The sequence below is a fragment of the Liolophura sinensis genome, chromosome 13 (genome assembly GCF_032854445.1).
Source record: "Liolophura sinensis isolate JHLJ2023 chromosome 13, CUHK_Ljap_v2, whole genome shotgun sequence".
Lineage (NCBI taxonomy): Eukaryota > Metazoa > Mollusca > Polyplacophora > Chitonida > Chitonidae > Liolophura > Liolophura sinensis.
This window is the reverse complement of record NC_088307.1, coordinates 21,715,471-21,787,484: the sequence shown is the minus strand read 5'-3', so window position 1 is coordinate 21,787,484 and position 72,014 is coordinate 21,715,471. Positions and strand designations below refer to the sequence as shown.

General features: G+C 39.6%; 1 protein-coding gene across 1 annotated transcript; it reads right to left on the bottom strand.

The window, feature by feature from the left end:
• Window positions 1-29,514: 29,514 nt before the first annotated feature.
• Window positions 29,515-69,023, bottom strand: LOC135480791 (CCN family member 1-like). Its single transcript, XM_064760719.1, has 5 exons — window positions 68,559-69,023; window positions 40,386-40,611; window positions 38,270-38,578; window positions 37,201-37,412; window positions 29,515-29,970 (listed from the first exon to the last, which is right to left on the bottom strand). The coding sequence occupies exons 1-5, from the start codon at window positions 68,718-68,720 to the stop codon at window positions 29,710-29,712; spliced, it is 1,170 nt and encodes a 389-aa protein (XP_064616789.1). The 5' UTR covers window positions 68,721-69,023; the 3' UTR covers window positions 29,515-29,709.
• Window positions 69,024-72,014: the final 2,991 nt, after the last annotated feature.

Genomic DNA, 72,014 nt, shown 5'->3' with positions numbered 1-72,014 from the left:
TCTCCCACCGCACCTTCCTGAAATAGACGAAAAAGAGGAATGAATGAATGAATGATTATGGCTTAACGCCACATCGGCAATATTTCAGCCATATCGTGGAGAAAAAAAAAGAGGAATGAAGTTGTTATATTCGTATTAAGCCTTTTAAAAAGGGACATTTGTTTTTCGGTCATAAATACTCTTTTCACAAATGCTAACAGTGATCTGGATAAAACTTATAAGAACCCGAAAATATTGATCGTTGCACTTGAAAGTAATGTCCGCTAGGTGGCGTTTCATACTTGCGCAGAGTAGATCTATTTACTCAGCAATATCAGTGACCTCGGCGTTGGTCAAGATTTTTGTACAAAGTTTGCTAGTATTGGTACTGATGTAAAACAAACCTGGAGATTGGCGCATGTCCTGTAAGAAGTATGGACGTGAGTTTACGATTACAACAACAGTATTTTTTCTTGTTAAGCGATTTCTTCTGTATTTGTGATTTTATTTTACATATCATAAATTTTGTTTTTAAGCGAAGTAGAAGACGTTTTTAAACATGATTAAAAATTCCAGCGGCACAGCAATGTTTTGCATTAGTAATTTTTTTAGGTTAAATATCCCTTTTTAATTGGTATCGTTTGAGCCAGTTTTGAGAAAAACGTCTTTTTTCCCGAAAAATCGCATTTTTTAAAACAAGGAATTTGGGGATAATGGATTCACAACAAGGCCTGGTAAATTAAGCCTCAGGCACAGCAGACCATTGTCATTCGTCAAGATCTTTTATGCGTAATCAATCGTGACCGATTTACCCCGATTGAAGTCCATGGGGTTGTTTGAAGTCACACCTAAACTGACACTGCGACTGTTGCATTACCATATACACTATGAAAATTAATATGGTTATGTTAAGAGAGAGTCTGTTGTCTAAGTGATGTTAGAATGTATGCTGCTACTACAGTAGATTGTTTTGTTAAATATAACACACATATTCTATTCATTTACCATAAAACTCTGCTAGATCAATAGGATGTTATGTTCAATATGACAGAATATTACGTTTTAATAACAGAATAAATTCTAGCGTCAGTCAGACAACAGACTTTCTGTTTAAAATGAACAGATTAATTTTTTTGTTTATGAGCGGTAGTCACATAATGCCGGGCATGGCAAGGAAGACACTCTTTGACAAGAACCTGGATAAAATTCATGAAAATCGTTTGCGATGCTCATACGTAGTTCGAACGACAATGCCTGGCAGATTAAGTGTGATTAGTCAGATTATTCAAGATCTTTCATGACTTATCGTTCGAGCTATCCAAGATTTAAGATCTTTCGTTTCTCAGTTGTCTTAACTAGTCCTAAGTGCTTTCGCAACTGGACCTTACAGGGCGTATTGAAAATGTAGCCGTGTTATGGTTGAACATGAATACTTACTCCCAAGCCAACAACCATTTGTCATGGAACAGGTGGTCAGGATCAAGAAGACCACCAACATCTGAACTGCCGCAGAAGATGCCATTTTGTCTACAAAACAGAGACACACACATGGAGTATTTATTTATATATGTACTTGATTGGTGTTTTACGATATACTCAAGTATATTCACTTGTACGACGGCGGTCAGCATTATCGTGGAAGGAAGCCGGGAAGAACCCGGAGGAAACCCACCACCATCCGCAGCCAGTCAGTTGCCTAATCCGCTCCGCTCTACGCTGTCCCGTAACAATCGTGAAGAAGTTACATAATGAACTCTATCCTATACACAGAGGAGATTTCTTGCAAAAATTCATGTTGGCAAATCAAATCAAACATCTTCTACTTACAACGAATAGTTTAAAGTGTTATCTTTCAGAAAATATCAGATTTGAACCTGATATCTAAAACACACGGCGGTTAACTCGGAGAAATCCGTTTTCCATCTCTTGTATACCTAGTTCACCATCAGTGAACATTTTCTGATGCGTTTTTAAACGCCAGCCCAAACATTTACTTATTCATTTAACTGATTATAATGTTTAAGGAAGCTACATATATACCTTACTGTTTGCCAATAATGCACAATTGCCCAAATAATTAACTTTCACTATATATATCAGTCTCCTTTATGCACGTGTTACCTTTCAGAGTCGTATATTTTATTCATAAGATCTGTAAAGAGTGTCGCTTTATCTTTTTCAAAGTTTAGAATCATTTTAACACTATAAATAGTACAGACACGATATTTTTTGAAAGGCAATCCATGATTTCAGAAATTACTGACAAATAGGGAAAATATCATTTTATTGATGAATAAGGATAATAAGGAAAATAAGGAAATTGTATAATCCACTGTCAGACATCGCCAGGTTGTATGTAAGCTTCAGTCAAATCAGATTACTTTCCTGCATAACTAATCGTAGACACAGTCACTGTCCATAATCTCACACACCCAGTGTATGCTCAAGTAGTAACCTGTATAGAGTACAACGGACTGGATTCCCATTTGCTAAAAGCTTTAACGGTTTTGCGCTAAAATTTCATGTAACGGTCACGAAAGATCAGCCATGCTATGTATCATTGTCAACTATGCAAATAATGCGGCTCAGCCGGCACGAAAGAGAATTCCCGGACGCTAATTGAGATGTAAGGTCTTTTCATTCTTTGCTTGAAATGACACAGCGCAATTTTTGAAAATGAATCGATTGTTGTTACATTACTACAAACACGTTTAAGTAGCAAAAACAACTCGCAACAGTTGATTCTCCTCTACTGTATTCATTCTACTGTATGGCATCTTACCAGTTTTGAAGGTGTGTACCGCTGTAGTTTCACTTCGACTGATGAAGATCCTCTCACCGTGGTTCGTCGGGTGTTCTCAAGGCTGAGTTCCTGAACTCTCGTTTCTGAAGGCATATGAAGACGGTACTTATATATCCTCACCGGACCTTTTCATGGAAAGTTAAAAGAAAAAACAAAAAACAAATTCAGAGAAACCTTTTCAGCGGGGTTACACAGCATATTTTTCATGGCCGTTGGCAGTGTTTTGCAATTTTTTTTTGTAAATGAAGTAAGGCATTGCGCCACACCCTAATAAGCTTGCACTTTTTGAAAAAAAACCTTTAGTATAATTCTAATTTTGCACTCGTTCACTGACTGGTTTTGTCAAAGCCTTATAAAAATAAAGCGAAAAAAATTGTTGATTGCGTAGTAATCCTAGGTAAAATCTGGCTTGAATGCTAAAAGAAGTTTTCACACTCATGCTTTTGTAATACTAGGATGCTGGATAAATCTGTGTCTACTGTCTAAAACAAACAACTGACCCAGGACCAGTGCATCATGTTGATGATTGCTTTGAGAGCTTTCCTGGCGATATCGGAAAATAGTGTTAAAATTCATATGGCGAAAAAAAGAACAAAGGGCATCTACAAAACATGGACCATATATAGTCCCGCTGGCCAGACGCATGCCTACTCTCCTAATGCAGAGGCCGTAGCCTTAGTCTGCCAACCTCTGCCGAAACACTTATATCAGAAGTCGGTTTGACTCACTTAAAAAGTTTGGACCACTGGATTACATGTGTGTTAGAAGAAGGTTTGCCAATGTCAGTTGGGTATAATTTTTTGGCGGTTGGGGATTTCTGAAGACGGACTGTGCGTGGAGGTCTGAGACTGCTGGGCTAACACTACCGTACTCTGCATGCCCGTGAAACAGAGGGGCCTCCCTGTTTCTCTCTTCAGCGGTAAATGATACATAAAATATCTTTTATGCCTTTTGTATATCCTTCATACCAATGAAAATTTGTAGTCTTTCGCGTAGGCTTTCACCTAGTACGGAGTGCCCATTGGCTAACACTGCAGCATCAAGGCCCGTCTTCTGTAGGGCAAAGTTTCCTTGGCCAAGCTTTTGGATTGCTGTTCTTATCCTGCTGCCATCTGCCCCAAGCTAAGCAAGAAGGCTTGTTTTTTGTCTATTAGAGAACAATTGCATCTGGGTGATAATCCTTGAGACATTTGTGTGATTTACTGCTGGGATAGAGTGCGTGCACAATTTCATCTCAAAGGAGATCTTGAGATCTATTACCTTGAAATCTATTAAACAACGTTTGGAGTGGAATGCTCTAAAAGTTGTTCCTGTTTCCCTAGAAAACCTACAAGTGATAGTTATAGGTTAATCAAAAGGTCCTTCGGATAGCACAATGAAGACTTTGTCGTGGTGAAAATGCCACTGAACTAGCAGCCATTCTTGATATTTTAAAATCCTCTTGCCTGGTGTTTACCCCTCGTTGTAGAATGTTCAAGGAACCTAATCTTATATCAAGGCGATATCAAAACAATGAATGATGCCTGGCTGCTCCATTTGCATAGTAGTGTCTTCATCAACGAACGATGTATCCATTAAGAAATAATTTTCGTTTAAGGTCTATTAAATTAATGCAATTATGGCTCTATACAAGTATGTGTGTGTATTTTATTGTAGTGGTTTAGCAAACTGCATTTATCAAGTGGCAAAAAACCTTGTATGACGTCACTGTTCTCAATATGATTGGAAAAGACCACTCAAAAATCCAGTGTTTTAAAGGCAATTTACTAGGTTGTAAAAATTGTAAAAAAAAATCGTCTGGTATACTCTTCATAACAGTGTATTATTTTACCTTTTACTTTTTTGTCGAATTTCAAAGTACACATTTACACTGTGCAAAAAATGTTTAGGAATAATATCGTCTTTGGCGGAACTTTCAGTTACCGGTATTCGTGGTGGAAAGTCAAAAAATCTGATCATAGGTTTGCTCTGACATTGTAGTTTTCAGACTTGTAGGTCACAGAGAAAGAAATGACACGAACGTTTACTTACCTGAGCTAATTTACCTTAGCTCACCGTAATGATGGTTACAAATAAAAGAAATACACAGATGGGCATATAAACTGTTGATAAACTGTTTTGAACCCAGCTGAAAGTCTTGCAAATCTTACATGTAAATGTACAGGTAAAGTGAATACTCAGATAATAGCGTACATGAAGGACAGACAAAATGCGGACTGCCAAATTTTCTTTGCTTCATAAACAATACAACTGCTAAATAGGTCTTATTATATTATTAACTGAGAGTCTACGATATATTGGCTTTTTTTCTTTCTTTTTGTAATTTGCGCAACGCCTTACAAGGTGATTTTTTTATTGTATCAAAATATTTGATAAAGGTACCATTGGAGAAACGTTATCATGTTTTAATTTATTTGTACTGACCCTATAAACATGACAGTACCAATTAGGTTTGGCCACCTAAGGTGGTACCAATATCATGTCTGACCCAAGGGCTAATGATTACATTACCATCGGCGTGTCTGTGGTTCAAGGGAAATAACCCCTAAAGGGCCGACTTCGATTTTAAAAGTTGTGCGCATTCTCATAGGACCTGTCTTACCCGATATTCAACGGACAACCTGGTAATAGAAGTGTTAAAACATTGGATAACACAACCAACACTCGTACGTTCGTGAATTCTCCACATTGTTTTGCATACTGGGAAAGGGGAACACACCGAGCGCATTTCCAGCTGCAAAAATACCCAGAGGGACTTAAACGATGACAGCTAACGAACGTTTACCCGTCATCTACATTGATATATTTATTTATTTATTTAATTGTTGTTTACGACGTACTCAGGAATATTTCACTTAGACAGAGACCCAGAGACTCCTGGGTAAATTGCGCCTAGACACGATTACCACCTCAGCCAGGGTGGCCCCAAGGTTGGACGGGCGGAAAGCGAGGATTGTCACATCGTCGACCCCACCCGAATATACCACTCTCCTGCTTTAACAAAAATAACAGATTCTACTAAAACTTTCGTCATCGTGTTTATTAATAATTCAACGTTCTGTTGGTAGCAAATTAATGACACGTTTAACATTTCGGTGATTTTCAAAAAAAACCCAAAATACTCCTTACAGCGCATGTGTTGTTCTCCACGTTCACTTTACATCGCATAATCCTTACAGCGCATGCGTCGCTCTCTACCTTTTGTTTTTACATTACTGCTACCAATAGACCTTAGGGCCCAAACTTGACCTTTGGGCCCTATGAGACGCACGTAAGATTGTTAAGGCTTAGTTCCATTACTTGTTTTTACACGTAGAACTATTTAGTCGGCGTTCATCAATAAAATTCTTTTAGGTTTTGGTTAGAGTTGCTATACACGCTCTCATATTAAGATATAAAGTATTACCAGAGACAAAGGTTAAGACGGGTTGTTTGTGTTTTCTGATATCACTTAGTGCATCATTATCTTGACACCATTTTCCTCGGCGTTGTTGAAGATTTTCACCACTAATTTTGGTGTTGGTTGCAGTGATCTTGAACAATGCGCAGGTCACTTGAGTGACGGTGATGAGGCAGGAAGTCATTTCTGGTGTCTGGTAGTAGAGAGAAAGTCTTTACTTTCCCTTCTCCCGTAAGCACGTTGTGCAGTACGTGGGTTATGCTGACACTTGTAAAACGGAGGTAATGAGGTGCACAAACATCACGGAGATGTTAAATAATCAATCAATCAATCAATCGATCATATCAACGTACATGTAATTAGTTACATGTCATTCAATCCGTTAATCAACCAATCAGTGAAGCTTTAGACAAAGTGTAGCAATCAGAGGACTGGTAGAATAAGTACATTTCTCGTTCCTACTGGAAACAAAATTCTTAACATTTTGGGGGGGTTTCAAGGTATGACTTGCACTTTATTTGCCAAATTGAAAATATAAAAGAGAAAATAGACAAATGTGCTACAAAGTATTGGATTTTGTAAACATGTCTTTTCTACCCTCATATCCCAACAACTTTACTGCCTCAACATAAATGTTTCCCACAGCATTTTCTATGGGGGTTAAAAAAAATATCGTATATAGTTCCACCACAGCATATCGCCGTCACTCGGCTGTAGGTATTTTTACCACAACATGCGATAGAAAGCCCTATCCTTGACCGTATCACCCCATCACAACATATTCTGAAAAGTGGGTTGTAACATTTCCCATCGCACCTTCCTGAAATAGACGAAAAAGAGGAATAAAGTTGTTATATTCGTATTAAGCCTTATAAAAAGGGATTTTTATTTTTTGTTCATAAATACTCTTTTAAAAAATACTAACATTGATCTGGATAAAACTTCTAGGAATCGGAAAATATTTGTTGTTGTTTTCATGCACACTCTGATTGATGTGTTGGTGTGTAGTACTACCACTTGAAAGTAATGTCCGCTAGGTGGCGTTTCATACTTGCGCAGCGTAGATCTATTTACTCAACATTCATCAATCAGTTGAAAGGTCTTTTGACATGACTTCCGGCCCCCTAACCAGTGACCTCGGCGTTGGTCAAGATTTATGCACAAAATTTACCAGTATTTGCACTGATATAAAGCGAACCTGGAGAAACTAAGATCTGTGATTTTATTTTACATCTCATAAATTTTGCTTTTAGGTGAAGTATGTTCAAAACAGTTGAAGTTGAACAGGATTAAAAAAAGGCGGCACAGTAATGTTTTCCGTTATTAATTTTCTTAGGTTAAATATCCTATTTTAATTGGTATCGTTTGAACTAGTTTTTAGATAAATAAGGTCTTTTTCCAAAAATCTCATTTTTTAAAGAAATTTGAGGATAATGGATTTACAACAAGGTGTGGTAAATTAAGCCTCAGACACAGCAGACCATTGTCATTCGTCAAGATCATTTATTCGTAATCAATCGTGACCGATTTACCCCGATTGAAGTCCATGGGGTTGTTTGAAGTCACACCTAAACTGACACTGCGACTGTTGCATTACCATATACACTATGAAAATTAATATGGTTATGTTAAGAGAGAGTCTGTTGTCTAAGTGATGTTAGAATGTATCCTGCTACTACAGTAGATTGTTTTGTTAACTATAACACACATATTCTATTCATCTAACATAAAGACTGCACTAGACTAATAGGATGATATGTTCAGTATGACAGAATATTGTTATAGTAATAGAATACATTCTAACATCATGCAAACAACAGACTTTCTGTTAAAATTACCAGATTGATTTTGTGTGCATTCGTGGTAGTAACGTGATGCCGGGCATGGTATCAAAGAAAAACCTGACAAGAACCTGGATAAAATTCATGAAAATTGTTTGCAATGCTCGTACGTAATCCAAGATTTACGACAATTTCTCGCGATGAAGATTTACGACGTTTTGTTTCTCGGTTGTTTTAACTAGTCGCATGTGCATTCGCAACTGGATCTTACAGGGTGTACTGAAAATGTAACCGTGTTATGGTTGAACATGAATACTTACTCCGACGAAGCCAACAACCATTTGTCATGGAACAAGTAGTCAGGATCAAGAAGACCACCAGCATCTGAACTGCCACAGAGGATGCCATTTTGTCTACAAAACAGAAACACGCAAACAGATTATTTATTTATATATTTATTTTATTCAGTTTGGTGTTTTACGGTATACTCAAGAATATTTCACTTGTAACACAGCGGCAAGCACAAACGGAGTGAAAGTTGTTTGTTCAAATCTACCTAGATTCTCTACTGTATTCATCCTATTTCATTGTAATGCACCTTACCAGTTTTGTGTACCACTGTAGTTTATCTTCGACTGATAAAGATCCCCTCGCCGTGATTCGTCGGGTGTTCTCAAGGCTGAGCTCCTGAATTCTCGTTTCTGGACCCACATGAAGTTCCCTCGGCGAGACGTTACTTATATACCCTCACCGGACTTTTTTATGGAAAGTTAAAAGAAAAAAAAGTTAAAAGGAAAAGAAAAAAAAAAGAACAAATTCGGAAAAATCTTTTCAATGGGAGCATATCTTTTAGGGCCGTTAGCGGTCTTTTACTTTTTTTGTGCATCAGGTAAGGCATTGCGTCACAGCCTGGGGCATGAATTATCTCACCCTCAGTGTTATATACAAAAAAAGAGTATAATTCTAATTTTGCACCCGTTAACATTTTATCAGTGGCTGTGGGTTTGTCAAAGTCTGATTAATGTTCATGTTTTTGTGACACTATGATGCTGGATAAACATTTGTCTACGGTCTAAAGCAAAAAATGACTCATGGCCAATGCATCAAGTTGATGATTACTTTGAGAGCTTTCCTGGTGATATCGGAAAATAATGTTAAAATTCATATGGCGAAAAAAGAACAAAGGGCATCTACAAAACATGGACCATATATAATCCCGCTGGCCAGACGCATGGCTACTCTCCTAATGCAGTGACCGTAGCCTTAGTCTGCCAACCTCTGCCGAAACACAGAAGTCAGTTCGACTCACTTTAAAAGTTTGAACCACTGGATTACATGTGTGTTAGAAGAGGATTTGCCAATGCCAGTTGGGTACAATTTTTTGGTGGTTGGGGGTTTCTGAAGACGGGCTATTCGTGGAAGTCTGAGACTGCTGGGCTAACACTACAGTACTCTGCATGCCCGTGAAACAGAGGGGCTTCCCTGTTTCTCTCTTCAGCGGTAAATGATACATAAAATATCTTTTCCCTGATGAATATGCCGGAAACTTTATCTGCGATGTACTCAGAGCTGTTTGGCCAGGAATATCTCAACAGTAACGTCCGCTTATCTACGAATTAATTCAAATTAGTTTTCAGTGGTCAATTTCTTACTACCCATGAAAATTTGTAGTCTTTCGCGAAGGCTTTCAGCTTGTACGGAGCGCACATTGGCTAACAATGAAAATCATCACTTGTACCAGAAAAACGGCTACCTTTCGACAGGTCATCAAACCATAAGGTTATAAGGGGTCTATCGTGGAGAGAGTAATGCATGGCTTAGTTATTCGTTGGCACGCCAGCACAGCAAGGTAGTTATGAGTTCAAGTTCTGCTCATGCTGGCTTCCTCTCTGACCGTACGTGGGAAAGTCTGACAGCAACCTTTGGCTATTCCCGGCTTTGCATCGTTTTCTCCCAGCATTATGCTGGTCGCCGTCATATAAGTGAAGTGCTCTTGAATAAGGCGTAAAACACCAAATAAAAAAATAAATAAATAAATAAATAAATAATTCGTTGGACTCGTCAGCGGCTATTTAGCATCATCATTACTTTTACAGCAGCTGTCTAGTAACTGCCCGAAGAGGAGAAAGGGTTGAATTCAGCTCCCAATGGTTAGGATGCCGCTGTAAGTCAGACTTTTTTGTTCCTGTCTGAGGGCGTTCGTTTAGTCCCTGCACTCGTGTGTACACGATTTCGATACTAACTAAGTTCACTCATTCGCCTAGAACATACCTTGCGCCTATCCAACATCAATGGGAACTGTTGATTGCTTCTGTTTGCATGATTCAGTCCTAACTTCGTACTACATATTCTTTCTTAATTCTTTGGTGGTTTGTGTTAAACGTAGTTTTGAGAGCTGGCCTTTTAGGAAAATGTCATTATTGGTTGACGGCTAGTATACGAATGTCCATTTCGATGCATTGATTCCTACCGTCATCTTGTATAAGTGAAAACTTGAACAAAGTGAAAAATGTATATTTTCAGGGTAACGTTTGATGGCAGTGCAGGGCACCGCTACAGGGCATTTTTCCGTAGAACATCTCTCTCCTAATGATTATTTTAGTGCGAAAGGTGTAAAAAAAGGTGCAGTGAAACCACAACATTACATCATGTGTTCTGCTGTTTTGCGCCTTAATCTAGTGAATTGTGGAAAAGCATCTTTAAGGAGAGCTCCAGAGTATAATTCTACTGTATCGTGCTTAAAGAAAATACAACACTATAATAAAGTAGTTATGTGATGAAACACTGTCCAGGAAAGTAGTTTGATTTAAGTTTTTAGAAGTTTTCTTATCGACTAAAATGCATTTAGAACACGGCATTCCATATGGGTTTGTTGGAACCAGCGTGTATGAGTGATGTGACAGCAATATGTTTTGGCTTGAAATCGTTCGTTTCAAGATCCATTTATTGAATGCATTAGTGGCTATAAATGAAGATGGATAAATGATAAAATATAGCAATCAATGAGTGTCAAGAGGCAAAAAGTTGAAATAATATCAAAATGTTTTCAGAAAAGGTCATAGTAGGATTAAAAGTTTTAAATTCATTTTACTAAAAATAAGATCAAACTATTTTTTATAATTAATTTATAATTTTTTTATGACACGTAGTTCAAGCTAGTACGTTCTTTGTCCTTAAAGCTATTACAACAATAATTCATTGGACAGAACTGTGCGTGACTGTACGTGCAAAGATTCGTGCATCAAAAGAAATACACTGAAGACCTGACGAGTATCTTCACTCACTACTTATTTCTTCAGGTCCCCTATGCTGAAAAATCTTTTCTTAACTTTGTCATTAGCGTTTGGACACTGTGAGTTAAGCATCCAGTCATTTTTGCCAAAGCCTTCATAGCTATTACTTATGACGTCATTTTGTCAAAGCCTTCATAGCTATTACTTATGACGTCATTTTGGCAAAGCCTTCATAGCTATTATTTATGACGTCATTTTGTCAAAGCCTTCATAGCTAATTACTTATGACGTCATTTTGGCAAAGCCTTCATAGCTATTACTTATGACGTCATTTTGGCAAAGCCTTCATAGCTTTTACTTTCGACGTCATTTTGTCAAAGCCTTCATAGCTATTACTTATGACGCCATTTTGTCAAAGCCTTCATAGCTATTACTTATGGCGGCATGACACCAAATGTCAGGCTTCAGTTAAAAATATTAATCAGCCCAATCAAGGGGATTTGAACCCGAACCACTGATTACAGTCCAAGTCTTGGTCAGGTACCAGACCGCCATTCCATCACTCTTAAAGAATGCATTAAAAGGTGCCAGAAAACTAAGAGGGTGATTTTAAGGAAAATGAAGAAAGATGTGCCAAAGAAAGAGATGAAACACTTTTCATGTTTGAGGCATGTTTTATATTTTCTAATAACTCTTCTAATTAATGTGTTTTCCGTGAACGGTAGGAAAAACTTCGGAAAAGTTATCAATGATTATTGTTTGGACAGTTATCACCGTTAAAGTCACCAAGCGGGCTTCTTAATTTACGGACTGACTCTGGGGGGCCTTAGGACAACTCTAGCTTTAAGCCATTTTTAATCTATCAGAAGAACGCTGAGAAGTTTTATTGTTATTTTATATGCTATGCAACACCATGTACTCCATATTAAAAATAAAACTATGCGTTCTTTACATCGCTTGATAAGGTACCAGACCTTGCGTTCCTTTCTGACTAAAATCAAAGTGAAAGGGGGAAGAGAGTCATTTATCTAACTGGCATGGTTAAAGCCATTGATTCCAGAAAAGCACACATATATATGTAATGTGTGTATTATAAAATATTCGCCAATGTCCTAACCTGGTTTTAACCGCACGCTCTACTGAACACTACTGATGCAGCCAGGAGGATTTAGCCGTAGAATCTTTCTTTAGAAAGGTGCTATCTTTAGAAAAGTTAACATTGAATATTCAACATTGTTGAATATGATGATAACTAAGGTAGTCATCCATTACACCAGGGTCACCCATTCATTTCATTGGGGAAGCCCCCCAAGGGGACTAACGATCTGCGCAGCAGTTTTATTACTTTCTTTGCTGTTTTCTTCACCCTTTATTGAGAAACAAGGAAATATTAACAATTGAGACACCCGAAATGCCTTAATTAAGCACCGAAAAAAAAAAAAAAAAACAAACGAAAAAAAAAAAAAAAAAACAAACAAAAAAAAAAAAACAAAACACAAATTAAGAGGATTTCTAATTGCATGTGAAAAACTACAGTTGACAATGCTATCGCTTGTATCTGTTTGACATTTCCCCTGGCTTAACTTCGCAGGACAAGACTTGAATCGTCACTTAAAAAAAAAAGGTAAAAAAAAAAACAAAAAAAAAAAACAACACACACACACACACACACACACAGAGACATACATATACCCATCTCAACTCAGTGAAACTTCTAGGCTTCTGATTTGTCCATCATCCTTCGATAAACAACCGCATTCGACGAATAGGCGAGCAAGGAACACAGCCTGAAGCGTTTGATATCATATCTGCATACTTACAGAGTCACAGACGCATGCGCCAGCCGATATCAGCGTCACTCATAAGTGAAATATTTTTGACTATGGCGTAAAACAGCAATCAAATAGATCAAAACATCCGTGAAAAAACAGCCTACATTGGCTGAAGTACGCGTATGAATTTAAGAACAAGTGTCTGTAATACTGGTCACTGTGACAATATACCAGCGTGTTGCGCAGGTATCTGGTCTGATATTTCGTTTTGAAGACGATAGAGATTTTCACCAACCCGAAAGGTGAGTGTAAATATTCATCTTCAAAACGAAATATGTTATATATTGATGCAACACGCTGATAATATGTATGCATGAACGCTCGGGTTTTTAAGTCGTAATAAACAGTGTTTCAGTCACATGACGATGAGGAGCCATTAGGTGTGTGAATATAGAATGTGTCTTCTTGTGACAGGGTGAGTCAATGCCGCTACAGTGCAACCGCGACTGAAGTATCATGCTGAAGACACCAGACATGACATCCTACCCAGCAACATTATACTGACACTGGGCCAACAGTCCTGTTTCCTTGCTCTTATCTCTCAGTGCTGAATGCTAAGTGAGTCACCTGCCGTATGTCCTAATGTGGTTAAAACACAGAACAAAGAGCATTGACCTTTTGCATGGTCTCTCTACACTAAAAAAAATATGTTAAAATATGTGTTAAGTTTAACAGGAAATTTGTTATTACCACATAACACTGTGTCATACTAAATATAATGTTCTGTTAGTTTAACACGACTTTTATGTTGAATTAGTAGAATACTTGTGTTATATTTAACAGAATTATCGGCTGTCATAACAGAATAAATTTTAGCATCACTCAGACAATAGAATGTCTGTTAAATTTAACAGATTATTTTTCGAAAAGTAAGGAGCGAACCATCGATTGTTGGTAAAGGTACGAGATACCCAAGGTACGGGTCAAACTCTGCCATGAACACAGAATTTATATTTATTTATTTATTTGATTGGTGTTTTACGCCGTACTCAAGAATATTTCACTTATACGACGGCAGCCAGCATTATGGTGGGAGGAAACCGGGCAGAGCCCGGAGGAAACCCACGACCATCGGCAGGTTGCTGGAGACTTTCCCACATACGATTGGAGAAGACGGCAGTATGAACCAGACTCATAGCGATTTGATAAGAGGTTCTTGTGACACGGTGCCGCACTAAGAATCACTCGGCCACAGATATCGTTGTTTTTTTTTTATGAAAACCTTAAAAAAGTTTTTTCGTTCAAAACAGGCAATCAAAAACATTGTAAAAAACAAAACTTTTCGTCATTCGCCTAAATCTATGTACATTAATTAGTTTTTCATTTTACTCCTGGCATGTTTTCATAATCTAAATTAAAAAAAAGATCACGATGATTAAGTTTTGCACTGTTCATAGTTATGTAAATGTTTCGAGGAAATAGCTGCACCGGTTTGCCCACTGGTCGGGTAAATATAGACACGATAAACAAGACTGACAATGTGTCACCGAAAATCATATCATTAAATTTCAACTAAGACTGCAGCAATGTAAAAACAGTAGGCCTATAGGAGGCTCTCGTGGCAGTGTTGTCAGCGTGCTAGAAGCACACTGACTCAGGAACCTCTTACCAATGCGGCCATCGTGAGTTCAAGACCAGGGCATGCTGACTTCCTCTCCGGTTATATGCGGGTTTCCAGCAACCTGCGGATGGTCGTGGGTTTCACCAGAGCTCTGCCCGTTTTGCTCTCGTCATGAAGCTGGCCGCCGTCTTATATAACAGAAGCCATTGGCAATGTTGAGGTGTTTCTCTCCATTGTAAAGCAAAGGTTAAATGATCATTTCGTGCAAGTCGTATCACTGAAGTGCCCGATTTCATATCACAATTAACAACTTTTGTCTTTAATCATATTTGTATTTGTGTCTAAGTAAAGAACGACACTATCAAGATTAAGGGTCTCGTCCAGTAGATTACAGGTAGAGATGGGTTGAGGAGATAAACCGCAATCAGTGGCTTTAGAAGACAGGGAGTGTTTACTTTGTGATATTGCCAAGGATGAATTCCATTTTGTTCGGGTGCACCATTCAACATTTTGAGTGCATACTGTATCCCGTATTATTATTGGCATCGCTCTGACCGACGCAAATTAGCTAAGTTAGTATCTACTGACGACTGTTCTGCCTGTTCACAGCTTAATTCGTGTACATATCGCTAATATAAGCAGTATTATCACCTATCACACTGTCTCTCGTGTGCATGACCGATGCTAAGCTAATGTATACTCAAAGGCCAGTTGGCCTTTATGCAAATAAAGGATATATAAGTTAAATATTCTTGAATACAAAGTAAAACATAAGTGACATACCTGGAAATGAATTTTGAGAGTTTTAGACGCGTGCCTGTTGTAAAATGTAGTTCAATATGCTTGTTGAATAATGCAATGGGTGTATCTCTCTCGACCTTTGACAGCGACAGCGCCCCTCTCTCCCCGAACCAATGCCAAATGAAGACGTATGTACATCTTGAAAATATTCCGCTAAAAGATAAGACACCGCTATTTGTTCAGCACCACCCATCGTATTACTCTGCTACTGTCGTTAACGGTATGTATAATTCTCTTTCAAAGTCAGGATACCTGGAATCAAACCCAAGAGTTTACAAAACCCTTGTTGTGAAAACCTAATACAATTTTGTTGATGGATACTGATTATATAAGTTCAGCGCGAGGACACAAGTGATGAGCCGTCGCCAAAACAAGCCTGTTTGTGTCACACAGGCTTCAAAGATCAAGGTTGTCTCGTGGTAGACTTTACAAAAGACTATTAAAATGGTACTTGTTGCAACCACGCTTGACGCTCAACATTGAGGTGTTAGAGCAAGAAAGCAGGACTGTTTGGCCCGAGGTCAGTATTATATCCCTGGGTGGGGGGCCTCATGCCTAGTGTACTTCAGTGGAGGCAGAACTTTGACGGCATTGACTGGCGCTGCCACAAGAAGAAACAGTATATGTTGTTATGTGTGTGACTGCCGTCAGTTTCTAAATTTAGCTTGCCATTGTTTACATACGCTGAGTTCGGCGCCTGCTGTCTGCCTCTACCTTAGAAAGTTCCAGAATACGCTCAGTTCGGTGCCTGTTTGTTTACATCAAGTGTTCAGGAATTTTCTTATTCTAGACAATTCCACCAGGCTATATAAGACCTATGAAAGCAGGTCAAAAGGGGAGAACAGAGAACGGAGAGAGAAGAGAACGGAGAAAGGAGAATCATTGAGAGCTTGGATGCTCTTGCTGTGTATCACTTTAGTAGGCCTTTTGTGCTGAATTTTGGTGTCTGTATAGCCTCTGGCTTTGTTATATCCTATCTCCACCGAGCACTTGTTCAGTCTGAACTTGTATGTTTAATTTGTGCTCTTGTATACACAGTGCTTATTAGTACACGGACCCTGTCTGTGGAATTTTGTGTATATTTCGTCATACACTCAGTTATACTGTGGATTTTCCCTCTTGTGAATTTGCCTCTGAGCATTTATGCCTGTGTGGTATATATTGTGGAATATATGCGTCCGTTTGGACTTGACACCGTAAGTACCTTAGTATTTGTATAGATACTGCTATCCTTTCTTGTTAAACTTAAGTACTTTAGTATTTGTATAAGTCTTATTATCTGTTCTTGTTAAGCTAATAAATTGTTGTAAAATAAAATCTGCTGGTTTTGGTTACTTTTTGTGCGGCTAAACTGTCGTGTATTTCGAACAAGCCATCTCTATATAATACAGGCAGTTTGGGTCGTAACAAATTGGGGGCTCATCCGGGAAGTGAATTTGAATTGGAATTGAAAGGATTTTGAGAAAGTTGTGTCATTTTTCTAGTCTTTGACTTTGTAGTAAATTTTGCCAGCAGATTTTATTCATCATGTCGGATTTTAAGCCCGACGAGTTTATGGAAGCGCCAGATCAGGACATTTTTGATGTGTTAAATAAGAATGATTTGTATGCTTTAAGCAAGTACCTGAATCTTAATATCAAAAGATCCTTACGTAAGAAAGATATGCAGTTTAGTATTGCTAAATGTTTGGTAGAATTACAGGAGTTTGATGAAAGTGCATTAGATGTGTACAGGCCTGAGGGCGATGATTCCACTGCAATAAAATTGAAGGCGTTAGAACTGAAGGAAAGGGAAAGGAAACTAGAAGGAGATAGGTCGTTTGGGTTGTAACAATGTGTACACACCTAATGACACTTCGTCGCCATATGAATTGTTCAGTATGAGGTAAAATCCAAACATTCATGCATGCAAACTAATTCGATTGAACTGGTCTGAGTTCAATCAAAATTAGTAACTGTTCTTTAGCGCCATGTATAATCAATAAAATTTTACTTATACACATGTACCGTGGTAATATTCTTTAATACAGCGTAAACATCAATCAAATGAATAAATTAATAATTATACCGTGGTGCTCAGTATTACGATTTGAGTAAAAGAGAGTGTCCGGGGTAAAGCACTGACCTTTGGGAAGTTACGCGCGAACTTTCCCACTTGTATCAAACATATATGTACAATGAAGATAACTTGTCTTCAAAGCTAATTACACTCCGCAAACGGCGTAATCGATGGCCTGTTTTCACGAACTGCGAGAGGTGGATTCGAACTCGCAACCTTATTGGCGAAAGCCTGACAGTCAAAATTAGCCAAAGCTCTGGCCGTCTGAGCCCCGGGGAGCTGCAATTTATTTTCTTTTACATGAAAACTGTGTCGTTTAAAGTTGGTTTACTTCAGCGGAAAGTCATTTTGATAAACCTAGGTGAATATCCCCCGGCCTGTCCATTCCTTTCCTGACTGGTAGATACGAAACATATTGTGAAAACCAGAAGGAAAAAATGATTATAATATTACCTTATATTAAAGTTGGAAAGTGTATTGAAACTGGGTTAAGTTTAATTTGATTTGTTTTAAAATGTATTATTAAATTAAAGACTAAAACGTGCATTAAATGGTTGAAGATCATTGTTTGTTGATTGTTTCATTTTGTTTGAAAATGGAACTTCTCTGTCTATCTTTTTTTGCCTGGCGAAGAACTCGCCACTTGCAGTTTTCTAGTTCAAGGGAGGTAACTCTCATATGCATTTCCCACAGATTGTTCTAACATATTTATCGCCCAGTCTAGTTATCACCTTACTCATTGCAGCGCAAGTGTAGCCCTCTGTGCTCACTTTACAACGCTGTCACGACTAAAGCTTAATCTTTGGAGCGTGTGCGACGCACGTATGACGGGCTTGTTTAGGCTTAGCGTCATTACTGCAACTCCAAAGATAAGATGGACATTCCCACCGTAACGCCCAGCTTCGGTCATATTGACTTTCACGTAGACAATTTCACTCAAAACAAAAACGCCTCGAACCCTACCTTATTTTAGATATCCACCGATTCCCTGAATCGCCCGAAATGTAATATGTCAAAGTCAGCATTGGTAAACCATCTTTCAACAGTAATCCAATTACTTTTTTTTTCAGCAATGGGGTGCGAAAATTTTATCCTACCCAACATTCCCTTTAAGAGTTGTACATTCATGCTGGACGTACTACGGTACGGCAAGCGAGTAAGAGAGTGAGTGCTTGGGGTTTAACGTCGTACTCAACAATTTTTCAGTCATATGACAACGAAGGAGTCTTTAGGGTGTATGTGATGTGTCTCCTTGCTGCAGGACGCATTTCCACCGCTCTTTTATCTAGTGCTGCTTCACTGAGACGACTTAACGAAGGCAAGTTAGCCGCCCTGCCCGAGCCATTATACTGATACGGGTCAACCAGTCATTGCACTATCCCCTTCATGCTGAACGCCAAGCGAGGAAGTTATAACGTCCTCTTTTAAAGTCTTAAGTGTGACAGGATTGATCCTGGATCTGCCGCTTTTTTCTTACTTAACATATTACTTTACATTCTGCTTCCGTGTTTTCTCCGATTGAAAATGGCAAACGGAGTTTGATAAGCTTTATTACAAAAAAATATCACCCCATATAAAAAAATGGACGCCACTTAGCCATAAATGTAAGGAAAGTGCATTCAAGTGCCATGCTTGTGCTCTATTAGGAAAATAAAATATTTTGTCATTTGGAGTAATCTTATTTTGTAAGAGGGTACAGAAAAAATCTTCAAGACAGCATTAAGAAAATTGTTTTGAAGTGAACAGGATCATAACCAAGATTAGAATGAAGAACTACCGAGAAGTCCGACCTGTGCACGCTATATTCCTTAGTTGATCCATTTCGTCTTCGCTGATGGAGATGAATTTCAGTCGACCTCAAGAAGTAGTGGGTTGATCAGGCAAATCTGACAAAGACGTCCTCACCTAGGCGAGATCGGGACCGCGTGAAATTATTTCCGCTATTTCGACGGGTGCCCGAGAGAGAGAAACGAATATTTGAGAAGTGTTTATCTTGACTTCTTCTGACCCATGCAATAAAGATAATTAATACAAGTTCGAGTCTCGTGACCTCGCGTGATCTCGCGTTAAGTTGTTCGATGATTTCGCCGTCAGTTTCAATCGTTTGGCGATCAATCTCCGTTACAAACGACGACGATTTACGAGAGATGCCGAGATATGAAGACAGTTCCGACAAGCGCATAAATCCTTTCTGATCGATGATTCTCCGTGGTTTCGGCTCGTGTCAGTCCCGCCTGTAGTCTGAAGAATGATTAACATATCGATGCTGTGTGAGGTGAACAGTCTAAGCCCTGTAGACCTCCGATGACTGCACGCTCTTGTCGTTATCACACAAGGCATTTCCGAGGCATGGGAGGGTTACGCTTTGTGGTCAGAACGTTCATACCAGGTCAGGGGTTAAATCCCCTCTTAAGGCATTAAGAAAAATCCAGAAATGATAAAGTGCGCTGAATGACATATAGTGATACACAAGGTGGATTACCTGACAGTCACGGCTGACATAAGTTACGTCATACTTGCAAAACTGGCCTTAGCGGACAAAACTTCAATCTTACGCGAGATTATCAGCACAAATATAAAACTGACACCTGCAGATAGTGATAATGCACATAGTGACACACTGGTCGGTAAATAGTGAAACACTGGTCGGCATATAACGACACACTGGTCGGCATATAATCGGCATATCATGGCACGCCGTTCGGAATATAGTGACACATTGGTCGGCATATACTGTCACTCCGGTCGACACATGGTGACACACTGGTCGGCATATAGTGACACACTGGTAGGCATATAACGACACACTGGTCGGCATATGGCGACACACTGGTAGGCATATAATGACACACTGGTCTACACATAGTGACACACGGGTAGGCATATAATGACACACTTGTCGACTTATAGTGACACACTGATCGGCATATAATGATACACTGGTCGACATATAGTTATACACCTGTCGACGTATAGTGACACACTGGCCGGCACATAGTGATGCGCTGGTCGGCATACAGTGATACACTGGTTCGCATGTAGTTACACTCTGATAGGCATGTAGTGGTACACTGGTCTTCATATAGTGACACACTGGTCGGCACATGGTGATATACCGGTCGACGTATAGTGTCATACTTTCGGCATATAGTGATACACTGGTGGGCATACAGTGATCCACTGGTCGGCATATAATGATACACTGGTCGGCACACATTGACACGCTGCTCGACATATAGTGACACACTGTTCGGCATATAGTGATGCCCTGGTCGGCATATAGTGACACACTGGTCGGCATATAGTGACACACTGGTTGGCATATAATGATACACTGGTCGGCACACATTGACACGCTGGTCGGCATATAGTGACACACTGTTCGGCATATAGTGATGCACTGTTCGGCATATAGTGACACACTGTTCGGCGTATAGTGATGCACTGGTTGGCATATAATGACACACCGGTGGACATATAGCGATAGGCTTATGGGCATATAAAGAGACACCGGTCGACGTATAGTGACACACTGGTCGGCAAATAGTGATACACTGGTTGGCATGTAATGATAAACTGGTCGGCATATAGTGATACACTGGTCGGCGTATAGTGATAAATATTCAGAACGGTTCGTTGATTTATTTAGATAATTGATGTTTTTCGCCATACTGAACACTTATACGACTTATGAATTCGTTTAGAGCGAAGCCCACTCACCTTCGTCATACAACTCACCAGTGATCCTCAAGCATCCAAGGGATTCTCCCCAGGGTCAAGGCTAATAGCATGCTATTAATATCACTGCATTCTTTTTTTACCTACTTCTGCTTAAGCTGTGGTGTTAGGGGTGGGGGTGGGGACGTGTAATTTGCAACTAATTTTGCATTTAAATGAAAATTTTAACTGAGGTAAATTTAACTGAGGTAAACTGACAAGAGGCCGTATTTTGTCGGTTCCATGTGACCATTTACCAGCTATTACACTCTCGTCATTTCTCTGTTTTTTCTCTCTGTGGTGTACGTCCTATATGCGTACCAACTCAGCTGTCACCGACTCTGCCGCGGTCTTAAGTTCCAATGAGGTGAAATGTAAGATAAAACTCTTATTAGAACAACATAAGCCACCAATACATTCATTAATGATTTATATTAACACACCACTCCGCTAGAGGTAGGTATAGGCTTTCCTGATACATCTAAAGATATTTTTGGCACGACAATCACTTACTGGAATTCCCTTGATAAATTTCTAACAGAGCCTTTCAACACCAGGTTTCGAGTTTTACGACGTTGCGACATCGTGGTGACGTCCCTATGGGAGGTGACGTCGTCGCTTTACTGCAGTGTGGAGAAAATCACCGCGATGCATTTTGACATCGACGGCTCTATACAGCAATGAAAATTATCCATAAAACATTAAATTAATTACCTGACTTACCCTGAAAATCCTATAAAATTAATAAAAATTATGTATAAAAAAAATTATTGTATATATAGGAGCCTCCATGGCCGAGATAGTTAGCACGCCAGCGCGGCGCAAGGACCTAGGAGCCTCTCACCGATGAGGTCGATAGCGTTGTGAGTTCAACTGAAGCTCCGGCCGTACGTGGGAAGGTCTTCCAGCAACCTGCGGATTGTCGTGAGTTTTCACTGGCCTCTGCCTAGTTTCCCCCCACCGTAATGCTGGCCGCCGTCGTATAAGTGACATATTCTTGAGTATAGCGTAAAACACCAGTCAAATCAAATATTGTACATACACTCGCCCATGCACTACAAAATACACTGATTTGCCCCACCCTGCCCCATAACTAAATCATACGATGGAATATCCTTTTTTGTGTTTTATTGGTCTGAAAGAGGCCTTGATGCACTATCCACCCCAGAAATGTATTTCTTTCAACGGCAATGTGAAAAGACTTTGAATAATCTCGTAAACACACGCGCCTTGGGAATAATGTATCTCTCTATGGCATTTCTCTGGCAAATAACAAATTATTACATCGTTACCAAACGCATTTATTGACAAAATTTGCACGAACTTGTAGTTAACTAACTCGTTATCATTGACAGTGTGTACACCTAACTGAGGTTGCTTCGGGCACTTCTGAATACCAGTCAAAGAGGGATTATAACGGTACAGCAAAATATGCTAGCAAATTGCGTGCTTGGCGAAATCATGATACACATTAAGTGAAAAAAAGATGAACAGCGGCTTTTAGCCATATATAAATCATAGGACCAAACATTATTCTTTTTTGTTTCAATGCTCTGAAAAAAGAAATTTTTGACGCATAGCGCATCATTCTACACATCCTTGTATATAGCCTTATGTGTATGCACCTAAAAGTATTAGAAGCATGAGAACATCTTCTCGTCTAGGTACATACCTTAATTAATATTCACTTCTTTTCGCCATGTTTCTCCTGACTAAAAACATGTGGAAAGACATTTTTTTTTACATAATTTGCAAAGAGAGGTTGTATACATTCACACTCATGTAATGAGATATACCGCATCAGTGTTAAATCATGTTACTGAGTTACTGGTATTGAGACAAAGTGAAATCTGTATTTTCATACAACGTTGGTGAAGACAGGATCTTTCATCTTCTCGTTCACAGAGTCCTCGTGCAGTCAGCCCAATGTTGTAAGGTTGCTCGTCTGTTATGCTCGTTAGCTCCTCATCACATTTCATGTCTGAACGATTTCAGGATGTCAAGTTTACACCAGCATTCAGCTGCCAGGAGTTTCCGCTCTGTACAGGACATTAGTATTTGTGGACGCCACGAGATGAGGTTGACGTCCGATTATTGCCATTTCCACACGGAGTAATTACATTTGTGGCTACATTCCGAACCTTGTTATGAAGTGAACCGGATCAGTTAAATGGCTTGCAGCTGCCACGGTGCCACTGTCGTCCGAGAATTGATCGGCGTGCGTATTTCCGCTCTCCAGATAAATCCGCATTTTATAGTGACCGGTGCACGCGGGGTGTGTAAATTGAGTAATAATGCACAGTTGGTCACGCAGCTGTTATTTTGTATAGCTATGTTCCGCACTCAACGCCCAACTCACCGATATACTCACCGGGATGACAAGTAAGGTATGCACAAATCTATATCCAAGTCCTCTATCAATTGGAGACGGTTCTAACCATATAATGCCCTTGATTGACTTATAATCTAGGCAGGAAAGATAATAGAGCTTTGGAGAAAAAGCGTAATTGATGTCAGACGTGTTTTATTTACATGTATTACCAATGAATCAACACAGGAGCAAGGGTTGGTCTCCTTCTATCTTATGTAATGTAATAGTAGCACGTGATTAGGTTTGGGAAACATGGGGCGAAATGTCAAGATCGTATCAAAACTCGCCAAGCGGAAAAGCAAAAGCCGAAGGCAAAGGAATTAGCATGAGATTCTATGGAAACAGAGGGTTGAAGCTTTAAATGGAATTCATTATTCCAAGATCAATACAGCTGTGTTTTACAGATTTGGAGGACTACAAACACTGCAACGTAATCACTGGTGTGCAGCTCAGAGCAAAGTTGTGTATAAACCTAGATGGAAAATACGACATTTTCTGTTTCGTGCGATTGGTAGCATTTCAGAACGATCACAATGTCTTCAAAATCCTGTGAAGCCTTAATTCATTTCTTTTATTTATTTATTCATTTATTTGATTGGTGTTTTACACCGTACTCAAGAATATTTCACTTATACGACAGCGGCCAGTGTTATGGTGGGAGGAAAACCGGACAAAGCCCCTGAGAAACTCATGACCATCCGCAGGTTGCTGACAAACCTTCCTACGTACGGCTGGAGAGGAATCCAACATGAGCTGGACTTGAACTCACAGCGACCGCATTGGTGAGAGGCTCATGGGTATGACGCCTTACTCAGTGTCATTTAATTCTGTAGTGCGAATGGAATAGTGTTAAACAAGGCTTTTGCTATAATAGATCCACCCTCGAATTGAATTGAATTGAATTGAACGTATTTTATTGCACACTATACTACAGGAATGGGAACAAGTTCGAACAACTTATTAGTCCTTTCTCTAAAGAAATATAATTTAACAGTTTAGGTACTGATGTGTAAATGAAATAACACAAATAACATGCAATCGAGAGGGATTAATACAACACATGGAAAATGAATAAAGCAAGGTTGAGAAAGGTCGTGGGTTTCCCCCGGGCTCTGCCCGGTTTCCTCCTATCATAATGCTGGCCGCCGTCGTATAAGTGAAATATTCTTGAGTACGGCGTGAAACACCAATCAAATAAATAAATAAATATAATATTTCGAAAAAAACTATTGCTGGCTTTGGTATATTTCATCACAAATTTCACATTTGAGAATTATCGCGTACACAGTCTGATCCATCGCCTTTTAAGAGTTTTTGATTTGTTACGCTCAAAGGGTTGTTCAGATGATTAGACCTGATTATATGATAATGTGAATAATGGAAGAACAAATACGAGGCATCTTCCCTTGGGTCACTACCAGAGCAAGAAGTTTTCTACAATACCGAACCGTTTAAGATTCGTCTCGTCAATACTTTTGACTCCCAAATTGATTGCGATAGAAGAAGTTGAGTTTCTTTTTTACCGATTAGTCTAAACTAGTGCAGTATTTGGCATGGGAAAACGTGAACGTGACTTTCGCCCTTCGTTCGTATCCAATTACAGAATCGAAAAGCAATGGCCACAGGCAGACACATCGGTATTTTCACCTCGCCGATCACAACAGTTCGTCCAAATACGACACTTCTGCAACGTTCTCCACACGGCGGGCGTCGTTCACAACTCATTATGCTTGCCTCTGTTACAAAGGGTAATCATTTTTTACGCCCGGTGGCTAATGTTTACCCTGTTTTTTTGTGAGAAATACGGTTGTGCCCCTTGGATAAAATCTCTTCCTTCAGCTCCTAACACGTTATCACACCTTCTGAGAGTCGTAGACTGTTCCAGGATGAAACGGTGTCGGAACGCCAGTTTTCACATGTAGCACGCCTTGACTGATGTCTACGCCACAGCTTCCCGGGTCCTATGATGATTGCATAATCGATAACATGTGATCAATAAGCTATAACCTATTAAGATAACAACCTGTGAAATCAATTCATCAACACCTCAGTCTGTTTCAAGCGACACGCGAGTGTTCGCCTGTGTGAAGGTCAATCTCCGGTCGGGTTTTTTTTTCGTTTCTTCTCTATTTCCGGTTTTGAATGGAAAACGCAAGGTAGTGAGTTGAATTTCCAGCAGTTGAAGTTAAAATGCTGTGTGACTTGCACGATAATCTTTTTTTTTTATAGCCGACAAGCTTTCCTTGGCGGTTATTTCACGGTTATTGTACAGAGTGTCCCAGAAGTCGCGCACCATCCAGGTTGAGGTTCAATGCTTGAGCTACAGAGCGGTGTGTTGCCCCATCTCTTCAAACATAAAAACCAATTCAACTCTTTCTTGTACTGTTAGTTTATTAGCCATAATTAACTCTCAAAGAGAGAAAAAATTTAAAATCAGTATTAAATCTGAAAAAGAGAAAAAAAATGAAAATCAGGATGGTGCACGACTTCTGGGACACCTTGTACAGCAATACGGTACAATTCCGTGACTGGCTACGGTGTTTCCGAAAATTGGACGCCAAAATATGAACGAAAAAAAAAACCGAGGACGAACAAAATTCTGGTCGCAAAAATACAGCGGATAAGAAAAACTGAAACTGTTTGGTACTCAAGGAAAGGAAACACAGATATGACTTATTTTTTATATCAAAACAAGCGTTTATTTGTATTTTAGCAAGGGGTTTGCAATAACACAAACAAAATATATGACATAAGTTTAATATACATTATTGTAGAAATACAACAAAGATACCCTTCGTAAAATAAAATTATACTAATGAAAAAGATACATGTCCTGGATATATTAATTATGCCATTTGAAGAACTTATTTGTTTTTGTTATTGTTCCAAGTCTACTATCAGTGTGTAGGCTCTTTTCATCCAATCAACGTTCATTCAACTGCAAGTACATGCTCTTTGCATTTTTAGTTCAGTCATTTCCCTTCCAAATATGAATAAAAAGACAAGAACAAGAAAGCTCGGGAGAAATTTATATTTTGCCCAGATTTTTAAATTTGAACCAGACAGTGAATGGAGACAATGGCATTATCAATTTAATGTTGGAACGGTTGCATTTTTATTGCCGTGTACTTGCATCTTTCTTTTCGCAAATAAAAAGAACAGAGTCTTCCTTTCTTCGTGATGTTTCTCTCCCTGTATGTCACTAATACAATCAGATAACGACGACACTCGCATCATGTATCCCCTGCATATCACTAATACAATCAGATAACGACAACATTCGCATCATGTATTCCCCTGCATGTCACTAATACAATCAGATAACGACAACATTCGCATCATGTATCCCCCTGTATGTCACTAATACAATCATATAACAACGACAATCGCATAATGTATCCTCTGCATGTCACTAACACAATCAGATAACGACGACATTCGCATCATGTATCCCCCTGCATGTCACTAATACAATCAGATAACGACGACATTCGCATCATGTATCCTCCTGTATGTCACTAATACAATCAGATAACGTCAACTCTCGGATCTACTTTTCGACCAAAATTCCCCAACAATGGCCGCGCTGACATTTTCCCGCCCAAAACAAGTTCAAGCGGACTACTCTTTTTCCCAACTGTTTTTGTATTGTTTTCTTTGTAAAGCGAACCGGTAGGTAACCCGAGCACTGCAGCGTAACAGCAGTTTTTACACGACTTTGGAACTGATTTGTGTAAGCGAGGAATGTTAAGCGATTACGTCCTTTATAAAGTTTCAATTTTGATAAATTCGCTATTACTACTAATCGCACTGTATGAACGGGGATTACCGTTATTTGAGAAAAAGTTTTGCAAATCATACATTTCATGTTGTCCAAAGCCGGATTACAAAAACATTAGCGAGTTTTTACTCACATTAAGTCACATTTTGAAAATTAGATTTGAACGCTTACTGTTGGACACTAAAGGTGTTAAAACTTGGAACAGCAAGTAAATATACTATGTTAAGATTAAATATATTTCAGTTTGAACTAGTCTGGCCAGGTTATATGATAAAATATTGACATAAGTCAAACCTCGCTTTGTGGATTCGCCCCATGTAGTCGCGTAAACTACCTACCTGTAAGCGTCACAATAACCAACTGTGTTACTGTGCAGTCTACTGCATGCTTGAAGTTAACTCGCTTGATACGCACATTTTCTTTTTCTAGGAGTTCCTGATGTGGAAAGTGGTGGTTGTAAAAATTATTTTAGTTGAACACTACACAGGTTATATGATTGAAACAAGCCATGCTAATATATAAAATAGATTCGTAGTTTTGCACTAGTATGGACTGTGCGTACTCGAAAAAGATATCATACGTGTACATTTCTTTAGTTCCTTTTTGCTTAAACATGGGCTACCACATGTAATTTTTTGTTCTATAATGTTTTGTGAGGCCATTTTCATGAAAATTAAACACATTTTTACTAGGCTAAAAGTGACACCATTTCTTTGCATATATTGGGAATTTTTTCCAAAAATGTTCCCAAGAAGCTTCTCTTTGTGTAAGGTTGTAGAGGTTTCCTCGTAAAATATTGCATTTATTTTCACAATAATTTGTTGTAATCGTCAAGTGTAACTATGTAAGGGAAATATACCACAGATATCACTGTTTCATATAGGACTTCGTGACGATATTGAGTGTTCCCCGTCATTCGTGTTTAAAAAAGTACATCAGTTTGGTTTTTCAAACTCTTGACGGTCAGATGGATGGACCAAGGCCAATTAGACGTCAAAACGTTCCAAAATCCAATGGTAGCAAGCGATAGCGTTTGGAACAAAATACATACCGTCTAGATTTGTGTGGTTTCTTTCTGGTCATACATAAGTACAAATTGATTGCCCATATTCAAAACAGTTACGGAAATTGTCAGAAATTTCTGACTGTGATAGCTTCCACCTTCAAATCACAAAACTTTCTAGTTCACCTTTAACTACAGGATTTTACCACTATGCCAAGCAGTTTGTAGGTACATAAGCTAAACGACACCAACGGTGATAAACCTAAGCTGGATCTTTGTACAACGATAAATCAGACGTGATCAATTCAAGATTGACTTCGACTGGTATTAAATCAAACCCAAATGATCATTTATGTGTTTGTGTAAAGGGGGCCATTCATAGGGGGGGGGGGGGGGTCTGAATGAACTTCTGATGCTTATTTTATAATTACAGACATTCTGTCTTTCTCATTGTGTGTAACTAAGAACAAATGTACAGAAAAAGTGTATTCAATTAATTGAACTAAATTCATCATGTGAAAATTCAGCATTGGGTTTGTTATCCTATGTGTGTACAGGCAACATAAAATAGATCCCATTCTTGAAAATTCGTGGAATTCAAGATTGCAACATTCATATTCCTAATCGTATTCTCTGTTAAGTATACGTAATTGTTTCATGAGGTCTAATCACCCACTTTCATGTATTTAAATGTTGTCGTATTTATAAACCAGAAAGAATTTATTTATTTATTTATTTGAATTGGTGTTTTACGCCGTGCTCAAGAATATTTCACTTTTAGGACGGCCGCCAGCATTATGGTGGGAGGAAACCGGGCACAGCCCGGGGGAAACCCACGTCCATCCGCAGGTTGCTAGCAGACCTTCCCACTTACGGCCGGAGAGGAAGCCAGCATGAGCTGGACTTGAACTCACATCGACCGCATTGGTGAGAGACTCCTGGGTCATTACGCTGAGCTAGCGCGCTAACCGACTGAGCCACGGACCATTCTACTGTCCAGGCGCAAGACAAGCCTTCTGATCGCAGGACGCCTCAGAACCCAAAACAGCGATTCTATATAACAGCGATTGGAAAGCTGGGCACGGCTCTTTGCCGATGGCCATACATTTACAAGTATGAAGGCAATGAGTTTTTCATGGACCTTTAGAAGATGGCGACTACCTTAAGATGGCGGCTGCGGAGTAACGTGTAGGCGGAGAGGAGAGGGAGGGGGGTGTGGGGTGTGGAGAGTTTTATGTAATATTACCCACAGACAACTTAAAGTTGTGATGCGTGAATTTTCTCCAGTATTAAAACCGGCTGACTTCCTCGGCCTTATAAGCTGGCAATATTAAAAGCAGAAGAGCGGAAACCTTCCATTTGCCTTAATCTCGGTTTATGTACATGCTACTAGAAAGAAACGCGCGGGTAGCAATTGGTAATGCAATGACATTTTCGAATCCACATAACATTCATCGCCCGTCTCCGTCCTTCTCCGCAGTCGAATTCCATCATAATTGTTTTTATTTTCCGAGGCAAACAGCAGGTGTTTTCTTCACATAGTCCGCAGAACCGGAAATGCTTTGTTTCCAAGCTACGGCAACCGTCGTAGACTATTGAATGCGGCCGGTTGCTTTTTATTGTCGGCGTGCAGTTTCCTTGAGTACTTTCCTGCAAACAAAAGAAAGTAAATAGAAGTCAAATGTATGCTCTAATTACATCGTACTGGCCCTAACATTTTGTCAATGTAATATTTGTAATTTTCTTCTGATTTTTTAAAGTTTATACCCTTTGCTAAAGTTCAGCGAAAAAAAGGGTGATACAGACTGAGGAATTTTGCATTTGATATTAATAATCCTAAAACCACCTGTGATGCCCCACGGGTATTATGCAGAAACAGTAATGCATGTTGGAACTACTTAGGTGACCTAACAATTAGAGCGTCCGTGTAGAAATTGAACAAACGCAGCTCGGGAATTCAAAAATGGCACTTATTGCTGCCTCGCTCCACGCTTAGAACTGAGGTTAGAGCAACGAAAGCGGATAGATTGGCGAGGGGTAATTTAACTTGCTCGAATGTCTGATACGTCATAGGCGACAACACTTTAACGACATTGACTCACTGACCATGAGTTTATGCGCACATACCTAATGACTCCTCGTCGTTATATGACTGAAAATTGTCAGGTAGGTCGTAAAACATAGTATACATACACACATAATATATACATGTCCTTGTTGGTAGTTTATTTGGATGAATGGCAGCTGACAAGTAGGCAAGTGCAATTTACAGTATGAAACAAAATGAATGAATGCATGACTGAATAAGGTTTTACGCAACAATAGCGGTAATATAATTCAGTCATATAATAAGAATGATAACATCAGAAATCAGAATAAATTGCATTGAATATTATTTGTTCAATCTTAACGTCGCCACGATATGGCTGAAATATTGCCGATGTGGCGTTAAGCCATAATCATTCATTCATTTAATCTTAATAATAATATCTTAATATGTTTGAAAATGTATTTAAATATATAACTGCAGAAAAGCCTACAACGTTGTCAACGCACAGAAATTAACACACTAAGGGCTTTGACCCCATTCAGGAACAAAAATTATGTTACATTTCAGAAGGGCCTATTCTGTACACCTGGTCCACATGAGAGATATCTCATGGTCGCCTCAAGAACTGAGGTCCTATACTTTTCGCACCGGAGGAACTTTGGAATAGTGGATGAACCCTTTTGCACATTTGAGAATAAACCAAATACCAGTGAACAGTTGATAGAACAGCTGTAAACTGTCTTATGCTTGTGAAGTAAATTGAAAGCTGTTACAGGGATGTTAAAGTAATTCCGTAAAACTCAACACATCCGACAAGCAGGTACTGTACTACAGAACAACGCCAGCGGCGAAGAGTTAACGCTCTTGATTCAGTGATTGCCCTGACTAAATTCGGCCAAAGAAATGCATCTTCGTGGAGAGCAAGTCTGATCCATTGGATTACCTGAAATTTTTAACTTTGAAAGCCCGGGGAAACCTTAATATACATTCCAGCTAAGGTTTTAAATATAGCTTTCTGTCATTATAAATTATTTACAATTGTATTTGTGACATTTGGAAATTAACTGTACTGACGAAAAAAGTCACAGACGCAAAATCTCAACACTGCGACGAATCTGAAATTTTAAAGCCAACGTTGAAATGTTTTTCTGTGTGAACAAAGGCGAACTCTCCACTCTACGTTTTTGGACATTATACAAAATATGAATAAATCATAATGCTCCCTTGCAAGTTGATCTTGTTTTCATCATTTTTGTCATCTGAGAACTCCCTGTGTGTATCTTTCAATGGCTTTACTTTTGGCTGTCGAATCAATGGGTATCTAGACGATACATATCAGTGTCCCTTGAGCCAGTGTCAAAATACATAGTTTTTATTGGATTGGCGATAAACGCCGTAATGAAGAATTCACTCAATGTGGAGGAAACATGTGTTTCTGGGTAAACCACGCATCTTTAGCAAGTTTATGAAACATAACGTTCAAAGAACGTTAAATTGCGCAAAGGGCCACACGAGCGTCATCGAAAACGTCGTGGGTATTCATCGAATGAACGCGGGCACGACATACTGTTTATGAGATTACGAATATCTTAGCAAAGGCGCACATGCGCCGTCCAGCCACCTCAAACCAAATAGCTAAGTAATGAACCGAACAGATTCTGGGATTTGCGACAGTTCAACATATAATTAAAAGACGTACAGCATAGAGAATAAGGCCAGAGCAGCGACTACAGTGTGATAGCTGGCAAATGGTCACACGCATAAAGTAAGGTAAAATAAGGCCTCTTGCCAATATACCTCAGTCAGAGTTTTGATCGAACTGTTCATGTAAATGCATAAATAGTAGCAATTTACGGGCATTATGGCTAAAGCAGGATTTGGTAAAAAAAAATATGCAGTGATGTTAATTGCAATTTATTTAGACGTCACTGGTCTAGAATTCTTCACAATGCTGTGTTGTCATCACATTTAACATACAATCACAGTAAAACTGTGTAAAGGAAACAGGTCTTGGGGAGGCTTAGTCCACTAATAGAATCCTGGTTTATGCAGGAATACAATATTAAAGACGTACAGCAGAGGAAGTAATGCCAGAGCAGCGACGATAGTGTGATACCTCGCAAATGCTCACGGTCTTTTGTCAATTTACCTGTCAAGGTTTTAGTCTAACTGTTGTTATAATGAACACATGGTGAAATTGGATTCGGTCTGCACCATTCATGGACAGTCTTACTATCAACGGTTCTTTTTCGCTTCACTAAAGGCGATCCCTTGACTTTTTTGATATTGTTGCAATAACGACCCATTTACATATATTAGACTTAACCAGATCACTCAATGAAATCAATCACGACATCTTCTGTCAACATGATCACACTAACCATGCCTGTAAGATTTATTTATTTATTTATTTGATTGGTGTTTTGCGCCGTACTCAAGAATATTTCACTTATAAGACTGCGGCCAGCATTATGGTAGGCAGAAACCGGGCAGAGCCCGGGGGAAACCCACTGTCTCTAGGACTATGTTGTGACATCAAGTCAGTCGTAAACACTTAAGACGGAAAGTCTGACCGGAGCATCAGAAATAAACCTTGAATTGCCCGCCAAATATGCCAGAGTGAATCCATAAGGGAAGACCTCTTGTATAGTGAGGGTACATTCGTTGAGCCATTTAACAGCAAGGCAGCTCCCAACTGGGCCAGATGGTCGTCGTGTGCAAGCAAGATACTCACCTTTACATAATCTGGCACAACTGGGAGCTGCCTTGCACGAGGAATGGCAGTGATTTTCCCATTTAGAGTATCAGGAGGCTGACAAGAGGTATGAGGAGAAGGGTTTAGGGTTTGGTTCATAACCAATCACATTTTACACTCATTTAGTACAAAAGAACGCCAATCGCATGTGTACAAAATCGCCACAGTGGTGTTTTTTTTAATTCAGTTTTTTTAAAATTTAGTTTGTTTATTAAGTTTTTTATTTATGGATACATCCTGCATTTGATCGGTGGAAGGTCTGGAGGAGAAAATGGGTTATTAAATAAAAATAGACCTTCACCTGTTTCTATAGTTCACGTGTTTCTTTCCTTCCTTCAACAAACATTTTTGCATATGTGGTCTTAAAAACTGAACAGAAATCCCACCAATATGGTTACCAAATCAGAGGTACTAACGCTGAGTAATGGTCAATGGCTCCACTGCATACATAACCAAGATATTATTGCCATTATGTCATCTGTAACAAAACGATTTTAGATGATTTGTACATTTACTTGTGGACATGGTGTTTGAGAATGCTTTCACATAAAAATAATAGCCTAACTTTGTGTACAGGGTAAAGAGTGCAATATTCAGGTTGTAATGGGCATAGCTTTATCTAACAGTAATTATCGTCTAACGCCAACTGTAGTTCATATCAGACGTGTTTAGACCTGATGCACCCAATAACTTCAATATATCTCAGGAATGAAGCGCAGTAAAATTAGTGGAGTGGAATTTATTGGGCTGGATAAAGCAGTATAAATGTAGACAGGCGATAACATAAATTCAAAACATCAAAGGGCTTTCACTGTATCTCGTCTTTTGATGCGACTTGGAAAGCAAAGGCTCGTGTAATAAAGTTGACCCTCTGGGCTAATGGAGAAAATTGAACAAAAATACTTAGCGGTTTTCTTATAAGATTAATAGATAGTGTCAACTCTGGCATCCTTACATGAGAGAGAGATAAATGTCTTCTAAGCTCGTCGCTGACCTGATTTACGACAGTCTGATCAATAAAAATGGCTGCCCTTGCCAATTGAAACCGGTACGTAGTTTTGCAAAACGTCGGCCGCATAGGCCAATAAAAATACAGCCTGCTTCCGACGATAAGCGAGTTAGGAAAAGGCAGTCAATGTGATCAAGTTGTAAGGGATCAATAATTGAACACAAATAAGAAAAATACAAACATAAATACATGTCTGGTTAGGAAGTGATACAAGCTAGTTTGGACACTACAGTGCCCTGTCTCATTAATTTCTTTTAAGAAGTAAAACGTAACATTCGTACGTTATGTAGGTTCGTGACACAATCACACGTATCGGCAACAAAATGAATAATTCACATCCTATTTTAGACTAAAAGTTGCCTTAATCCTTATGTGTAAAAATTGAGAATGCATAATGCATACAGTATAGGACGTATTTATTTTTTACGAGTACAATCAGCGTTTGCCAGTAGAAAAACCGAAATGATCTTTGATACTTCACTATAGGATAAAGCGTTGGGGAAAACCCCAAAGTAAAGCTAAAACTTAAAACGAAAAACTGTCATCATGACATCAATCATCATGAATCGTGCACACATTTTTGTCACAGAATCCCTTTGCTTCCATGCTATTACGTCACTACTGGGTGTAAATAGAATCTATGCGTCGAAACAGAGAGTTCAGATCCAGTTCATGCTGGCGTCCTCTCCGGCCGTACGTGGGAAGGTCTGCCAGCAACCTGCGGATGGTCGTATATCAGATGTCAACCAAGCTGGACGTTCCAGGTCAATACTCAGAAGGCCAATTTCCAAAACGACATTTAACACAAACCATCAAAAAACAAAAAAAGTACATAAAGTATGGAATTACTGCGGGATCATGTAAAGAGAAGCAGTTAGAAGTTTCCAATAATATGTTGGAGAGACGCAAGGAATGTTCTAGGTGTATCGGTGAAATCAGTATTAAAATCGTGTAGCAGGCTAGTAAACAAGTTGTCGATAATAAAATATATATCTCAGTTGCGCTTTGATTGCAGCTGTTCATATGTCCAACGTGGCGATCTAATTCAACACGATGAACATTACGCTCATATAAATCCAGCTGGGTGTACTGGAATTAGGCAACTATGAAGCAGTGTCACAGATTCTAGACAATGATACAATGTCAAAATTGTCCCACAAGACTCGATATCAAACAGTTTCTTGGGTTTCAAGAAAAGTGTAGCGGAGGCGATTGATCAGGATTAAAGATCATGCAACACTCAAAAAATAATTTGCTGAATTTAAAAGACTGATGCAATAAAGATTGTATTACACCACCGGGATATTATGGTGAATGTGACACTGTACTACCTTATAATAACATGATACATTCAATCTTCACAGAGATAACAGACGTTCTGTTAAATTAACATTTTTTTAGTGTAGGTAGTCATCGCTGTGGTGTGACGGGACCTTGAGTTGGTGAAAAACTACCAATTTCTCGTGACGGGATCACTGAACTATATCAGAGTCTTTCACAATGGCCAGAAAACTCAGTCGCACTTTTTCCCATCTGCATGATTTCATTATCAATAATAACGGCACTGATTGATTCGACAGAATTTGTTCAATGCAGTCCGCTGCTCTTGTTGTTATATTCAGCGTAAAACAGGATGATTTTATCTCGGTCCTAATGTAATGAAAAGGTGGGAATCTGCGATAGCCTTGAGCGACATGATGGTGTACGCGATAAACAAAATGGCAAAATCATATTACATATTTTCATTTGTTCTTTTATTGATGTTTTTTTTTTACTTCTGATTTAGATGTGCTGTGATAACGTTTCCATGTACACACGAATATTCTTTAATGACAACTCCCTTGAATGGCTCATATTAGTTTATTAAATGTGACCAACACACAGCATTTTGAGGACTTGAGCAACTGAAGTAAACTGACAGGAGACCGTGTTTCATCGGTTAACTGTGACCATTTGCCAACTATCACGCTGTCATCGCCGCTCTGGTTTTACTGTCCATGCTGTACATCTTTTATCCGTGAAGTGTGGCCATTTGCCAACCATCACGCTTTCTTCGCTACTCCGGCTATACTCTCTACGCTGTAGCCTTTTGTACTTTTGCTGCACCATTTCCATAGAGGGATGCATACTACGTGACCACATCTGCCAACTGGAGCAACTTTTCAGCGCTTGTACCGGAAGTGGTTGGTGAAAATGTCGCTTAGCCTTGTTGGAGTGTGGATTCCGGCTCAATGTGATAGCTTGCTCATGGTGACACGTAACCGGTGAAATTTGCTTTCTTGACAGTTTACTTCAGTTAGGGTCTTACTCTGACATGTGAAAGTTTAAAAAGTCCCCATTTATACGCTTCCTGGGAATTATTTACAGCGGTAAGACAATCGCTCAAGTTCTATGGTAACTAAAGACGTAACGGATCAGCCCTAACAATTTCCCCCATCCTATCCAATGACCCCTTTTGGAGTCGTGAGGTCAACGTTAGTAACCAATCAAAATCGTGGCTCGGGTCCAAGCTGGAATGATCATTGTTTTCTTGCTATGGAAGAATAATACGTTACCAGTCTGTTCACAGAACGCGTATGTGTGTATGTATGTATGTTTGGGGGTTTAACATCGCACTTAACAAGTGTTCAGTCATATGACGACGAAGAGTTTCTAGGGGTGTGCACATATATTGTGTGTTCTTGTGGCAGGGAGAGTCTATGCCGCCAAAGTGCTTCCGCCACAAAAGCATCATGCCTAAAACACCAGACATACCATCTTACACATTACAGTGTGCTGAGCGCCAAATGACACAGCAGCAAGTACCATTTTAACGTCTTTGGTTTGATCAGGAGGTCTACCCACTTCAAGGCGGACGTTCTAACCATTAGGCCCCCGAATCGGTTCTCACACAACGTGATCACAAAGCTTAGAAAGAACAATTGGCTACACAGCTAAGGCTCGATTTCCTTCAAGTGGGAAAGCTTCCACATTCCAGTGATCTGAGAATAGGTGTTACAAAAATAAAACAAAAAAAAAAAACCAACAAAGTAACACCAACCGTAAATAAGGGTCACATATATTTACCTGGCTATTCAGCACCTCTGTCATATCGCATGGTCTGACGTAACAAACTTGAGTCTGTTGCACCGTCTGACAGGTAGAGAGGTCAGTGGTCATGCGGACAGATACCCCCACCCCACAGGTCACCGAGCAGGGGCTCCAGGCTGTCGTGTTCACCTGGCAATTTTTTCCGGGCACCCTAAACACAGAGCCGACAAGTGACGGCGGTATGTGACCTGGAAGTAAACTCATTGATTATATTTATTTATTTAACTACTCCGTAGCTTATTTATTTAATTACTTGTTTGCATATTTAATTTCTTGTTTATTTATTTAATGACGTATTGATTTACTTGTGTCTTTGGCCAATAATTTGTATTATATTTTTTATTTATAAAATTGCGTTTTTTTTTCTGGATGCATTTCTCAGGAGTGCCTAGGATAAACCACAAACTGTACGCACATTACTTATGAACTTTCCCACGTGTGACGTACAGTTAAACATATCATACTGGTTGATAACGGCGGTCTTCAGTGACGAGCACCCTAAATGACCACATGAACGTCTTTGACCGCTTATTGAATTACAATATGGATTAGATAACATGGTCACACATAATGATTCGTAATTTAAAAGACACACAAATATCGCTTCACTGCCAGAATGACGGATTGACGTGTGGAAGCGGTCATTAGGTTTTCCACTGACTTACTTACTGAAGGTTATAAAGGTCATTGCAATTTGAGTTCACTGTCAACACCGCTGCGCAACTGGCAAACCTGAACTAGTTCACTTCAAAATCGGTTGGTGCCTGTTTTCTCAGCTCTATGGGTACAGACATTGTGAATGCAAAATTCTAACAATCTGTGTTTTTTACGTGGTAAAAACCTCGTGTAATCTCACTGGGAGCCACCGTAGCATGCATAGTTGAAGTACATTTCATCTACTTTATAAGAGTCTAAAAACTTAAACTGAACGATTTTCCTGGACTGTGTTTAATGGTCTTTCATCTGACAAAAATACTTCACGTTAGTGCGGGTTTCAATTTTTTTCTTTGTTTTCGCGTTTACAGACATTCTAAAATACCTTCACCTGATAACGTCGGCATTATTTTTCCAACCCTGGAGGCAGACATGATAACTTGGATTTCTTCCGGGGATGGCTTTTCGGTCACCGCCTGATCAACGGCGTCACATGTCCACTCTCTACAGCACTGATCGGGCACGCGGGTTAGTTGGGGGTTGGCGCAGCTCCCCTGGGGTGGTTGCTCTTCCTGGGGGCAGAGGCTGATACAACCGTATCCCCCGTTATGACAAGTACACAGGAGGGAACAGTTTGGGTTGAACTGTTCGCCGTGCTCGTACTCGACGCCATTCACTTGACAAGGCTTGGGGCTGCGGACTGCAATGAAACAACAACGACATAGAATTATTTCGGATTTATTTATCTCGATAAGTAGTTAACTCCATTTTTTAAAACTTTTCTCAGTTATATGATGGCAGTGCCTGGATTAACCACCGCCCTTCGCTAGATACCTCATAAATTTTCGGACTTAGAGCCGCTATTTAACTAAACCCTGACTGAAGCCTGTGCGGCTCATTTTATTTTGTCTTCTTCCATTTTCGAAAAGACGTCGATAAGAACACATCCGGTTAAGAAGATATCATTCTTGTCCCCAGCAGAGACAAATTTCGCTGTAGGGGAATCGAACTCTTGATCTGTGTATCTGGTGAAGACTCCACTGACCCAAGCCACTTTGCAGACTGTGGAGCGTTTCACACTTCTGAGAAATCATACGCTTCCCTTCAAACGCTCAAAACATCCAATTTAAACTAATTCGTTAAAATCGCTTCGCCTTTTCCCCCAACAAATTGCGCTCAGGAAAAAGTGCCAATTCCAGATGAGCCTTAAAAGCGAATGCGTTAAGGCGTGAAAAGAAAAATGCCTAAGGACGAGCTTTTAACGCAATGTCATTGAATCGTAAATAATAAATAGCGAAATTAAAGGTACGTCGGACATATTCCACAAAAAAAAAACAGGATTCGACCTGGAGCCAGTGTGCGTCTATCCTCATTCAGCTATGGGAGAAACGAAGTAGACAACGCTTTGGTGAATATCAAAGTTGTCTGGATCTCAAGCAGAAATAAAAACACAACCGTTAATGGCTAAGATATTACGCTTGCTGTCAGTTTGATCGATTGACGAGACAGTAAAGAAACATCAACCCTCAGCGATGAAATCTAAATAAAAGGGAAGCGTACACAAGTCGTGATTAAGCATTAGACCTGTACCTGAAAAACCATCAAATATTTGCAGTGTAGTTATTGTCTGATCATTTAATTCACGAATAGAATTAGCGAGACGTTGATCAATGATGGACAAATTATTTGGTTTTCGTCATTTTTTTACTTTTTGATAAATGAGGTTTTGGACGTTGGTATTAAGATTTTGTTTCAGGATCTTATTTGTAATTTGCACAGTTCGTTAAGAATGAAAACGATTCACTTGTTTTTGTTCTTTTTATTTATTTTTTTAGAAATATTAAAAAATATGTTATGTGCTCTGAAACTTTTTGGTGGAAACAAAGCCATATAATGGTTTAACAAAGAATTATAAAACTTGGTTTTTGCTGTTTTTTACGCAGTATTCAAAATGAACACTAATAACTATAGACTATAGAAAAATCTGATTATAGTACGCCTGCACTCATTATCCATTTCTTGAAGTCTCTCTGGTCGAGGATACTGAATCGATTCTCATGGCCTGGTGTAGGAGCTAGGCATGTCCAGGCTATACCTAGTCGAGTTTGAATTTTATTTATTTATTTATTTGATTGGTGTTTTACGCCGTACTCAAGAATATTTCACTTACACGACGGCGACCAGCGTTATGGTGGGAGGAAACCGGGCAGAGCCCATGAGAAACTCATGACCATCCGCAGGTTGCTGACAAAACTTCCCACGTACGGCTGGAGAGGAACCCCTCACAGGAACCGCATTGGTGAGAGGCTCCTGGGTATGACGCCTTACTCTGTGTCATTTAGTTCTGTAGTGCGAATGGAACAGTGTTAAATCGCGTAAACAAGGCTTTTGCTATAATAGATCCACCCTCGAATTGAACTGAATTGAACGTATTTTATTACACACTATACAACGGGATTGGGAAACAAGTTTTGCTTGTGTAAATGCGCAAATGTGGAATTTCTTACCCACACAAGTTCCATTCTGCATACTCCCATTTGGAGGAGGTGCCTCGCCCATGTTGCAGTAAAGGTTTTTCTTTTCGTCACACCGCAGTCGCCTGTTGCACGCCTGTCCTAGTTGCCGTGCGCAGATGTTACAACACCCACATCCGTCTTGGATAACGTTGACTCCTGGTCCACATTTCAAAATGTGAACATCACAGTAGCAAGGAAATGTACAAGCACCATCGGCCTGGAATTGAATAAAAAGTAGAATAAATGAATAAACCATTTCCACTAAAACTGTAATTTACTGATGTAATTTAGTAAGCTTTAAATATGAAAACAGAATGTTGTATGACGTTTCTAAACACATTACGTACACAACCATTATTGTCTATTGTTAAAGGGGGCTCCGTGGACGAGGTGGTTAGCGTGCCAGCGCAATGGCCCAGCTGCCTCAACGGCCGTACGTGGAATGGCCCGTCATGAACCTGCGGATTATCGTGGATTTCCCTCTGGCTCTGCCCAGTCTCCTCGCACCTGAATGCCGTTGTACGAGTGAAATATTCTTGACTATGGCGCAAAACGCCAGTCTGATGAGTAAATACACCAGATTAATGGCTTTCTTTGAATAAGGGAATAACTAAATACATGTATACTCGGCGACAATCTCTCAGCAATATATTTATTTACTTGCTTGGGATTAGAATTATTCACCTATAGGATGGCGGTCAGTTTTATGAATGGAAGGAATCCGAGATGTGGTGCAATCCAATGACCATTGCCTAGCCGCTGACAATATGTCCGCATTCATGGAAGGAATTTCACGAATTCTATTCCTAAAGCCCGGCTTGATGGGCTATACACACTACAGTTATGTTGCATTTCCTGTTGGCATCTCTTTAAATTGGCATCGTTAAGGTGTAACGCCCGCTATATTGTTTTTGATTTCAGACCAAGCTAAGAAATGCTTTGTGACCTCATGACCCTGCTTAGAGATTAATAAAAATTCTTTCAAAATTAATAAAACTATTATTGAATAGTAATGAAGTATTTGTTCGGAGTTAATTTTTTCCATAGAAAGGAAAACGTCTTTCCTAATATTAAGACATTAAGACATTAAGAAAGAGAATCGCTGAGTTTCAATGTTTACAAGGTAGACTTAATGAATGGTTAGCATTTAAGTCTACGTTACCAGTATTTCGGTCATATCTTGGCGAGTATGTAAGAAAGCTGTCCATTTCAGTTGTTCAATGTTTGCGAGTAGACTGTAAAAATCACAGCTGGTCCCCCCATTAAATCCGTATCAAATTTCCGATGCGCAAACACAATTAATTTCTAAATGGAAAATAGTGGTATCAAATCTCAGTTTGTTTGTTTTGTGATCGTGTGTGATAATCCCATGCTAGTGGTCTATTATATGAGTGTATTCCACACGGAGCATGTAGTTTACGGAGCCAAAGTAGTTAGCTGTATGTGAAATGCATAAACGATATACTACTATTCTAACATTGTTAACTGTTCATTAAAAATTATCATCAATATATTGCGAGCATCCTATTACACTGCTCGTTGGATATGAAAGAGCCACTGACTATGAAACAGATTACATTTGCGTTAGCAGTTTAAAATGGGATGACAGACTGAAAACTACTACTTCGCATCAAGTGTACCCCCATAAATGGTCTGAATATAAACCTAGAAAATCGTGACGTCAAGAATGTATGCTAAGGCTACGGTTAAAGTCATTTGCTCAGAAACTCGCGTTTCGTGATCAAAATAAGTAAGAAGAACTCTATTCATGGTAAAAACAACACAGTTTTAATTTTCATTAGATAATGTTCTTTTTATATTCTGAAAACAGTGTCGAATCCCCTTGATTTTTTTTTTTTTTTTTTTTTTTTGATTGGTGTTTTACGCCGTACTCAAGAATATTTCACTTATACGACGGCGGCCAGCATTATGGTGGGAGGAAACCGAGCAGAGCCCGGGTGAAACCCACGACCATCCGCAGGTTGCTGAAAGACCTTCCCACGTATGGCCGGAGAGGAAGCCAGCATGAGATGGACTTGAACTCACAGCGACTGCATTGGTGAGAGACTCCTGGGTCATTACGCTGTGCTAGCACGCTAACCGACTGAGCCACGGAGGCCCCCGAATCCCCTTGTGAAATTTAATAAAAAACGTACATTGATATGATGCCAACTATCAGCAGAATCTAACACATATCCTTTATGCCTATAGAATGAATTATTTTTTCCACAGTGTCAGACATATCAGTGTTTATTTGTTCTGCAGTGATTTAGACATGTAATAAGAAATATATAGTGTCAGCGTATACACACAGTTGTCACGTACAGGCTGTCATAGGTTTTGACGGACGCCCAACTGGCGTCGCTACGCTCGATATGTTATTGTGACGACTGATTTACTGGAGTTTGACTTAAGAAAATATCACAGGGATGAGGATAGATCAACGTGATATTAATATTGGAGAAGATAACACAGTGCTCTACGGCCCTTTGTTTTCCACACAGTGTCAGGGAGCCCAATTTCCTCCTCGTCATCTCACTGGATAGATACACCAGATGAAAGAATACTGTCTAATAAAACAGATTTCCTCGACGCCATAATCGGACGTTGGACGAATATTTCAAGAGAGTATCAGACTAAGTCCATAATTGCTAAAATGATTTGCGAGAAATTGCGACGCTGTGATATTTCTGTCAATAAAGGATGGGGGATAAATAAAAAAAAACCTGCAGAAAAACATAATGGCACATAATAGAGTCGCTATGGGCATTGCCGTGATTGTATTTGTATCTCAATCTGTCTTGATTAACGATCACAAACACGGCTGTAATTAAATAATGTTAAGTTTGCTGCCAGCAGTTTTATATAGATTTCTCGTTTTTTGTCGAATTAGTGTTGCGCTGAATTCAACGATGGAGATAATCGAGTGGTTCCACTTAAACAGCACTTTGCCTCATTAAACGGCAAACAGCTTTGAACAGAAAGCGCTTCTGACCGTCAAACCATCGCTGTAACTCCACTCGGACTCTAACATAAGCTATAGTATATCGTTAACAACATAGCGTAATTTTTATCTGAGCGATACTCCAGTCATAAGTTAGACGCCCACACTGTTGATATTTCAAGTACATGCTTAATTTACGTTTAAAGGCATTTCTTTTTAAGGGGAAATTTATTATTTTCTGTTAATGTATTTTTAAAGGGCCTTACACGTTAAGGCGGAAAATGGCCCCTTGAGAGGTACACAGTACAGTGAACTAAGGGAGTCACTGTGGAGAACAGGGTGTGCCTCAACCTTTTTGACGCGCACTGTGGCCGATTCCCCGCCTTACCATACTAGGTCCGTTCTTTTTTATTTTGATGGCAGCAAATGATTTTGTTGTCCTTTCCTGTTATATTTCGAAAAGTTTACATATTTGTATAGATTTTGCGTGCATGGGTGTAACATATATATATATATATATATATATATATATATATATATATATATATATATATATATATATATATATATATATATATATATATATATATATTTATATATATATATATATATAATAATAATAATAATAATAATAATAATAACAACAATATTCAGCAAACTGAATACGAAGCCCGTGACTCGGAGTGTTCAAAGGAGTATCCAGACTTAAGCCTTATATTAACAATGGCCGACAAGAAAATGAAACTTACTTTGGACGAGACTGTCATTAGGACTTAATCCAGGCTTAACCTTTAATAAACCTGTGAGTAATTAATCCACCACAGATTAAATTCCAGTCCCAGATCTTCTCTTTTCTGATGAAATATGATGAGTACATGTACACTCAAGGAGTATAAATTCCCCAGTCTGATCCTTTTATTTCTGCTTTTATTGTCGTGAAGCCATAGATCTGGTATAAAACCAGAATCATGAGTACAGAACAGCCTTCTACCGGAAGGCGAGTAGCCTGATTTTACGACAACCGAGTCGACGACATACGGCAGGTTTAGAATAATCTCCACGTCTTTCGTGGCGATGTAAAATCCGATACGCCTTTTATTCCTCGTCGTATATATAACAGCCAACGTAACGACCGATATATTGATATCGGTCTAATGTTGAACGGAGAGATAAGCTCATTATGCATGGGCTGCTGTGAGAAATAAAGTGTACAACAAAATGGCTGATAGGTCACTATCGGTTGCTGCAGTTGATTGCAGAGATAACGTTTGAGTTTTAGCACATAAAAGCGTAAGGAGAGATAGAGTAAATGAAATCAATAACGAACGTGAGATCTCGCCAGGTACATAATCCACAAGTGGGAGTGAGTTGTGTGGGGGAGTAGTTCGGACGTCTGTCTTTCAACCACTAGGCAACACCAGGTGCAGGTTGAATCCCGACCATGAACACGGAATTCGTGTATTCCACGCTCTCATTTTTTTCGTGGCCTTCGTGAGAATAAGCCGACGGCGCTAATTCAACGTTCTTCGAAGATTCACTGTCTTCGATTTAAAAATACAATGATGTGCATATCTACACGTCACACTCGGGAAAAAACTCGTCATTAACTCGCCACAGATCGGTGGTTTATTCCTCGACATTCTGTTTGCTTCTAGTCATAAGAGAATGCTTATCTTGACTGCCGATATCATTTAACGGTCAAATGATGGCCAGTCAATTTGGGGTAAAATGACGTGGCAGACTGATATTTAACTGCTTCTCCCGCGCGTAGACTTATCCTGTCTATATATACATTATATGTTAAACGTGGACAATTCTTTTCCGAGAAATCCCAAACTACGCATACATAATATATAAATTACAGCGATGTCTGAGATCTACATGTATATAGCGCCAATAAAGCATTGACCAGCTGCATGAATTAAATCCTAATGTTGATATAGACAAATACGGCATATCGTGCAGCTTTTAAACTTTAGTTGATTGCTTTAAGAAGAACAAAATCATAACCAGATAATCAAACTCAAAAGTCACAACATAAATGATCAATAATCGCAAGACCGATTTCTTGAGCAGTCTTTCACACAAGCTAGTATATAAAGGAGAATGCCATGTGTAAAACGGCGTTGTTGAACAAATCCACGGATTCAAATTCTCAACACAAACTGGGAATTGAACCTGTACCTGGTGTGATTAGTGAAATACAGCATAGACCGAAGGACAGTATATAATGAATGAGTGAGTGAGTGAGTGCTTGGGGTTAAACGTTGTACTTAATAATTTTTCAGTCATATGACTACGAAGGAATCCCTAGAGTGTACATAATGTGCATCGTTGTTGCAAGACGGATTTCCACCGCTGTTTTATCTAGAGCTGCTTCACAAAGACGACAGTAGTATATAATGTTGCGAACGTTCACAAAATTATATACTACTGACGACTTACCGAAGGCCAGTAAGCCGCCCCGCCCGAGCCATCTTCGTTACACTATCCACTTAATGCTGAGTGCCAAGCGAGGAAGTTACCACTTCCTCTTTTTTTAAGGTCTTAAGTTTGACCCGACCTAGGATTGTCCCGGGCAACACTGTGCATGTGTTGGCTACCTGATTAAAATCGATAAGTGAAGTACCACTATCAAAAGTAGTACCTTCCAAATGTTGACGCCACAACAACACGTAACGGGAGTTAATTACGTGTTTGTGCTAGTTCATGATATGTCGAGGAAATAGCACACTGTAACCAAGTCGATGCTAGACATGAAGCATTTCCCAAGAGAAAGCAACGCCCTGCTTTCATTTCCGAGGTAATTTTTCTAAATGTTCGCTCAACCGTCACACGTTTGTTTTCAGTTTGCTGAGATTTTCCCCGGGCTCTGCTAGGTTTCGCCTCACCATAATATCTGTTATCGTATAAATGGAATATTGTTGAGAAACTGTACATATTCTCTACTTTAGTTTTCGACCTATTGATCAATTGAAGGAAAAAATATCCAACGGAAAATCAAACTACTTCATTGAATAAATGACTGAAGCACTGTAAAACTTGCAAACGCATGGTCAACCGACTTTGGATTGGAAGAGATATATATTTTGGTTAAATACCTGATTAATTTAACTGACTTACTGTATGACGGAATAAGATATGATCAGATCAACTATTTAACTGATCAAGTGACGAATAAACCGGTATAAAGTTTTTGTGTTCAAGACGAATTGAAAGACAGATAATCTGACTGACGGATTGTTTGGGTGATGTTTAACCATGACGATTTACTGATGGGGTTATGGGGAAAGACTGGAGAAAGGTCCACGTTCATCGTCAGTTGGTCAAGGGAAAATTGATGTAATTATTCTACAAATTATTTATTGGTTGGCAGTAAAATGCCCTGTTTCTGACAGCAATGACCTACTTTGCACAAAAAGCCTTTGCGAATTCCCAGTGCATTGTGTCTACACCACGGAGGGAACGCTTTTGTAATGTAATATGAGCGACAATGTTGGTCGAATATTCCCGTGAAAAGCTTTAATAAGTAACCGGGTAGTATGCGTAACGTGGTAAATTATTCAATAAATTTCCGCTGGCTTTAATAATTCGTCGATTTTCTGACGAGAATTTGCGCAGCCATTTGATGTCGATATAATGTTGCCACTACGATATTGTCGTTCCCACTCACCTCATTTGCACAGAGGTGAGTTACGATCGAGTGATTAATGACAATGAGATGAACACGACGTGATTGGCATCTGTTCCGCAGTTTCTATGGTTCAAAACCGATTGATGGCGGCGGTTTAGAATACAGTCTATAACATAAGTAAAAATAAAACATAAAACCTACAATAGATAGAAAATGATTGTTAAAGAATCAAAGGAAATGTTCCCTTGAGGACTAAATAAAAATGCTTATTGCAGTTTTCTTTAGCCTAATTCACCATGAATACGAAGAGCCACTATTTCGCCATGGCATATTCCTGCTAGTCACGTTCGAAAATAACCCAAGGGAATGCAGGATAGAAATGGTTGGATTCAACGACACTGAAAATTGTCATAAATGTTACGTTATTTGCTTGAATGAAATAAAAGAGTTTCGGATTTGCGCAAATATAATATCATCATCGATATAATCTTGCATTTATTGACAGCAGAAGCCTAAGAACAATGTTTTGCAATAATGCCTTTGAGATGATTTGCCATAATGGCCGTTGCCATTTCATGCCAAGGATGATTTGCAACATAAAACCAGGTTAAATCTGCTGGGGACGTGGGGTTCGTCTTGGGTTTCCCCCGGCTCTGCTCAGCTCCCTACCACCATAACGCTGGCCGCCGTATATGTGAAATATTCTTTCAAATATACTTGAAATATTCTTGAACACGGCGTAAAACATCAAATAAATAAGTAAATAAATAAATCAAAGCTAAACTGTGCAACTGACTCGTCACCAAAGTCAACGAACGGTGAGAGAGGGTGACTTCTTGTCCAAGATTTGGAGCAAGCCCGCAAGTCGTGTGCCCTGACGATTGAAAGACATTCAACAAGTTCCCTTCTGCTGATTAAAAGCAAATGGTCTCAACATTTGATTAGTCCACAGGTCCCGGATGTCATATAACAATCGCTAATAACGAAACGTTGAATAAATTGTTTTCCCAAGTAAACTGCCAACTGAGGTTGCTTTGCATAAATGTCCAGTACTCAAGAGAACTAAGCCTTTACACAGCTATCGTAAAGAACACCGATGGTGTAAGGATACACGCGTGCAGTAAAGAGGGGGGAATGTTAACACATTGAGTCCACAGAAAATGCTAGGCTTTGATCCTTGACAAATTACGCATGTTCAAGTAACGATAGATAAAATTTCAAGACATGCTTGTGTACACAGTTAAGTACACATTTTAAGTGTTAGGATCTGTAGCAGCGAGTGAGAAAGTTGGCAACAGCCTGAAAGACTTTATTGTGATTTCTCACCGGTTTTAAAACCGTGTCTTCTGACGGGTTCCTAACACTAACACGAGTTAATTCTGCGTAAAATACGCGCCTGGCATCAATATGACGTCTACAAAGAAAAAGAACATGCGTAACAGTATCTTCTACAAAACATTCCTCACAAAACCCCGTGTCATGGAGATTTAATTTATGCAAATAGCTGTTTGTTTTAACGTGACCAGACAAGAATCTAAATACAAGTATTTCGTCACAACGACAGTTGAGACAGATTGTAGCTTACAGAGATTTGAGGGTTGTGAGAATAAAAGACTCTTCTTGTACACAGTTATCCCATTCATTTTGCCATACTGGTATAAATTTTGGGTTGACATAACTAACAGCTTCTTTTACAGACAACGGGATGGTGTGGGCTATATTGGGTAGATCAAGGTCCTTTTTGGCCAGTTTGTCAGCCAACTCATTTCCCTCAACACCAATGTGGGCCGGCACCCATTCAAACGCCACAAATACACCTTGGTAGCCCAATATAGTACAGATATACAGTATTTCATTCACAAGCGTATGACGTTAAAAAGAATCAAATAAATATAGTGTAATCATGTCAATACACGAGGAGACAAAGGCGTTGCGTAGAAAAATACATAACCCTAGTCCCAAGATATTTACAACTTATAAGAATTTTATCAACGATTTATGTTGTAATGAAATATACTTTAATACTCACTTATATGGCGGCGGACAAAATTGTGGTGGGAGGAAATCGAGACGAGCCGGGGGTAACCCACTACCATCCGCAGTTTGCTGCGGACCTTCCCACGAGCATGGGCTGGTCATTGCGCCGAGGTGGCACGGTAACCACCTCTGTTACGGAGGCCACTGCCCACACTAAAGGCGAAGATGTCCACGGGTACAAATGTAAACATTTCACAATGAATATTTTTATTAGACAGATGCAAATTCATGGAAATTGTTTTTTTATATTAAATCCACTCCTGGTATCAAAAGGGCTAAGCTTATCATAACGTTTCCAGTCTCAGGTTGCGCTGAGGAGAGTACACTGTGTGAAATTCGATATTCCATCGCTCGAGTGTTTCGCACGGAATTTGTCCAATTTCCGGTCGCGTTCCAATCTTCTGGCGAGATATCGGGATTGAAACATTAGAATGTGTTGTAGTATCATTCAGCGACACATCATCCCGGCTTGTCGATGCAAAAAGCAAAACAAAATAAAACCAGAAAAAAAGCTTCAAAATATTCATTGTGTTTCTACCTACAATGTAACAGACCTTAGACGATTTTATGGTACAATATAATTAATAATATTGACCATACCTAAAGCTTTACCAAGTTCTTATTACCAACGGGTTGGACGCAACCCCATCTCAGGTAAATCAATATTGTAAAAGATGGTTTACCTGCAGCCTGTCACCGTGACGTTAAGATAAGCGAACTATAGAATCTTTCTCAGCCAGCTGTGAACTTTGCACTTTAAGCGTGTTGATGTTCAACATTGCTTGTGGTAGGAAATTCCATTGGAAATTAGGACTGTACTTTTTCGACTTTTCGACTAGTGGAGCCATCGGCATTTTTCAGTCAGCTGTGACTTTTACTGTGACCATACTTAAGGTACTTGTAGCCAGGTAGGGGCCTCAGTGGTTCAGTTGGTTAGCGCGTTAGCGCAGAGTAATGACCCTGGAGCCTCTCGCCAATGCGTTCCCTGTGAGCTCAAGTCCAGCACATGCTGGCTTCCTCTCCGGCCGTAAGTGGGAAGGTCTGCGGGATGGTCGTGGGTTTTCCTCCCGGGTTTTGCTCTGTTTCCTCCCACCATAATGTTTGCCGCTGTTGTGAAAAGTGAAATATTCTTGAGTACGGCGAAAAGCACCAATCAAATAAATAATCAATCAAATGTGGCCAGGTATCTTAAACTACGTATACCCTTGAGGCAGTATTATACATTATATATGAGAAGGCAAGAAACTGAGCTTCTTGGACGTGATATGGATGTTGTACCATTGGAATAATGTTGAAAGAGACTTAAACGAAACAATCACTGTTGAAAGAGATGCCAAAGGAAGAAATATATTGTTGAAAGAGACGTTAAACCCAAAGCAAAATTCTGTTGAAACCGTTGAAAGATACACTAAACTTAAAGAAAGCAAATACTGTTGTAAGGAACATTAAAACTAAAAAACGAATACCGTTGAAAGATACATTAAACTTAAAGAAAGCAAATACTGTTGAAAGGAACATTAAAACTAAAAAAACGAATACCGCTGAAGAGACGTTAAATCCAAAGGAAAAATACTGCCGAAAGAGACTCTAAACGCAAAGTCAAGAAATATTGTTGATAGATATAAGCGTCATGTCCGACATTCGTGTACCATTCGTAGTCCGTAAAGGGCGTTCCATGTCGATAATTGCAAGATCCATTTTCAAAACAACGTTTAACACTAGCTCCCAAAGACAAAAGTGTGTAAGAAATTATACAAATAGGAAATAAAGCCGGTAACACACAAGAGAGAAGCGGTCATCAGTTTTCAATGATGCCAGGCAGACAGTGGATATTCCAGGCATGAATTCCATATCAATGTTCAAATTCGCAGTCCGAGAATGATACTAAACGCTAAACCCAAAGGAAAAATAGTTGAAAGAAATCCTAAATCAAAATGAAATACTCTTAAATGGGGCGTTAAAATCGAGGGTAAATTTTGCTGAAACAGAAACTAAACTCAAAGGAAACAAATACTATTAAAAGAGAATTTAAACCCAACGAAAAATTTGGTTGAAAGCGACCCTAAACCCAAAGGTAAGTAATGCTTTTGGGAGAGAACTGAAACCCAAAGGAAGAACTCAATGTTTTTGCCGAGACTAATCCCCAAAGGACAAAAACAGGATTAGCAACCACTAATTTGTTTAATTATATACAGTGATAGGCGCATAGACGGTCCGCTCCTTTTTCAACAACATGGGCTTCTCCTTGTGTGTTTGCGCGGAGGAACACCCGGTTGGGGATGAAAGAACGCTGTTAACCAGTCTCTGTTAGCTCCGGGGGACGTTCTGTGAAGTACACTAGACTCTTCTCGTACCGACAATCATGAAGACTTATATTGGTAGATCCATCTCAAGTCGAGGTCTGTGGCCCGGAAGGAGGTGCAGATTGGCCGTGGGCTCGTCGTCAACCACACTCTAATAGCCCTTCAAATACCTCTCGAATGACCAATGACTTCTAGCGTCTGACAGCTAGAGGACTGAAGTACAGACTACCCGCAGTGAAAGTGAGACGAATATGTCCATTATATACATTGTACATGTATAGTGCGCTGGAAGTGAGGTTTCATATATTGACTTACCTAGTTTATCGACCCTTCTTGAGGACATTTCCCTAATACTACGGCAGTATGATTTAGGGGTGAAAACCTCACGTGTATCGGGAGAAACTAGCGAAACCAGGTTCGAACCAGGGACCAAATTGGTCGATGTCCGATCGGTCTATATCATTTGAGTAACCATTTCTCATTTCAGTAAAATTTTTACAATGCCATCAATGTGGCTGAAATACTCGCAACGTAGCGTAATACCCTAATAATTTATGCGTTGGAATATGACACAAACTCACGTGGTATTCCATCGAGATCAGCTAGCGTAACACTGAATCCCTATACATATACATTTACGTAGGACAGTGACTTTTGTGAGCTAACGGAAAGATTCTTTCACTGCTAATTACTGACGGGTTCGTCGGGTAATTTGTGGGTAATTTGCCTGCAGTTGTTTGTTTCACATTGGAAACTGAAATGAATATAGGATACCCACATAGTACCTCTATCTCATTAATTAACTCACAAATCTTATATATCTGAACCATAATAAAGGTAAGACCGCACCACTGGTTAATAAGGTAGTAACATTATTCCCACGGTGGTATTTGGTTTTGGCACCCTACTTCGTTCATTCGGTCATCACCCTCGTCGTTCGGTATAACCGCTGTCTCTATGAGAGTACTTCTCTATCAGCTCGGCGCGGATGATTTCGATATTGGTACGATGTTTACCCCACCAAGCACGACTTCCGGGCAAAGTTGTAGATTAGCCCTGGGGCGTCGAGTATCCACTCTCGTACAGACTCGGGCGCCATCGTTCTCTCATCGAGGAAAACATGTAATAGTCCTTCATGTCCCTCTCATTTAGGCCATGACACCCACTTCCTGTCACCAGAAGTGTTGCCGCCAGGCGCCCCTAGACCATTCAGGTTGGCAACTGATGTCAAGGAACGATTCCGGTGATAAGTGAGAGAAAGTCGAGTGCTGAAAGTGAGCTTCCACAGAAGCCGTTCGTGGCCATTGATGTTTGCCGATTACCTCGTATGGCGCCGAGTCAAATAAACCGTCGGCAAAACATACGGAAGGTTTCGCCGTCAGTTGTTCGCGGAGAAAGTCGTTAAGTGTACCTACACGCCTCGCACACTGGTGATTTGGAATTTTCACACTTTTTGGAAGATAACTTCTTGCTATCTTCCCAAATTTGGAACCGGTTCTTAAAGCCGTCTTCAAAGGACAAGCAATGATATGAGGAATCTCTAGAATGTCGAAATGGAAAAATGCAGCTCCATCCCGTATGCAGTAAATTCAGTGGGATTATGTCAGAATGAACGAAGAAGAGAAACTAATATTGAGGCGTTTAAACAGTTCATCTTTTAAGATTTTCTCTTTTTTCCGAAGAACAGCATGGGTGGAAAGAGTGATCTTTTGTAAGATCTGAAAAAATCGGAAGACGACTTATCCAATGAAACAGACCGCTCTATATACTTGTGACATCATCTCTACAAAATTACAGCCTGCAACTCAAGTCCAATTAACCTTTGTGGGTATAAGGGTTTGCTAGTTCCTGAGACCAAATATTGTGCATTATAGCTTGTCTAGGTCTTACGTGAATTTCTTGTCTGTGGGGTATGTTGGAAAATATAAGCAACAACAACTTTGTACTATAATAGCAGGCAAGAGTTCACGTGAGTAGGCGCGCTATAGATAGTTTCAGGATGTGGGATTATGTAATATTTAAGTACACTTTTTCTAAGTAAGATCAGGCGATAGTCTTTTATGAAGAGTTTACGTAGCACGTGGACGCAGAGAAGCTTCTCAAAGATTGTGACATTGGCACTGTAAAGATTAGTTAATCATAACTTAACCAAAAAATAGAAATTTTAAAACCTAAAATAAATATAAAGGCACAGTAATAAATGGTGCCTATGGAATGGTATGGCAACCATCCGCTGGTTGCTAGCAAACCCGATGTAATAACAGGCTTTTTGCACAAAACCAGAGCAGCGACGACACTAATCGTCAGCAAATGTTCACACGCTACCGATGAATACGGCCTCTCGTCAATTTACCTCAGACAGGATTTTATCCTTACTGCTCATGTAAATATTTAAGTAGTAGCAAATTACTAGCCCATTGCTTAGGCAGAATTAAGCAAAACCATTACAGTGATGTTACTTGCAAATTATTAAATGTCACTGGTCGACAATGATAGCTATAAACATTAACCGTCTTCATTTGAAAAGCCGTTCACCTTGACAGTATATAAGTCTTGACACTCGTACGGACGTTCCAGGTAAATACCTGCAAGGCCATTTCCCAAAACGAAATAATAACACAACCCACCAAAGAACTCAGAAAGTAATAAAGAACGAAAATGAGACGGAATCATGTCGAAAAAAGCAGTCAACAGTTTTCAGTGATGCTGGAAAGACGCAAACTATGTTCTAGGAGACTGAAGGAAATCAGTATTCAAATTGTGTACCATACTAGAACACCAGTTGACGATAACCAAATATGTATTTCAGTTGCGCTTTAATTGCAACTGTTCATGTATCCAACGTGGCGATCTAATTCAATACAATGAATGTACCGCCCTGGGTTAAGCAGAATTAGACACAGTCATGAAGCACAGAGGCAGAGATTGTGGACGCTACGTTCATATTTACCTAGAAGAGAATTAGGGTCATTGTGAACCTTAAGAAACTTGAAGTGAATCTTGAAGAGCAGGACCCTTTTGTGTCCTTTATACTCTATACACTTAAACAGTTGAAGGCAACAGTTAGCTCATTATTCAAAAGTGACACTAAGTAAAAAGTTTCCCCATGGATAAGGTCTTATCTGCCTAGAGTGAAGTCAATGACACTTGAATCAAGTACAAGGCTTCTCATTAAACTGACTTAAATCTTAGTGCATTACCTCCATTTTGAAAGCAATAAACCTATTATATTTCTCTGCGCCAAACCTAGTCAAGCCAATAAAAGAAAATCCCAGTGGATGTTCCATGACATGTTTCTTTAATACCGACTTTCAAGGTTTCTTAACTTGCGAAGAAGCCTTGGGGGTAAGGCTAATTAATAACCAGGTACAATAATGAAGATTCTACATAACGGTAATTTTGGTACAGTCCGTTCACGTTTTCCCTTACCAGCGGCCATATAGGCTCAGCCTTACAATTACTATCACACGGGTAAAGGTTTCTTACTTCCGGCTACACGCGGTCTGATTAGCTTTCATTTTCACAGCATTACAGTGAATCAATACCAGCAATTATTTCTGACACCACTTGTTCCGTCTGTGTCCTTTCCTACCCATCACCATTGCTTGCCCAGCCCGCCTTCTGAAATCTGTCGCCCGAAGATATCACTGGGAAACGGCTTATGTTAACAACAAGCTTCCCAGTCCACCCGCGGCTGAACGCACCAATGTGGCTTGCACAATGAATTTCTTAACAAGCAGTCTCATAAACACACGAGTTATTATTGCAGATGCTGAAATACTTCAATAACGCGTGAGCTTTTGCCAAATAAGTACAATAAGTGTACAACAGTACATAGGTACCAAGAGTCTATTCCTTAACTCGGTCTGTTTTTTAAAACCCAAGAACTTTTAAATTAGTTAATTAAAAAAATGCAGTTATTCATGAATTCGATTCACTTAGCTAGTGACCTATGACTCTGAGACCACAGCACCAAAGAAAAAAACTGCAACTATGACCACTTTTACAAAACAATTTTTTCGTCGTGTTTCTGGAAATGACGTTGTCCTTCTCTAACTCAGAATATGTCTTTCCCTAACTTCCCTAGATCACTTTGCTGAATATTAGCATTGGTCGCAAAAGAATTGCCTCAGCTTTCAAACTACTTTGTCACCCAATCTTTTAATTTGACTTAAATATTTGGCAGCTTTGGAAATAGCACCAGAAACGTTTTATAAATTGCAATTATTTTTTTAGCCTAAGCCATGGTAGGGCCTACTAGTTGGCCTGTAAGCTTCTACATGAACAGTGCGATAAAACCCTAACCTCCATATATCAGCCAATCAACAAATCAAATCTAATGCCAAAGTCTATAATTCAGATATACATGATTGCGTTAAAATGTGTCACGGGGTGTGCTAAGTTGCTACTTGGGGCCTCCGTGGCTTAGTCGGTTAGCGCGCTAGCGCAGCGTAATGACCCAGGAGTCTCTCACCAATGCGGTCGCTGTGAGTTCAAGTCCAGCTCATGCTGGCTTCCTCTCCGGCCGTACGAGGGAAGGTCTTTCAGCAACCTGCGGATGGTCGTGGGTTTCCCCCGGGCTGTGCCCGGTTTCCACCCACCATAATACTGGCCGCCGTCGTATAAGTGAAATATACTTGAGTACGGCGTAAAACACCAATCAAATAAATAAATAAATAAGTAAGTTGCTACTTATGTAAACATTTACAGTTAAATAGGCAAGAGTACGTATTTCACCGCTTACGGGTGACTATTTGCCACTATCACACTGTCGTCCTTGATCTAGTTCTACTCTCTATGCTGTAAGTCTTTTATTACATTTAATTTTAACAATCTGGTCATTTGCTCTGTCACGCACGCTAATCGTACATACAGGAGTGTTTGTTTTGCTGTTGTTTTTCTCACGCATCATAATATGAAACAATTTCATCCTTTAGCTGTGTACAGTCTATTTTAATCCTCGCCTTTGCAATAACGTATTTTTCACAAGCTCGTATTACTCCTGCTCTTAAACAGAAAATAATTAATGAAGGTTAATTCAGTTCGACTCGAGGATGTTGAATCTTCATCTCTTTGAGTATCACGTATTCAAGCCCGACACAACATCAGCGCGTCGGAATCCAGATTGACCTATTTTAACAGCAATTCTGATGGCACGTGAAACATGATGGCCTTGACCGATAAACGAGTTTCACTGGCTGTCCGTTCATGAGATGAAGATATTACCCTCCGTCATTCAAGAGCTGTACTAAACAGCTGAAAATACTGATATCACACATGGAACGTCTTCAGGTTTACTCCAGTTATATACGATATTAAGTATTAAAATATATACAATTTACAATTAAATCTTACACCCCTAAACTACCCAACAGTCTCTGTTTCATTTCATCGAAATCCCCGTTAACGCAAGTGTTCGAAGCAAGGTTGTAGTTTTGTTAGTTTTGTTAGAGTTGGCAGGTTTTCGCTCCATAGGTTAGTTTGCGGAAAAAAGAAAATTTCACACACGCTGAAAGAACAAGGAAGGTAATATTTACTTGCTGTTAATGATGCCGAGGCAGTACATCTTTGGGAAATATTGATCTTTGAGAAATCGATAGTCGATTGTGGACCCAAATAATGTGGGGATATCGATTTCTTTTCGACTGATACAAGAGCAGCTGTTTGGTCTGCTGAACTGACAGTAATTCGACTCTTGTAACTCGCGCTCTTGATGTCTCCAGCGACGACCAAGGTTTCATTTCCAGCGTGAAACTTTAACACGGAAACGGCTAGCGATGCCAATCTGGAGTCCTTTGAGACTCGACTGTCGCTGGCTCGATGCAATAAACCAGAAACTTCCGGACATCTGTTCAACCACACATCTCTTTGTGGGCGGTAAGATATTTTTACCGTCTGTGAACATCACGTCACCCATATATGTCATCTGCACCCACGCCAGAAGTTTTGCTTTAACAACAAAACCGCAAGTATTTTCCTTTCTATCATTTCCTTTCTTTTGATTCTACCGAATATATATCAAAGAAATCAAAGTAAGGGATAATCCACTTCGAGATGATATTCCTAGAAAACACGATTGTATTGAATGTACAAGGGTCAGAGACATTAGACTTTTCACGCCTTGTCATATGACGCGTCACAACATACCAATACCATACCGGCATTTTGCATGACAAACACATGAGTTTGATTCGGCTGCATTTCGAAATTTGCAAAATTGGAAAATGTTCTTCATACCTTTGGTTCATTCAAGCCCATATAAGGTGTCCTCAGTGTTAGTTTCAAACTGTTTACCTAATCACAGATTTCGAGTAGCTGTGACTCATTTAGATAAAGTCACCAATTTATTTAATAGTATAAACTGGCACAAATTTTTTACATGTATTCTGGTCAAAAACAGTTCTGTAGTGGGTAACAAGATTTTGGCGCGCGATTTCAAAGTGCGCCCTCTGCGTAACAAATCGCAAAAATAATCTCACGGGTAGTATTCCAGGCAACGATTTGTTTGATTGCAATTTAACACAGCAATAATGCTGGTGACTATACGACGTTACCTGTGTGCAACATCTGGCAGGTATAAGATATTGGGGAACCGTACACTGCTCAGTGGATACCAACGCCCTTTCCCAAGAATCCAGCCTTTTCAAAGTCTAAGTAGTATGAACGAAAGGGAGATTCGAAACAATTCCTCGGAAACTACCCGAATTGCAGTTAACGTGCCGCGAAGAATCATCGAGTATTGTTCAGATGGCTTCAGGTAGTACAGGTTAAATGTCACTGTAACTGCTAACATTACACGAATTATCAACTGTCTTAAGAATATACTCTTTTCTTTGAAAACAGAAACAATAAAATGTTGCATAACTAGAGACGAATCAGCTTATGCGCTTCACAATGTTAAATGTCGGTGGATGAGCACGCCAGGAGCCGCTTGCACAAAGCGATTGCAGGCGAAGTTGATTGTGACTACAATCGCGACACATGTTAAGGAGATATGTTGCCATCGTAGTTACAATCAACTTAGCCTACGATCGCTTTTTGCAAGAGGTACAAGGACGTAAAGACTGTTTAATCGATGAAATGGGGCCTCCGTGGCGGAGGGGTTAGCACGTCAGAGCAGCGCTATGGCACAGAAGCCTCTCATCAATGAGGTTGTTGATGAGGTTCAAGTCCAACTCAGACTAGCTTCCTCTCTGGCAATACGGGGGAAGGTCAGGGGATGGTCGTGGGTTTCCCTCAAGCTCTTTCCGGTTTCCTCCTGCCCAAATGCTGGCCCCTGCCGTATATGTGAAAAATTATTGAGTACAGCAGAAAACACTTATCAAATAAATGAATAAATATTCAATGAAATAGATGCTGTACTATGATCTGTGATGTTAATCGCGTGTTTTTGTGTTTCATGTGTCCTACACATATTGAAAGAAGATTATACTTTTCTGTGAATCTGAGAAAATCCGAAAAAATCTACTCATATATGTTTACATTCTTTACTTTGCTAGCCCTGAAGAGATGTGGAAAGTCTGAGCAAAATCGCCACGAATGATTTCCTGGGTTTCTCTCTTTCTGTGCGTACTGAAACGAAGTTTCATGAATTTTTGTACCAGAACTAGAATGGAGTCTACCTGAGTAGAATTAGATGTTTAGCATTGTCAACCCCTACAAACGTAGTGTAAAATCCCATAAAGATGACCATCAATACGATTTGTGTGAAATATGTGAAAATTTAAATTTCCCAAATATCCCCATTGCCTTCGTTGTTCACGTCCCTTGCAAGGGGAAAATATGGTATATGTACTCTCTAGGTGTGTTCTGAAGGGATGGAAGCAAGAATCTATTATTAATGTTATTGTTCGCTTAGTTTTGCGTCTTTATTTGTTACGAGCCGAAGAAATGAATGAAAGTAACGATAGGCTGAGGTAACCAATTTTCCTGCAACCCTCTTTGACATGACCAGAGGAATTCATAGTGCATAGAGTGTGAGCATATGACCTCATAGCAGCATTTAGTGGAACCACATGTCGTTAAACATATTAAAGCGATGTTGATGTTCATTAGCATAACAGCATTCATCCAATAAACCGCCGCAAAATAGCTCGTGCAAATGCTCTATAAACGATATTAACGAGCCCTGAGTGCCAATGGAAGATGGTTGTCTGACTGAATTGTAATAGTGGGCTTTACATTCCGAGATTTGCTAGTAGCAATTTAGATTAGATTTGGTACATGCAGGTAAGAGCTCACGTGTGGAAGACAAATGCATCGAGATTTTCTGCTCCGTGCTTAATATTTATTTGTATAATAGCGCCAGCTCTAGTGTACAAAAGAGATGTGAGATTATGAACAGCTAATTCATGTTCGTTAAACCATATATATATATATAGAATGAACATTGAATGTTGCTGTTGATGTAGAGTTCGCAAACTCCCAACCTCTTCTTTTCTCTCCCCTGGTACGTTTTTAATTTTTTTTGACTCATAACCATTCCCTCTCCCTAGCTAAACTCTCTGACGAAAGAAATCGTAAATGTCACCCTTGAGGCTAATAACCAGGATAAATCAATTCACTTCAGACATTATCTGCCTACGTAATAACAGAAAAAAAGGGAAACTCGTAACAAGAAGAGCATCTTTTAAAATAAGCCCACCTTTAAAACCACACATAACGACCGCATGAACAGCTGGTCTCAGAATAAAATTTCCATCAGTTGCCCGACTAATTTAAATTAGTGTTCACAAATGTATTATTACTCTTCTACAATAGAGTCCTTTTGTCTTCCCCTGACGTCAGTTGGAACGGAGGCCTTATACTTTAGTGGGGGAATTACGCTTGACAACTGCAGGTCAGCTGGCTCTATTTCCCAACGAAGCCGTAGGTATCGCTTACGACATTATACCGTGCTATGTTCTGCCTACACATTGTACCTGACAGTTATAAATAAAGTCGACAGCCCGTATTTGTTCAGGTGTGTCACGATTGACCTTACAGAGTTATCTGGCGTCGTGATCCTTTATTGGCAGAACTATCAATGGTCCAGCCCTATCGATGTCCAGTCTCCTAGCTGAATATAACTGGTGATCCTTTTGTGCCACGTCCATATGGGAGCTACACACAAAATCGCTTATGTTGTATGAACCCACACTTGCGTTCTTTCCAACAAAGGTCTGGTGCGATACTTGAACAACTGTTCTGTACGATTATTTTGTAACACAAGTATGTGTACTTCGCATTTATTTAGTATTTCTTTTATATTTGTTTGTGTTGGGGTAACACATTTCTGTGTTGAATGAAAAGCACGAGTCGTTTGTATTAGATAACGACACAAGTGTTTTTTGTGTGCACTGATGTATCAATCCGTGGGCTTGTAGGCTTATACCAACTTGAATATAAGAATGTAAATTTACTAATGGTTGGCTCTGAGCGTCCTACGCTATCACTTGCTAGTAGTATGGGTATAGACCTATAGTTACTTGGCTATTGAGTGCGTAACGCTACACATAGCTATTGTGTACGTAACGTTTTAACGAGCTCCTGAGTACGTAAGGTTATACCTAGCTATTGAGTGCGTAACGTTATACTTAGCTATTGAGTGAGTGCTTGGGGTTTAAGGTCATACTCAACAACTTTTCAGTCACATGACGACGAAGGAATCCTTAGGGTGTATGTAATATGCCTCCTTGTTGCAGGACGGATTTCCACCGCTCTTTTATCTAGTGTTGCTTCACTGAGGCGACTCACTGAAGGTAAGTAAGCCGCACCGCCCGAGCCATAATACTGATACGGGTCAACCAGTCGTTGCGCTATCCCCTTCATGCTGAAGCGAGGAAATTACAACTTCCTCTTTTTTTAAAGTCTTGGGTGTGACTCGACCCAGGATTGATCCTGGATATACCTCTCCCTAAGCGGACGCTCTACCAGCTGTGCTATCTCAGCTTTTGAGTGCGTAACGTTATACCTAGCTAATGAGTACGTAGCGTTATGCGTAGGTATTGAGTGCGTAACATTATATCTAACTATTAAGTGCGTAACGTTATACTTAGCCATTTAGTGCATAAAGCTATACTTAGCTATTGAGTGCGTAATGTTATACTTAGCTGTTACGTGACTAAATTATAACTAGATATTGGGTGCGTAACGATATGCTTAGCTATTGAGTGCATAACGTTATACCTGGGTATTGATTACTTAACCTTATATTTAACTATTGAGTGCGTAGGGCTATACTCAGTAACGTTATACTTAGTTGTTTAGTGACTAACATTATACCAAGCTATTGATTGCGTAACATTATTCTCACTATACTTAGCTATGAGTGTTTACATTGATGGTTACCTCATTCTGAGTCTAATATCGCTTTAAGTGATACGATTATCCTTTGGTTATGAAGTGGGCAGCGTTATAGCTACTAGGTTCCAAACTTGTATAACTTCATTGCTACTTGCTTGTGGATGTGTAGTGTAGTGTAAAATTGCTACTTGGCTATAAGTAACGTCATTTTCTATCAGTCTGTAGCATCTGTGCTACTTCAAGTTGGCTATGTATGTCCAACGTCATTGCTACTAGGCTATGAATGTGAAACGGTTTTGTTTTTGACGAGAATTCGGTAAATGTATTGCTTTATGGCTCCAGATGTGTTATGTTCTTGCTATAAACGTACAGCTTACCATGAGAGTTATTGTTAAAAGCTTTAAAAGGAACCAAGAGAAATTCCTGGAAGTCATTTTATCTCAAATTTAAAACTTCGAACAATCCGGTAGTTCAAATGGTAGGATAAAGAAGGCTTTTAATAACATAACAAAAGCTTTTAAAACTAAAATTAATGTATGAAACCTTTCAAGTTAACGCCTTAGGTCAAGACTGGTTTCGTGGGGTCAATCCCAGAGTACACACGAAGCAAATTATAGTCGGAATTGGCTGCCGACATTCATAGATGCATATCACTAGCTACAAGGGTAGTGTCCGAATCGATGGCAGTACAACGTCGTTTCATGACCTTCCTTATCGCCAGTCTTATAAGAACTAGGCACGAGTTAATATGGACGTACTAAACAAAGCTGGTGCTTTGACACTATTCTGCTCTAATCTCCACATGAAGGCACGCAAACAGTGTTTCGTCCTGATCAACATGTTTAGATCTAAACGCGTTTAGATGTGCACATTTTAAAAATTTTTCTTGACTGAGGAATAAATGTTTTTGATTTATCATAATATGTGATGAATTTGTCGTTAGGTGAAGCACTTAGGTGCTGAATAATTTTTAACCACATTTAATCGAAACTGACTAGCATTGGTGATTCTAAAGGGCTACACGGGGTAATAGGATATGATGATAGTGCCATCAGGTTGTGAACATTTTCTTAACATCGGAATAGAATTTCATTTTATACTTCCTTATTCGACTTCTTTAGGTGTAATAACGTTTACATTTTGGAAAATCAATGTATTTGTAGACTGAAATATAAATGTTTAGATTGACCATACGTTGAGAGAAATTTATGCTTAGGTATAATGCTGTACTGAGGTGTTGAATAACTTTCAGAAATACATTTGTTACATGTAAAAACTATGCGACTGTAGTGCTTGTGAACGACCGAAGTGGTTCGTGAACACCTGGACATCGAAAGCTGTGACCTACATCACTGAAAAGGACAAAAGAGTACACACGACTTTGTTAAAACTAATAGCTAATTGCTTTCTTATTGCTGCCTTTCTTAGTACTGTCTCTCTTAGCACTGCCTTTCCGAGTGCTGCCTATCTCAATACTGCTCTTCTTCATCCAGCCTTTCTTAGTACTGTCTTTCTTAATGCTACCGTTTTTAGCACTGCCTTTTATATTATGGTCTACAGTAATGCGGCTTTTAACAGTGCTGCATTATTGAGTTTTCGGCATTCCCTTTTTAGTGCTGCCTTTAGTGGTGCCTTTATTAGAGCTGCCTTTAATAGCACGACCTTTAACAATAGGGCCTTTAATAGTACTACATTTAATATTGAGGCCATTAGTAGCTCTGCCTTTAATAGTGCGGACTTTAATATTGCGGACTTTTATATTATTGCCGTAAATAGTGGTGGTGGTTTTAATATTGTGGCCTATAATAATGCAATCCTAAACCTTACTGTTTTTAATATAATGCTACTTTATAAAGTCTTAGGTTTGTACCGGTTAGAATTTAACCTGAGTGTACCGCTTATAACTCAAACCCTGTCAACAGGAATATATCGCAGAGCTATCATTTGATTTGCATTGCCTAGCAAAGATTATTAACTTTATTCGTCACGCGATTCCCGGAATTGTTTGCCACCCCTTATACACTTCCAAATAAACATTCCATCCGAAATTTTGGACTGGACTTTAATTTCTTCAAATTATTTCACATTGGGATATTTAGAAACATCGAGTTCACAATGTTTAGGTTTATTTATTTATTTATTTGATTCGTGTTTTACGCCGTACTCCAATGTTTAGGTAACAATGTATTAACAAAGAAACACATTTCTCGGCATGGCTTCATCGCTATGCTGTGTTAATTATCTAGACTTGAAGAAATCACTAACAGCGGTTTTCTTATTATTTATATGACTGCTGTTTAGCGCCATACTCAAGAAGTTTTCACTTATATGAAGAGTCAGTTTTACCGGTGGAAAACCAGAAACCTATGGCAACTTAATCACCAACTTTTCCACATGTGACGCAGAGATTTGAACATGGAATCCGTTGAAGAGAAGTGGTCTACAATCAACTTTAGATCGCTCAAACAGCCACTGAAAGATCATAAACAACGTGTTGTCACCAAAACCTAACGAACAGTGAGAGTGAGGGAATTTGCATATCCCCTGTCCAAGGCCAGTACGGACAGATTGTATCATCGCTGAGCAACCCATACGGTCATGAAACAAACATTACTGGATTACCACAACACAGTGACCTTTATTTCTTTTTTGACGTTTCAGGTTTACTATATGCATGCAAGGTACGCTAAAGCAATATACTTTTAATAAAACGAAACAGAGTTTAAATGTGATGGATGACAGGACAGCATTTTGAGTAATTCTAGACCAGTGACGTCTAATATATTGGAATGGAAAATCGCTGCGTATTGTTTTAACGTAATTCTGCTTAAACCATAGTGCTAGGGGCGTGTAATTTGCTACTACTTATTCATTTATTTATTTTTTTTATTTATTTATTTGACTGGTGTTTTACGCCGTACTCAAGAAAATTTCACTTATGCGACGGCGGCCAGTATTATGGTGGGAGGAAACCGAGCAGAGCCCAGCGGAAACCCACGACCATCCGCACGACCATCCGCACAAGACCTTCCCACATACGGCCGGCGAGGAATACTACTACTTAAAGGGTAGTAGGGTACGTGTGTCCATTTGTCATTTATCATAACATCGTCACTGGTAATGATCCCAATAGTCCTTATTGGGATACATATAAGTATGTTTGTTCATTGTGTTAAGGTTAACATTGGAGTGCAGGAGATGAGTTACAACATTTCCTCGTTTGACAACGCCTTCAAGATTTATTCAGTCCTTAACGTCATCTTACAAGGTCCTCGGTAGAACTCCTCATGACATCATTTACACACTTACAGCGGTGTTTGGCTCACGGGAAACACCATGCGCAAACCAGACACTATGATCAGCCCTGATCACCGAGTGTCAGCCGTAAAACGCCATAAGCATCGTCAATCAAGCGTCAGGAAAGACCAGGGCCGGTAGTGAAGACTTAGCCCCGCTTTCCTGGCTCTAACCAATCCGTCATCGTGGAGCTAAGAGACACCTTGTTCCCTGGACATTTTTCATGAATCGACTGGCACTAAAAGCGCTATCATACACTTCAGATAGTCGATGGTTTGGCCGCCTTTCGATAACAGCCGTTGGTATGGCGATCTCAGTTAAGCCGCTGAAGTGCTGGTCCGTTCCAACACGTTTAAGCTGCGGAGTTTTCCTCACGCAAATATAACCCTGAACACAGTGGCAACTTTCACACATCGTCCACCAGAGCGAGTATCCACTCCACGTCCCCCCTCCTCCACCCTTTACACACAATCATTGCAGACCTAAAATAACACCCAGCATTAAACAAACGTCGATCTCAGAAACAAAGTGTAGAGTTTAAAGATTAAGCTCTCGAAATCTCTTGCTGATGTTGACCTACATACAGGCGAAATTTCCGATCTGGAATTGAAGGTTCTCAGAAAGCATTATCAAGCAATCAGAATCTCTTTTCCTATTAACGCCTTTAAACACTTCACGTCATTCCATTTCCTTTGTTTGCTCATCTAAGAGCCAGGGATTCATATGCATATTTGACCATCCAGGCAACAACAGATGATCAGAAAAACAAAAATCAAAAAATTTTCTTTTGTTTGTCAAAAAAAAAAAATACCTTTCAGTCCTTGATCTCGCATTTCAATTATCCTTTCAAATTAGGGCATATTACCGAGCTCAACTTAGCATATTTTTTGATCTGGTTGAGCAAGTGTTTTTTGCTAAAATTTATATCCAGTGATATCACGATATTGTAAGGTTTTTATTTTCTCCATGGACAAAGAGCGATAGCTTAGGTTCACCTAAACTGATGTCATAAGGTAGTCTGTCGAAACCAAGGTTCGGATTTCGACCTTACGTTTCGTGGGTAGGATTAACTTGCACTTGAAAAAGAACACTCAGTACACAAGGTATTTGTATGTTAACTACACGTCGTATCCGACATTCATATCCTAATCGTCTACCACTTTTCAGGTTGATAATCCCAAAATTAATTTTCAAAAGAAGTCCTGTATCCACAATTGCCTTATGTTAACATATTTGATTATGTACTGTATTACTTAAGTGTGGAACATTCAAACAAATTTCTTTCTATTATTCGCCATATTTCTTTATTTTTTCTTTTATTTATATTTATTTTTTCTGTCCACAAATATCATGTTGTGAAAAAAGTGTTATTAATCCATTTATTTCGTTTGATAATCAAAAGACAAAGATCTCTTGGGCATGACTGGAAATATTGTCAGATAAGAACTAGACTGAGTCTAAGCATGACAATATGAAATAGACAAACACATATAATTTATTTATTTATTTATTTATTTATTTATTTATTAATGAAGATCGTTTCACTTACACGATATCGGTCAGTTTTATGAGTAGAGACTACCGGACTGCCCGGGAAAAACCACCGACCACTGACAAATAAGAGACGAACTTTTGAGGTAGAGGTATGCAAGCTATGCTGGTGAAAGATTACAAGGCATTGACTGTTATAGCGCGGAAACAGAAAGTGTCACGAACAATGATAACGAAGAAATCTACAAATTTGCTTACCAAGGGCGGGATTGAACTCCCCGTGTCCAACGTAGACAAAATGAAAAGACAAAATACATAGGCGTGCGCTCCACAAGAGAGGGCCCTTAGCTTTTGTTACCCGACACGCAAGCCCTCTCCCAACATGACGTCATTTGAAGGGTGAATGCTATCAAGAGTGTGTGTGTATGGTTACAAAAATACTTTCGCGGTATAAATATACACATACATGTGTCAAACTACAATATAATATATCAGTTTGTAAATGCATTCCCTGTATGACAAGGGGGTGGTGTTCCCACGAGGGAGCACTCCAAATCTTGTTATTAAATTAAATGGCTCACAGCTGCGTATGTTTTACGTGTGTCGTGTGGCAGCCCACGTGTCTATACAAGAGCCCCTTAGGAAACTGCCAGTCCTATTGCCATACCTAAATGCCGTAGAACTATAAGCTATTATACAACCCAACACAGGTAGATTAAAGTTGTCTTAAACAGTTGAGGCTTTGAAGGATAGGATGGCGTGATGCACGGTAAAAATGGCAAGTAATCTATTTTTTTAATAATGAGAGGTATATCAATATTGGAATTAAAAGCAATTCTCCAGACAGTAAATGTCTGTTAAAAGTCAAAAAACAATAACGTGAGTGACAAGAATGGGAACAACGTGTTGTGTCATTCACATCTTTGGCAGTATTGTCACAAATCTATTACCAACCGCAAATGGATATTCTTGACTCATTGCCGTAATGAAGGAAACTGTTAACGTTTACTGTCAGGAGTGAAACGCAAGAAAAAACCCCAGAAAAGACACACAAAAAATCTTAGCAAGACATGCACGGCAAGACATCAATTTGAAAAGAAACGATTAATGGAAATCTCAAAATGATGGATATTTTCAACACTTAATAAACCAAATCAATTGCTGTCTTCGGGTGATTAAGATATCAATAAATGAAATATGACACGAATTTAAAAATACAAGCTTTTGTCCAAATCCGCTTACATTGCCTTGTACCTTTATTCAACGTGAGTCCTTTTAGAACTGATACTTAAAATGAATAGACTCTTGGGTGACGCGAACTCCCCGCGAAAACATAGCAAAGGTTGTAATCTGTTATGTAATATTTTACTTGTTACGTGTAGCTGCTGGGAATGTTGACCTTAAATGTTGCGACGTTACAGCACAAAACAATATGATAGCTTAAAATATTGTGCTGTAAGTAAATTGTGTTCCTAATCTTGTGTTTGGGTGTTCTACATAAAAAGTTTTAATCGACGAACTAGTACTATTCTTGCGCCCTTGCTCATATCAGTAGGTGCCACATGTCACCGTGTTTGGCTATCTTCGACCATCAGGGGACACGTTACCAATGCCCCAAAATGTTTTTAAAAATTTCGAATGATTACGGTTTATGACAAATAGATAGAACTTCAAGTATATCGTAGAATGCTTCGGAAAAGTCAACTAGTTTAAAAATATTAGGTGTAACGAGGTATTCAAGGTAATGAGCAACATAGGATGGTAATTAAAACCATATCATATATATTTCATCCCTTCACCTGTGATGGCTGTGAGACGATAGAGCTTTAACCTGATTTACCTGACACTAGATATACATGGGGAATGTTTTCCCAGTTTTGCCCCAAACCCCAAGGTAATTTTGCCCCGCACATTCGTTTTTCTTAATAATTTCACATATCATATCATCCGAAAGACATCCCCTATTGTGACATGAAATAGTTTCCTCTTTCTCCCAAGCACGACTGGGCTATGAAATAATCTGGTGTCAATTTTTAGATATTAGATAAGTACGACTTCAGCATAGATATATATATTTACTTGATTGTTATTTGACGACGTATTCAAGAACTTTCCCGTCCTGATCTAAAGAAAATCGTACATAAATACAAAATAAAGTTTAGTCTAATACTCACCGATTTGTGAGTTTTTGGTTGATGTTGGTGATGAAGCCTGTAGAAGACACAGCTGTAGCAAGGTGCGTGGATTTGCTCCTGTGACGTCACAGGATCGCTGATTGCAATGAACAGGCACAAAACAGGTACGATAAGTACACTGACACACCGACGGTAATCCATCCTGAAAATAATTCCTCCAGCTGTTGACTGGAACTTGTCTTCAGTATTCGAGAAACTTAACCGGATTTCACCAATGAGTCTCCTTGTACGGCACCTTAAGGATAATTAAAACAGAGTGAAGAAGAATTCCTATCTTGTGGCGTCTGATGTGACAGTTTGGTATCTATTTTTGTACGCTGGCTGAATTCGTCTAGAAGCTAGTGTCGCCCTGGTAAAATATCCAAGAGCCAAAACAACCAAAGCAACCCGTACGTCTGGGACGCCACAGATACCCTAAACAACTGTAGCCTGCTTTCTTCAGACTGGCAACTGTGTCGTTCAGAAATGCTGACCAGGTATCGTGCCGGGCTCCAGAGGAAGCCAACCTCAAAAATCTGAGCCTTCAGTCGCCGAAGGAAAGAACAAATGGTGCCAATATAACTCAATATTGTCCCCAAAGATTTCCACAAATGTCAAACTCTTGAATTTGACAACCGGAATACTGCGGTCTTCCTTCTCGACGCGTTAATAACGATATCTGTTTTGGTTCGGGTCCGCAAATTACCCAGTGGGATCGACAGTTAATGGCTGTAAATTACAATCCGTCACATTTATCGAGTGTCGCCGAGTCTACCGTAGCTAAGTCGATACAGCTATCATTGGCAGCCTGAAGAGATTCGCCAAAGCGGTTTCGCTTTAAGGAGCCGTAGACAGTTCCCCGCCCACCTATCTAAAGCACAGGTAAAAAAAATGTGTCGTCTTTCCCACGGGAGAACACGTTGTGATGATCGCACGAACAGCTCTTGCAATCATTGGCTAAATCTTTTTCAAGGAATTCTGAGCGAGGAAAAAAACTTTTGCCTTGGTAGTCATCTCTTACGGCGTACTGAAAATCTGTGCACAAGTGGAAAGGCCTTGTATTGCCTTATATTCACATGCTCGGAGCACTGAGCACGGCGGCACGGCTGAGCGCGGTAACCTTTGATGTCTTAATGCCACTCCCTACCTGGGGCATTACGTGCTGATGGAACCTTACGTTCTATTATTGACACAACAGACTCCGCTGGATGCTTTCATAAAAATCGTTCCACATCAATACAATTCTCCACGGCGTGCTCATACATCCAAATGGACTCGTCTCGGCAAAAGCCTTTTCATATGAGTTCAGCGAGGCCGATCATCACCAGTTCTACGTGCGGTTTGGTAATTGGCCGGTGTTCCGCGTCCGTTGTGCAACTCTGAGGCGAGCGAGAGCTCTGACTTGATAATGTTCGTCCCTGCACTGTTCTACAAACACACGTGGGATCATCCAGTAACAATGTTTTCCAGCTTACCCGAGTCCCAGCGGTACGCTTTACTTAGCGTTCCCACACATATGCGAACGAGGAGAATCGATACATACCATGCTTCTATTAACACGCTAATACATACGTATCGACGGACCTCCCCTACCCTCGGGGGAACAAGTGGCTTTGTTCAAGGATTAATCCTACTCTCCCCACCCTGCCAAGTTCGGCGATGACCGATGCTCATACAGCGGTCAGGACTTCGCCACCGTTACCTATCTGTCTATTGACATCTAACCTCGCAATGTTCATCCCGATTCTTTCTTTAGAGCAATATTATACTCAGGCGTCGGACGTCGGACGACTCTCGGACTCTGCAAATTTGTTTTCAGGGCTGCCCAGGGCCAATGCGTGTACAATGACCCAGGGTTAACGCCAGTCAATCAACAAGACACGCTACACGTTACCTATTGATTAAAATGAATGAAGCGGCTCTCGTTGGCCAATGAACTACAGCGCTGTTCTCTTGGTAATTCGGGTAAGGGTGGAGAGGCCTCCGTGGCCGAGCGGCAAGTGTGCTAGTGCAGCACAATGACTCAGGAAGCCCTGACTAATGCACTAGTTCGGTCGCTGTGGGCAGCTGGTTGCCTCTAATACCACTGGCTCTCCCTTTCCGGTGTTCATAAAATTGAGCGAAGGGATCGTCCTTAGTATATATATATATATATATATATATATATATATATATATATATATATATATATATATATATATATATATATATATATATATATATATATATATATATATACTTGAGTACGGCGTAAAACCCCAATGGAATAAATAAATCAATCGTAGGGTTGAATTCAACTCTCTGTTTTTAGGTTTAAGGCAGGTACTTGACGAAGAGCTCTTTACTTCACTTATAAGGAATATTTGTATACTAGTCACCAATCATAATACACGCTCTTCAATAATTCCAGGGGCCTCCGTGGCTGAGTCGGTTAGCGCGCTAGCGCAGCGTAATGACCCAGGAGCCTATCACCAATGCGGTCGCTGTGAGTTCAAGTCCAGCTCATGCTGGCTTCCTCTCCGGCCGTAAGTGGGAAGGTCTGCCAGCAACCTGCGGATGGTCGTGGGTTTCCCCCGGGCTGTGCCCGGTTTCCACCCACCATAATGCTGGCCGCCGTCGTATGAGAAATATTCTTGAGTAAGGCGTAAAACACCAATCAAAAAAAAAAATCAATAATTCCAACACAAAAGACTACAGCATAGAGAGTAAATCCAGAGCAGCGACGACAGTGTGATAGTTGGCAAATGGTCATACGTACTCGGTGAAAAAAGTTTAGCATAGAGAGGAAACCAGAGCAGCGACGACTATGTGATAATTGGCAAATGGTCACAAGTAACCGATGAAAAAAGTCCAACATAGAGGGTAAACCAGAGCAGCGACGACACTGTAATAGTTTGCAAATGGTCGCACGTAGCCGATGAAAAAAGTCCAGCATGGAGAGTAAAACCAGAGCAGTTTGCAAATGGTAACGCGTTAGAGGTGAATTAACCTCAGGTAGGGTTTATCAACTGATTCAGTAAGTGCCTAAATAGTGGCAACGCTCATGCCCCCATCATCATGGCTTAAGCAGAACTATATTCTATTTCTTTTAGAGAGTCGCCTATGTTCAGCTGTCTGTAAAATCAGTCATACTCGCTACTAAAATCGCCTATAGTCGTTGACATGTAACAACATAAGGTCTACACATTGATTTGTTTGAAGTTCACATTATTGCCAGGAAAATGAAGTTAGAATACTTTTTAAAATTCATAATGTGAAGTTCATAACCTCATTTTTGACGGCACGAATCCATTGACGGCATGATTATTTTAAAAAACCAATGGCATGCTGGATATTGGGCGGAGTTCAACATGTTTTGATGGAGTTTGATACCAGTTACCGGAACAGCTATAGATTTGACCGTACACCCTGTTTATGACATTGCCATATTTGAAATTGTTTACACGTTTTAATATA

Bases quoted from the DNA above. Each gene is read 5' to 3' on its own strand.
- LOC135480791 (XM_064760719.1), bottom strand. From the start codon at position 68,720: ATGGATTACCGTCGGTGTGTCAGTGTACTTATCGTACCTGTTTTGTGC. The intron at 38,579-40,385 runs GTAAGAAATTCC...GTTTCATTGCAG, and splicing joins GCAGAATGGAACTTGTGTGG to TCCGCAGCCCCAAGCCTTGT. The intron at 29,971-37,200 runs GTAAATATATGT...TTTTGTTTGCAG, and splicing joins CAGAGGTGCTGAATAGCCAG to GAAAGTACTCAAGGAAACTG.